Source organism: Bidens hawaiensis, unplaced genomic scaffold (genome assembly GCF_021521415.1).
Source record: "Bidens hawaiensis isolate Kalapana, Puna unplaced genomic scaffold, B.hawaiensis_p1.1 tig00005935_1, whole genome shotgun sequence".
NCBI classification, from domain to species: Eukaryota; Viridiplantae; Streptophyta; class Magnoliopsida; order Asterales; family Asteraceae; genus Bidens; species Bidens hawaiensis.
In genome coordinates, this window is record NW_027491390.1 from 1,141,624 (window position 1) to 1,213,712 (window position 72,089).

A 72,089-nucleotide genomic window follows, 5' to 3' on the forward strand; every position below is an offset into this window, starting at 1 on the left:
GCTGAATGGGGGCCTTCGCGATGCGCTCAGTGAATTTTGAATGTTTCACCAAGATGGCTGGCCTGTACGGTGTGGTTACGTCCACTTGCCCTCTAACTGGTGGGCTGTACGGTATGTGCAGATCCAGATCGGCTTTGGCTCCAGGCGCCATGTTCACATGCGTGCGGAGCTGTGAGCCTCCTGCATGAGTATCTCGCGTCTTCCTCATGCTGTGCACTTCTTCATCACTAAACTCAGTGTGTGCAGTGTGAACAGAATGACCATCTTCCGGCGCGCGCGCCCTTTTTGTTGCATGAACGTTTTGATTGTCAAACGCTAGCCTTTGTGTTAAGTCGGCTGACTTTTTGTGTTTGACCAGCTCATTGTACTTGTCCATTAGACGTCGTTGCTCGTTTATGAGCCATTCTTTGGGGTCATTGGTTTCATCTTCTGGACCCATTGGTCCTTTTTGTTTCGCGCCGGTAAGATTTTGTAACGTGAGATCGTCTGGAGGAGTTTCAGTCTGGCCATGAGGAGTTGTGATGAAGGGACGGTTACTGGTGGCGCGCGTAGAATCACGCGGCACCCTCAGAAACTGCTGTCCCTCATTAACATCCTCACGTTCAATATCCTCCAGAACTTGATCAACGTTACGAACGCCAGAAACCATGGTGAAAATTTTTTTTTTAAAGATCTGATGAGATCTTGTTGCCGTTGTAACAGGTGATGGCGCCAATGAAGAAACGTGGATCGACTCACTGGTAGACGATCTACTTTCCTCGGGTGTGATTATGCTATTTCACCGATGGTTCTCTGGGATCTGGGTTCTTCCACCTACAAAATGAACAGCACCGTAAACTTACCCCTCAGAAAGGGACAGAGGGGTCCTCTTTGGGGTAACCCTCCTGTGTGAGAATAAGTATTTGTAGGAGAAGATAATAATATGAGAGTAAGGAATTTGGAGTGTATTGCTTAATATAGCTGAATACTGTGTGTTTTTGTGTCCTCTCCTTGTGGAGTTGATGTGGTATTTATAGTGCTAGGGTTTCCCATGATTGGGCTCAGACCTAATTAGGGCCTTGTTGGCCTCCTCCAATTGCTTTGCGCCACGTGTCCTTGGGACACCTGGTGCTTTTTCATTGGTTATAATCACGTGGTAGCACATGGGTTTTGCTGAGTTGTCCACCTTTCATTGGCAGCTGTCAACATCAGCATATTCTTATTCCTTAAAAAGATACATTCTGGAAGGTTGTCTGACGTGCACAATCAAGGTTGCCCTAATCCTGATTTGGATAAGGACGAGGTTGATTATGTGCATGTGTGATATGCGCCTATCCTGAGGATGCGCGAGGTCTTCTCTTTATTCTCACGCGCAGATGTTTCATGCGCAAATGTGATATGCACGAGCATGTGATATGCGCCACGCGCATATGTGATATGCGTGAGCATATGTGATGCGTGAGCATATGTGATGCGTGAGCATATGTGATGCCTGAGCATCTGTGGTGCCTGAGCATGTGATGCCTGAGCATGTGATGCATGAGCATATGTGATATGCGTGAGCATATGTGATATGCGTGAACATATGTGATATGCGCCATGCGCATAGGTTTTGGCTTTGTGCCTTCATAATGTCTTGATTTCAAGCCTCTTGTCTATATCTTGTGGGTTGACCCGCCTCGCTCGGTGTTGAGGCGGGTACATACCTCTTCAAGCCCCCCCAGTCTAATGTGTGTCTTGTCTCGCGCGAGCGAGGTAAGATAGATATTAGACTTATAGTTTGCTCTTTTAGTAGGGGTTTGTCTTTTTCTTCTTATTATTCATCGTTGCGCGAAATTCTATCCTTTTGGTTGAAAACGAATCGTCCCTGTACGTGGTTGGTTGTTGCTGACATGCGTCAGTGATGGAGACGTGTCAGACCTTTCGTGTGCTCGAGGTGCTACAGTTGCCTTTCGTGTCCCCTCACATAGTGTCAGGGACACGTGTCGCGCTCGCGTTGGTCCGTTCGTGCGAGTGGTGGCGCGTGAACTCTGGCAGCAGCTGTATAGTTTCTTTTCGTGTCCCCTCACACAGTGTCAGGGACACGTGTCGCGCTCGCGTTGGCTTACACCTGCGAGTGGGGGCGCGTGAAGTCCGATCAGCACCAATTTTTCTCTCTCATGGGCCTATAAAAGCCAGCCCTTAGAGTTTTTATTCTTCATCTTCTTTGCTGTTTTATTCAAAGCTTTCCTTTCTTTCATTCTATTCCGATTACCTTTCTGCTTCCAGATCTCTGTTCTTCAGAAGCATCCTTTGTCCGTTTTTACAGTTGTATGTCTGATAGCTCAGACAACACAATCTCCCCCATCCATTGCCGTGTGAAATCGTTAGTGATGTCTACGTTGAAGAAGACCGGCAAGGGGAAGAGGGCTGCTGAGGCCTCATCGGATGAGGTAGGGAGGACTAAGGCAGTGAAGAAGTGGGATGAGATCCCCTGCAAACTTAGGCAGCCCGATTTTGACAGCCTTATCGCCTCTCAGGGTTTTCTCCCTGAGTTTGGCTGCATGTTGCCTGGGGCCGGGCAAACGGCGGCGGACCCGCCTACCGGCTATATATCCCTTTACTGCCATTTTTTCACCCACTGCAACCTTCGTCTCCCGATGACAAGGTTTGTGGGTGCGGTGCTTAGGTTTTATGGGATTCATATATCCCAAGTCCATCCGTTTGGACTCGTGCGCATGACTCACTTTGAGTTCATGTGCAAATCTCAGCGCGAGGAGCCCACCCCTCGGCGCTTTCAGTTTTTTTATAAGCCCAAGATCCAAGATTCTTGGTTCTCATTTATTCCTCGCAGTCAGAAGGTCAAGTGCTGCACTGTTTCATTCAAGAGCCTTCATGACTGGTCCGAGAGATTTTTCTATATCAGGGCTGGTGTGATCCCCATCCGCATGACCATGCGCGCGATCTCTTCTGCGCCTGCGGATGTGGGTGTCTTCAAGAACCCAACTGGCGCCTGGGTTAAAAAGTTGACTGCCGAACCATCCCCCGCCAAGAAAATTTGCGAGGAGGCGCTGGTGGGGGTTGGTATGAGCAGGAGGTGGGCTGACAGCGCGACTGAGCCCGTTATCCAAGTTGACGGCTTGTGTAAGTTAATCTCATTGCCTTACTTCTGCGCGAATATAATTCGTTTTGCTGATATCATTTGACTTGTTTTGTGCAGTCAGCAAGGAGTATGTCCACGCCGCCTATGATGAGCATATGGAGGGTGGCTCCGTCGCGCTGGGCGCTGGGGAGGTTGGCTTCCCTGATCGCTTCGATGACATGTTCATCCCTGTTGATCTGGGATTTCCCTTTGACAGCGATGCGCCTGGTAAGCCTTTGTACTTGTTCATCGGTGTTGAGGCGGGTACATACCTCTTCAGTACCCGAATTAACTTTTTGTAACCGAACTACATAATCGAATATTACATTTGGGTTCCGGGTTCCATCTAAATCAAATTCATGTTTGCATCAAATGTGTGACGTTTTAATTAGGGTTTTACGTTAATGATATATGACATACAAATAATTGTCTAGCAATGAGAAATTTTACGAATCATCTTGCTATTAAACAACTAAAAGACCTGGCCACATTACCCAACCCACACCCATCACCTACGACCCGACCCATCTATGGATTCTTCGTGTCTCACAACTTGCGTTACTGCTATTACTTGCTACTCGTTCATACACCAGTTACTTTATATTATAAAATGTTGAGACTCTTTGTGTTAGTCACTTTAAAATTTCTACCTAAAGTCATTTTAGTGACCATACACCTTTATAACTCTTATAACAAATCTACATACATCATCTTCAATAGAACTACCATGTGTAGTTGTTGCAATTTGGTTATTTGGCAATGTTTGTAACATACATGATGCATCTCATTCTTATCAAAGACTAAAACAACTACAATCGTATGTGCATGTCCTTCAATTCAAACAATTTCCTAGTATTCGTCCCTTTGCCGGTTCTCTTGGTATTGTCTGCTGGAAAAAATGGTATGTAGTGGTGGAGATTATGCAATTGGAAGCAATTAACAATACAATGTTGCACCATATACATGGACTACGAATATGCATCAATTTACGCTTCATCGCCAAGAGTTCCAACATTATCAAACCTAACAAGTCGGTCATGAAATAGAATCTTGGATTGGAAAATGTTGAACATAGTCACGAATTTGAAGTATTGGATCAACGAAATCAATGTGTGAGGCAAATTAATCTCTATCGGTACATGTACATGGCATATGCAAATCATCAAGCATGCTAATAATAATGTTTTGAGTTAAGATATTTAATGCTTGTATGTTTGATCAGTAACCCAAATGTATCTTAATCATCATCATATAGACACTAAAATGTTATGTTTAATAATATCATACTAGTTAACTAAACACAATATTTATTCTAGCTAGTTATCAGTTATCACAAAAGATATAGTTAACTAAACACAATGTTTAATAACAATATCCCACCTCGCATAGACGTGCACAAAAAAACCGGTTCCGGAACCTAACTGGTGGAACCGAACCGGAACCGGTTCCAGTTCCAACCCGGTTGTCTTCTTTTGCGGCTACTCTTGAGGCTCAAAATTTCTTCGTGCTCCGGCCTCAACAACATAATCAGAGTTTTGAGGATCGGTCTTGATAACGATCTCAGCGCAACAAGTGTTGCACTTAAAATAAAATCTAAAACTTTGAATAGCTCCAAGATACGTCTCACCACTGACGATTTCTTTGCGTGAATTGAATTTTGTACCTTTGTAAATAAAGCCGCCACAGGTGTCACATATGATGTTCATTGGGAGAATCATCCGAACGTTGTTCTTAGACATTCTGCGTAGTGTTTGTTTTATGTCTTCAAGTCGATGATAAGATAATACTGCATGGATCACTAATATATGTATATATAGATTTACATACTTGTTCAGCAAGAAAATATATACACAACTGACTTGGGATTTATGGGTTAAAACTTAAAATCATTATTATTTTGTTTCTTATTATTTAACTTAGCTGCCCGAATAAATAGTTTACGAAAACAAAAATAGACCAAGAGGTATCAGGGGTGTGCGTAGAGTGGTTCGGTGTGGTTTTTGACCAAAAACGAATCAAAGACCAAACTTTCGGTTTTATGGTTTTTTAAAACCGTTCGGTTTCGGTTTTTTCGGTTTTCCATTTTTGGTTTTTGTGTTCGGCTCAGTTTTTGATGCGGGTTTTTCAGTTTTTCTAATCGAGCCAAAACTTTTTGGGCAAAAAAAAGGCTTGACCCAAGATATTGAAACTGGACACGATATATTTTTTTCTTTAAACTAATGACTAATAGAATATTGAATATTTGAACTTCAAATATTAAAAGCTAATAAACGATAAATTTAAAATCAAAACTAAAATAAAGTACCGGTATTGTTAGTTATTAATTATATGTGGAAACCAAATATATTTGTTAATAATCATATGTTAAAGCTAAACGAATTGTCATCGGCATTTGGCAAATTTAGTTTTAATGGTTACGGTTAAGATATCATGGTTATTTTGATTTTTTTGGTTATTTCGGTTCGGTTCGGTTTTTCGGTTCTTAACTAAATACAAAACCGTACCAAAACCAATATTTTGGGTTTTTCTAAAGTTCAAAACCGAACCGCCGGTTTCTAATTCGGTTTAGTCTTTTGGATTCGGTTTTTTTGGTTTTTTCGGTTTCGGTCAGGGCTGTAAACGAGCCGAGTCAAGTCGAGCCAGAGTGTGCTTGAGCTCGAGCTCGAGCTCAAACTTAATCGAGCTGGCTCGAGCTCGGCTCGTTTTCTATATCGAGCTGAAAAATCGAGCTCGAGCTCGGCTCGTATAAAGCTCGAGCCGAGCTCGAGCTCGTCGAGCCGGACTCCTCTAAATTTTTTAATTTTTTTTATTTTTTATTTATTATTTTTTTATTTTATATTTTAAAAATTTTGATATATAAAATACAAAAAATATAATTTAACATACATATTATATAAAATTTATAAACTAGAGAATTTATAAATTTATTTGCTTTATTTTCGTTATTCTTTTATAAGGTCTAGGTATCGAGTGACATAATATATGTATAATTTTTATTTATTTATTTCTTGGTATGATATTATTATATATAATTATTAAAATTTAGGGTTTAATCTAAACGAGCCAACGAGCCGAGCTAACGAGTCGAGCCAAGACCGAGCCACGAGCCGAGCTGACCCTGGCTCGAGCTCGGCTCGTTTAAAAATCGAGCCGAGTCGAGTCGAGCTCATTTAGAATCGAGCTTTTTCGAGCTATTTTCAAGCGAGTTTCGAGCGAGCCACGAGCTGCGTGCTTTTTGAACAGCCCTAGTTTCGGTTCAGTTTTGTGCACACCTCTAAGTGGCAGCATACAAATATAAATTTCTAATGCCTTTGGAGTATGGTTTAATATGGGTCTACAAATCGAACCCTACCTATTCATCGAAAGCGGGTTCTTCTTCGTCAAGAGGATTGTCTTTCTTTTAAACATGAGCAAATGAGCACTAAGACGTAAGACCAAGTGTAGTGAGCGTCATGGAGGGTGCAAAATGTCCCTTATAAAGCGTCGGGAACACGAACCGGGGTAAAAAAAGAAGGGGGGGGGGAATAAGAACATGCGCTGGGATAGAGACTCGAACCGGGGTTATAATGATTGAAAGGAGAAGTGTTATGGGTTCACTCTCATAAATTATACATATATTCTATATAAATTTCGAAACTCAGTGGGTTCCCGTAAACCTGTACGGTCCTATATAAATCTTCTGCCCCTGCCCAAGGCGGTATGGGGCACTTTAGACTTCAAATCATTTCTCAACGCTTTGTACAAAACGCCCCAAAATTCTTATGGTGGGGCTTTTCAAAGGTGGACCAATTACGAAAATGGAGGGGGCGCTTCCCTCTCCCTCCACCACTACGTATGGTCTAATAGTTTCTTGCAAGAGGAAATGTGAAATCCACGGTTTGATTAGGTTATTAGCCGAAATCGAAACCGAAATCAAAATTGAAGTCATCGGTTAACCTATTTTATAAACTAATCGGTTTTTGGTTAGTCAGTTCGGTTTATTCTGTTAGTTTGTCAATTTCTGGTTCAAATTGTTTAATTTTGGATAATTAATAATTAAAACCAAACTCAGGCTGAGATACATGAAGTGAAGGTATAAATACTGAAATGAAGAAATAAAACATGAAATACATGCATTGGAGTTATAAAACCAAGAAATATATGGAAATATGCATGGCTCAATTCGGTAAATTTCACGTAACTGAGGGTAACAAAAATAAAAGGATAACTTGTATTCGGTTAACCGGTTTCTGGTTACTTTTGGTTCGGTTTCGTCGGTTTTCAGTTCGGTTTTGATTAATGATTCGGTTATTGTTCACCCCTACTTTTATTTGTTCTCTCTATGTTTGTATAAAGTCAATATAACGACAATGCTTACTATAAATGTGTATACATCTTCTTCAATAGATTTATCATGCAAGTTCTTCAATATGTAATGTATCTTGCTTTGCCTACATGTTTTAGTGTATTGTAAGTTGGTTAATAAACTACTGTTTGTGAGCTAGAATTTGTATGGTTTTTCCAACCCGAATTGTAAGTATTGCTATAAGACGCAAACATGAAACATATTCACCTGATGACAATCTCTACTCGGGCATGGTCCTCCACTTAACTCACAACTTACTTGCGATCTGTTTGCATTGACGAATCTTATGACCAAGGGCTACTGTTTTTGTAGTTAAATCAGTTAGTGAATCAACCTGATGAACACCGCGTGTAGATGGCTTATTTCTTCTGTCTCGCCAATGATAGTTGTTCGCCATATCTTCAATCAAATCAAAAGCAGCCTCTGGAGGTTTGCTACTTAGTATGTGCATGCTGCCAATTTCTTGCATTGTTTTAACGGAAAAACCATTGCAAAACGCGTTCACTTGTGACTGTTTTGCAATCCCGTGTTGGAAAATCATGCCCTTGATCAAACACACAAACACGAGGTTGAACAAACTTGTTCGACACTTTTTTATTATTGTAAAATAAAAAGCACACGAATTATTACAATAGCCCTGACGATATTTATAGTGCCAGCTGTACCATTCATCCCTTAATTTACATATAGATAACATTTCTTTTTTGGTTATTCACTTATTCATGATAACATAACAGTATACGTAGCCAAATCAAAATTGAAAGGTTAACCTTTTCAATTGAAACAATATCATATTATCATCTAACAGGAAAACATGATATGCAAACAGATATCATCTAACATCGGAGTGGTGGCTTGAGGAAGCTAGCCGTGACCGACGAGGACGTTGGCCCTTAAGGAGGGTCGATTGTTATGGACTTAAACCATTGCAAGGTATGAAACTTGTCTCACATCGGTTGTATTGACAATTGATGTAGGGTTTATAAGCCAAATGGATTCCCTTACCAATTAAACTAGTAGTTGTGCCTGTCCGTTTGGTTTATAACAAATAACCAAACAGATGAGTTTAAAACTAGTTTTTTTTTATAACAAATTTTCGTTTTGAAGAGAGAAAGACGTTATATTATTAAATTAAATGCCCAAATAATAGACGTTGGTTGGTTGTATTTTACATTTTTAAGTTTCACATCCACATGTATGACTAATTTCATTTGTATGTTAACCTTTCCCCAAATAGGGTTTGGATCAAATACAAATAAAATTAACGTGCTAAACATGATAATCAAGTAGAGCAATTATATATACAAACCCTAGCTTGTTAAACGTGATAATCAAGTGGAGTATAGCTTGTTAAACGTGATAATCAAGTAGAGTAATTATGTAATTAAATCAAAGAGTAATTACATAATTACTCTACTTGATTATCACGTTTAACAAGCTAGTTTCATTTGTACGTTAACCTTCCCCTGTATAAATCATATAACTTCTAATACTAATAAATGACTAAAACATTTTTCAATCTTGCGTCTCCTTCAGACTCATTTCATTTAAGTGTTCGTCAATGGGTGATTACGTCATTTTGTTTACCATTTGATAATTTCACAAGAGAATCCAATTACAATAGAGAAGCAGGTAAGCAGAGAACAAGCTTATGTTCCAAAGATACATGGCTAATGGCTGTTAATCCAACCCTTATTTCTAATAAACGAACCGACTTGGGTTGTCTTTTTCATCTCAAACAAGTCAGCTAAAACAAACAAGTTGCAAATTGCCAAGAGTCTATTCCAAATATTTAGAGTACTATCCTAAACATATTGTTTGCGCAATCATAAAAAAACATTACATAACTAAAGTTTCATCGAATGGAGGATAAACTGTTAAGCACTTAAGCCCCAATGCTAACACTGATAATACTCGGTGATAGTGTTTGTTTGCCAACTAGAATTCGAATGGTTTCTCCGGCCCGTATTGTTAGTGTTGCTGCAAACTTCATTACCCTCATGACAATCTCTACTAGGCTGCAGTCCTCCACATAACTCACAACTTACTTGCAATCCATTCACTTGCATCTGATCTATTTTACGAGTAAGGGCTTCTAGTTTCGCAGTCACATCAGTCATTTCATCAGCAGCCTCGTTAACACCCTGTTTAGATGGCCTAATTCGTACATCTGGCCATTGACACTCGCGCATAGCCATCCTCTCAATCAAATCAAAAGCATCCTCTCGAGTTTTGTTCATTAGTAATGAGCCCCCTGCTGCTGCATCAAGTTTATCCATTGATTGACGAGATACGCTATGATAAAATGTGAACACTTGATCCGAAAGTCTCATCCCGTGAGTCGGGCATCTCCTTAACAAATCTTTAAAACTCTCCCAACTTTCATACAAAGACTCTCCATCCATCTGTGAAAAAGGGCAATTTCTTTTCTCAATTTAGAAACTCTGTTTCGTGGAAAGTATTTTGAAAGAAACTTCTCAGCCATCGTGTCCCAAGTGGTGATGGAACCAGCAGGAAGAGATCTAACCCACAACTTTGCTTTGTCCCGCAGTGAAAATGGAAATAGGTGAACCCTGATAGCGTCATCGGTAGCTCCATTGATCTTTAAAACATCGCAAACTTGCAAGAAATGTGCAATGTGACCATATGGATCTTCATCTGGTAAGCCACTGAACTGATCCTCATTTTGTATGACTTGAATGACCCCTGGTTCAAATTGTATTCTAGCAGAGGTGGCTTTAACGACTTGTTATTTAGACGACTGTTCCTCATTCTGTAAAGCTTCAAGTTTTGAATCGAGTTCCTTCATTTTCTCATCCATCCACTTCAATGTGTCGCACGTATCAGTGTATTTTCTTTCAATATCAGCAAGCTTAGAAGACATATCATCAATAAGTCATTACTTAACTTGAAGAACAATGTACTTAATTTATTGTGCATGAAATCGACACGGAAAAAAAACCGAAATAAAAACCGATGGTTTGGTTTTACGTATTTGTAAAAACCGAACTTACTGTTCAATTTTGGTTTTGCATGTAATAAAAACGTCAGCTCAAATATACAATAATCATCTGATTATTAGTTAACAAAATGATTTAGGCCCTCAGAATGGCATCTATTCCAAATATATATGCCATGGTTCCTTACTAGGACAGGGTACAAATATCTAAAGTTTTTATTTTCAAATACTTTTTCAGAGCTATTACTGATAGCCAAAAATTTGTAAGGGATGGTGTACAAGAGAAAAATCATGCATAAGCATAAATGATCGACTCTTTGGACGCCCCAAAAACACTATTAGGTGTTCGGAAATGGTCTTTTTTTTAGCCAAATTTATTTTTTAGCCCAAAATTTTCAAGCTGACAAGCTCAAATGAAGAAATCTGAGAAACCGAAATCCGAATGATTTTCAAAAATTCAAAAACCAAAATTTTCTGGTTTTTGGTTAACCAAATCAAACCGAACTAGAGGTGCACAAACCGATCAGTTTGGTCAACAAAAGTCAAAAGCAGCTTATGATCGGTTTCGGTTTGGTTAACCTGTTTTGGTGGAGAAAATTACAAACCAATTACAAACCTACAGTTTCAACCGGTTGGTTCCCAACCGGTTCGGTTTCAGTTCGATTAGGTTAACCGGTTCTTTTGCCCACCTACTTAATAGTGACAGCTGTACAATTTATATATACATCTAGAAAACAATACTTATTTACAATCACATAACAGTAGAAGCAGTCAAGCTCAAAATTGAAAGGTTAACATTTGCAATTGAAACATTATAATCTAGCAATAAAACATGATGAGCAAATTAATAATGCAAATAGATAATAAGAGATGTTACAGATTCAGAGTGCTGAGCATCTGAGTCTCGAGTTGTCTGTAGAGTTCTCTTATGTAAGCGTCGGCCACCTGTGATATCAGTGATGGATCGCCGGAGAACTGGGCGTATGTTTCGTCGGACATGAACAACGGCATCTTCTCCGGTGGATGAAACCCTAACCCTAGAATTACAATTTAAGGGGATTTTGGAGGGAGAGATTAAGCTTAAATAGTTAAATGACTTGGATTTTGTGACTGTTCGGGTTTGAAGGGGTCTTTTTGGCGGGTAAGTTTTCTTCGAAAATAGAGATAATTTGAGGTTGTTTAAGGGGTCGTACGGCTGGGTTGGACCAACTGACGGTGACAGTGACCTTTTGTCATTGAGTCACCCGTAGCTATGCAGTCGATATCCCCGATATATCAGTGATATATCGGTTATCGGTCCCTTGGCGATATATAAATCAGAATATCAGTTCAGAATATCGGTACCGATAATATCAACGATATTGACCGATATTTGACTGATAAATCACTGATATTCACGATATCAGTGTTTTAAGCCTTAATTATCAACTTTTAATGTTCAATGTTATTGTTTTAAGTCTTACTCAATTCTTACTTGCTACGATTGTTAGTGTTTTGTAACTTGCAAAAGGTTAATTTGTTAATGGTAGGAGATTATATTGAATTATTAGTGTTAAATTGCTATATATATGAATTTTACATGATATTAAAATTACCGATATCTCACTGCGATAATCGATATCTCAGATATCGGTTCTTGACCGATATCCGATATTTTTCCGTATTAACTGCTTAGCCCCGTAGACAATATTCTGTTTATTAGTCGTTCACGAGAAAAGTTAAATGCCAAATTTAAACTTATATGATTTACAATATTGCAAACTCCGATCTCTAAAGTTAACTAATCACAAATTTGATTTTTATAGTTATAAACTTGTTACTAAGGTGGTCAAGATGTATGGGTTTTGTAACTAAGGTGATCCTTACTCACTAACGAGTAACAATGTTAAAATTTTTATTATCTCTTGTAAAATGACAACTATACCCATGTGTTAAAAAAACAAAATACAAATTTTCAGTTAAAGATGTTCCATTAGTTTCTTAAATATTTTGTTTTTAGCACGGGGCACAATAGTCATTTTACAAGGGCTTAAGTGAAAATTATAACATCGTTAACGGATAAGGACCACCGTAGTTACAAAATTCATACATCTTGACCACCTTAGTAATAAGTTTAAGGATAAAGTTTGTTATTAGTTAATATTAAGGATCAAACTTGCAATATCTGCAAATCACATGGACAAACCACCTAGTTAAGTCCCAAAATTATGGAAGAAGGTTGGTTATAGACTTATATCGGACAGTTAACATTTTTGCATCATATGTTTGTTTTCAATCAAAATAAATGTCACCTTTTATTTTTTTTACTGTGTGCAAACTTTTCCATAAGCTTTGAACGAACAAAGTTTTATCAATGTTCATTTGTTTAGTATTGAACTTGTTTAGGAATGTCGAACGGTTCATAAATAAATAACCAAACAAAAATTCGTGTTTGTGTTTGACTGTTCGTCCATTGAGAAATTAAAGTTGTTCACAAACATTTCATGATCATATACCATTATTATAAAATTAGAACAAAACATTCTTGATCTCAAACATTAGACATGATCACATCATTAAGCACTTGATATCATAACCATATACAGAACTATCCCAAAACAAATGCCAAGTTTTATAAACAAGCATAAACATAATGAAAGGATGTAAACGAACATATTAAAGACCTTTTGTTCATGTCCGTTACAAAATTCCTTGCTTATGTTTGTTTGTTTACTTGTTCAATTAGCAAACAAATGATCGTAAGCGAACTTCTCGTTGAACAGTTCACGAACAATCCGTCGAACATTCAGTTTATTTACAACCGTACATAAATTATTCATGATTAAAACAAAGGTTAACTTTCATAGAGGCAATAAAACAAACAAATATACAAATTCCCAACACTTATCCCTCTTATTATATGACAATAAAAGCCCAAACAGCCCTGCCATTGCAATAAAAACTCAAAAACAGGAATCCACAAAAGAATCCCAAATACACCTCAGTATTTTAAAGACAAAATTATTCAATCATTTCTTTTCGCGACTATCAGATATGAGAGTTGACGAAGAGCATCTAAGCAGCATTCTCCTTGGCGATCTTCTCGGCCTTAGCAATAACCTCGTCGATCCCTCCAACCATGTAAAACGACTGCTCGGGTAAGTCATCATACTTTCCATCCAACACACCCTGCAAAGATCATCACCCAATCAGCAACATTTTAAATTTAAATTTCTAAAACTTAGTATATAATAATATTAAGATATAAATGCTGACCTGGAAACTGCCAATGCTTTCCTTGAGTTCCACATATTTACCAGGGGCACCAGTGAAGACTTCAGCGACATGGAAGGGCTGGCTCAAAAACCTTTGAATCTTACGGGCCCGAGCGACGGTCAACTTGTCGTCTTCACTAAGCTCATCCATACCAAGAATGGCAATAATATCTTGAAGATTCTTGTAGTTCTGAAGAACCTTTTGTACACCACGAGCTGTATTGTAATGGTCTTCTCCCAAAATGTGTGGTGAAAGCATACGTGATGTAGAATCAAGCGGATCCACAGCAGGGTAGATACCGAGTTCAGAGATCTGCCCATTGATAACAGAGGTCACCATGAGCAAAACAAACATATTATAAAGAGAGACAACTAAAGACCACCAACACGACCTGTTAACCATTAAATGAAACTTGGGTTGTCTTTTTATCTCAAACAAGTGAATGGTAAAAAAAAGTAGCAGAAATATAACAAATTGCAAATTGCCCAAAGTCTAATTTTGAATAGAAGTATGCATGGGTTGAATAGATTTGATTCTGGGCTTAAACCCAACCCGACTTTTTCGGGCCCATTACCCAAACGGGCTGACATAATCTAAAATAAGATGGATGACCTGTCTAGATAGCACAGTGGTGGCATCCAAGTGAGCAAAAGTTGTGGCAGGAGCGGGATCCGTTAAATCATCAGCAGGCACGTAAATAGCTTGAACGGATGTAATGGAACCCTTCTTGGTGGTTGTGATACGTTCTTGAAGACCTCCAAGATCAGTAGCTAAAGTTGGTTGGTAACCGACAGCAGACGGAATACGACCAAGTAAAGCAGACACCTCAGAGTTAGCCTGCATATAATTATCATTATTATTGTCAATAACATTAATAATCTCACTCGTAAAAAAGTAGATACGTTTAAAGAAATGACCAGACCCACCTGAGTGAAACGGAAAATGTTGTCGATGAAAAGAAGCACATCTTGTCCTTCAGCATCTCTGAAGTGTTCGGCCACAGTCAACCCAGTCAAACCAACACGTGCACGAGCACCTGGCGGCTCATTCATTTGACCGTATACAAGAGCACACTTGCTCTCACTCTAAAAACATAAAAAAACAAATATCAGAGAAACTTAAACAATTTGAAACTCTTAGAAGTTAAAAGAAAATCAATAACAAAAGCTTCATTAAACACACCTGCTTGTCACCTAGCTTAATGACACCACTTTCCATCATTTCTCTGTATAAATCATTACCTTCTCGGGTGCGTTCACCGACACCAGCAAAGACAGAGAAACCACCTACAAAGATTTAAAAGACAAAGAATTCATGAGCATATAAAACTATAATTTAAATCAAAAAGTGGTATAAAATTATAGAAATTACAAACCATGGGCTTTGGCAACATTGTTGATAAGTTCCATGATAAGCACAGTTTTCCCGACACCTGCACCACCAAACAAACCAATCTTTCCTCCCCTTTGATATGGAGCTAATAAATCAACAACCTATAGCAGCCAAAACAATGATTAAGAATATAATCCATAGTAGTAGTAATATATATATATATATATATATATATATATATATATATATATATATATATATATATATATATATATATTAAATTCCACAGATTAATTACCTTGATTCCAGTGACAAGAATTTGTTGTTCTGTTGCTTGCTCAACAAAAGCTGGAGCTTCTCTATGAATTGGCAAATAATGGTCGGTTTCTGTTAAAAAAAACAAGAAAAAGTTACTTAATATTTCCAAGATATAAACAGAGAACGTGATAACAGAAAACACAAAAAAAAACTTACTAATTTCGCCTCTATGATCAATTGGCTCTCCAATAACATTAATGATACGACCAAGGGTTGCTCTACCAACAGGTACCTACCAGAAAACAATCAAACTTGAGAAGAGCGCTAATAAAACAATCCAAACTTTTTCAAGCTCAAGCCAAGACCGAGCCTCAAATAAAGCTAGTTTAGTTATCAAGCCCGAACCCGGGCTTTGTACAGGAGCTCTTTAGGTTTGTCAAGCCTTCACAATCATTGTGTATTCTTATGTTTTACCTCTTTTAGAGCCAAACCGACTAGCTTAAGACAAGCTTTAGATTGTTTGAGGTACTACACAAGCTCGAGCTGAGCCTAGGCTCATTTAAAATTTTTCCCAAAAAACATAAAAAATTGAAAATAATTATAACCTTAAATATATCATACAATAAGTAATTACCGAGTCAAGCCCAAGCTTAAAAACCTACTCAAAAGCCAAGCTCAAGCTAAAGACACAGAGCTCTTGTAAGTCAAAACAAGCCCAAGCTAGTCAAGCTAAGGCTCGGCTCGTTTACGCGTTAAATAAAGCTTAAACTACATTCCAAATATACGATAATACATTTGTTTTATCAAATAGACACAATCACAGATCATAACCTAAAAACAATAAGCTACAATCACAACTAACAAATATATCTCAAAAAATTAATCAGATCATATTCAGAGACTCATTTCTCATCTAAAACCGATCTAAACTTCTAAACAATTATAATAAAACAAACTTACAGTGATAGGTGAACCAGTATTAAGCACACGTTGACCTCTAACAAGTCCTTCAGTCCCATCCATAGCAATCGTCCTCACCATATTCTCCCCCAAATGCTGCGCCACTTCAAGCACCAATCTAATCGAGTTATCCAACACCTCCAACGCCGTCAGAATCGGCGGCAGTCCTTCACTAAACCTCACATCCACCACCGCACCAATCACCTGGCACACCTGTCCGATCGCACCAGCTCCAGTAAACTCATCAGTAATCTTTCCAGATCCTTCACCGGAAGTTGTCGTACCTGTCTTCGCCGGAGCAGCGGCGGCGGCGGAAGTGGAGTAGTTGACTGTACGGTTGTAAACAAAGTGATTGGGCGCGTGAGATTGGGATAAGGCGCGTGCGGATCTGGTGGAGTGGGAGAGTGAAGATCGGGAGGGTGATCGGAGAGATGAGCGGAAGAGAGTGGCGGCGAGTCGCCGGGAAGCCATCGCCGGTGAGTTTGAAGATGAGATCTAGGGTTTTGAAATGAGGAGAAATGAGAAAGAGAAAGAAAAGAAGAAAGTCGTGATATACGAGTGGTGCCTTTTTATTAGGGCATATATATGTAGTGTGAGTGGCTGGCCTTATTGTATGCTTGGAGTGTAAAGTTATTTTTTTTGTTATTTTAGAAAGTTGATATGAAAGTTAACAACTTAAGATAAAAATTTGTAACATTAGGTAACATATGATAATTGATAAATTTCCTTCATTGTCTGTATTTAATATTTTTAAGACTTTGTTTTACATGTTAATATTATTGGTTTTTTTTCTTTGATTGTGTATTGCTTCAAGTCATTGCTATTTGACTCGGACATATTTTAAAAGGTCGAGGTATTTCAATTTGTTTGTTGACATGGATAAAGTCAGAGACGATGAAAATATATGATCCCAAACCTCACAATTTGAATTATGGTAAAATACTTTCCACTAAAGAAAATGAAAGTTTAGAAGATAAGGTATAATAAATAAAGTAATGGATACATTTAGTCTAGGAAGTCCTTGAACAAGAGTAGTACTTGGATGGTAAGATAAAAGGCACCACACTACACACCTAAATTTTTAGCATTAGGTAAGATAACATGTTAATATTTTTATGAAATATGCTTCACATCTTATTTATATCTTTAAATTTAAATTTATATTAAAAATTACTATATTCTTTAATTAAATAATATTTTTTTATATTTATTACTATCATTTATTTTTCCTTGACTCACAATCATTTTTAAAATATAATAAAAAAATTATAGAACGTGAAAAGTAAATGTGAATGCTCTTATTCGATGCTTTGAGTGTTAAGTTATACTTTTTTAGGGAGATTGATTTTAATACTCCAAACTTTAATTCTTTAGTAGGAAACACTTTCAGCTTTTGATTTACTACCCATCGGTTTTAACTTTCACCTTTTATTCTTCTATCACCCTTAACTAACGGAGCACTGACTCCGTTAGCTTTTTTGCTGATGTGGACTATTTTACACGTGTAGCATGCTTATGTGGAAAATGACTATTATTTTATTTATATAACACCCCCCCCCCCCCCAATTACATATACCACCACCTCCATCCCTACCAAATATAACTCGTCTGAAAAGCTTGAAACACAACCAACGTAGCCTTAGTTGTCATGCACCTCACTATTAACGCTTCCCGAAGAACAAGGACGCAGGTGGAAGCTGGTCGGAATAACGAGGTTCACCGGAAAAGCTTGAAACACGGCCAACGGAACCCAATCCGTCATAACACCCCACTATTAACACTTCCCGAAAAACAAAAATGCGGGTGGGAGCTCATTGGAACCCTTCGCCGGAATAGCAAGGTCCAGAGGAAAACTTAAAAGACTATCGGAGTTGCATTTTAGAACACTGTGATGCTTCCTACCGACTTAATGCTTCTGTAGTAACCGCTGGAGACCAAGAGTCGTCTAAACTTTCGAGCCGCCAGCGACTCCTTTGCCGGAGCATCATCAACGGTTGGTGGTTGCACAGATACAACAGCCTTCATCGGCTTTATTATTGTCGAGGGTGCCGCCGCCACTGCTGGATCTACAGTAATGAGACGAATGTGGTGGTGAAGTTAAATTTTGATGGCGTTTGTTTGCAAGACATTAACAATGCAATTCCTTTCTTTGGTCACATGTTGGATATTAGTCTAGGACATATCACAGTGTTCTAATGGAGTTAGGGTTTTTTTAAGAAAAAATGATGATGTGGTGTGTGGGCCCATAATTTTTATTATTATTTATTTAAAAAATGACAAGTCATCAAATAAAATTAACGGAGTTAATGCTTCATTAGTTTGGGAGTAATAGAAGAAAATGAGGTGAAAGTTGGGAACGATGAGTAGCAAATAATTGAAAATTGGAAATGTTCGATACCAAAAATTAAAGTGGGGATAAATTCCTTTATTGTCTATATTATTATTTTAAAAATTTTTTGTTTTACATGCTGTTAATGTTCTTGGTCTTTTTCTTTATAACTTATTTATTTATGGTCAAACTGGAAGACAAAATATGGATTGATTATTGAATGGTTTTGAGCAGTTCTGACTAAAGCTGATATGCACAAGATTATCAACATATATATGGTTGTGCCAGATTATTATTAGTTTTGTGTCAATTATGACATTGTATCGTATTAGGAACCCGAGTTTGTAGCGGATGAAGAACTTGACCACCACAATCCAGAATGCAAGATTACCATGCATGCATCATTGTTCAATTTCGTCTATTTTAGACTTTCCTTTAACAAAGTTCATCTCGCCTTTCTAAATACTACAACGTTCACTTCTATCAAATACACTTGCTCGTCCACTTTGAGGTGATCCTTTCGTGGTCATGTTCAATGCTTTCTATCACTTTACACACACAAGGTGATTGACTGGTTGGTACATGTTTGTCAAACAAAGAAAAAATCATGTTCATGTGGCCAGTGTTCCTTCCAATCGTAAGCATTGGAAAGAAAGGGTCTTTTATATCATTGCATTTGTAACTTATTTATAAACGCATATTCTCATATTTGAAAGACAACGTGTTTGACAAAAGCTTTGTACAACCTATGCCCGGACACACCCCTTGTGGCTACTAGGAATACCCATCGTGGAAATGTCGAGGGTTCAAAACCATTTACAAGATTGATACTGACATTTTATAAGTCGACTAGTTTGAGCCCCGTGTATTACACGGGAAATTGATGAACATTTTGAAATTTGAATATTAATCAAAATACAATCGACAACACAATTGTTATATATTGTTAATAGAATTACAATTTATATTAAAATTATAGGAATTACTAAGAAACATTATGCAAATATTTACTAATAAGAAAAAATTACTTATACAATACGTTTGTGGTTGTATTGGTCAATATACCTAATTTATCAATAATCAAAATTAGTCCATGTCTGCCTGTAAATCTTGACAAAGCGATATAGATGTCCGTGTGGAAACACGGGTTCTTTCAAGTACAAGTCAACCATATACAATAAAACAAGATTACGTATTAAATCTAAATCTTAAATATATATAAATGAAATCTTCTTAAATTATCTCAAATTACCAGATTGCTTTATTTGTAAATAAAGGTTTATCATGCATTTAAACTAAATTCACGGGTATGGGTCTCACCAAACCTAGATAGGCTTTTAAACGGGTTATAACATCTCATTATATTAAAAATTAATCAAATCAAATATTTTATATGAAAATTCTATAAAATAGGGATATACTAAAAATTAGTATTCGTTTTTTTAATGATACTATTTATAACTAAGAAACAATTTTATAGTAAAAAAAACCGGGTCATGTGTCTCACCAAACCCATATAGTTTTTTTTAAACCGAGTTATAACATCTCATTTATTTGTGAAACGCTTTCATCATCAAATCCTAAGTATATTAATAACTTCTTTACGATAAATAAAATTAAAATCCAAAAAAATATATTAATATGAGAAATGAATAATATAAAACAATCTCGTATTACAGGGTATAAAAGCTAGTTTTATATATATATATATATATATATGTGATAGCTAAGAAAAGAAGAACATGCTTCTAGCCTTCCGGAACAAACCAAAAGAATAAATTTTAATGGCTAGTATGTCGATAAACAAATTTTGTGATATTGTAGTCAATGTATATAATAATTTTTTTTAAAGAATGAAGTATTTTAATTGACTTTTATTTTATATATATGAAAACACTAAAAAAATAATAATAAAACAATATTCTGACCACTTTAATCCAATTTGGCATGTTCTTTTTCTATAGCTAAGTGACTTCATTTTATTACTTAAGGATAAACATGACATTAAAATATAAAAAGAAAAAGAAGAAGAAATAAATAAATATTAACACACTTGCTTTATATATAAATAAAAATAAGACTATTTTTGGTTGGGTAATGACTCACATGGGATCCAAATAACAAATGGGTTTAAAAATGTGAGAATGGTTGAGAGAGTGACAAGTGACATATAGTAGTATTCTTTTATTAGAGTAGTAGATGTTCGTTCAATTATATTCGTTTATATTTGTGAACCCTTCGTGCATATAAAACAAAAATTAAACTAAATCCCAAACACTCCCTCATCTAGTCTTAACCAAACACCAGATATCACCATATCCACATGCCATGCCACGTGTGTGTAGTAAAATACCCACCTGCGCATTTTAACATCCGCCGCCCTAACTAACTTTCACGGCGGCGCATCCTAAAAACAATAACCACCACCACAATGTCTCTCACCACTCTTTCTTCACCGCTTCCCTACCTTAGCTCCCATGCACCTCACCACACACAACCATTCCCCATGGCCACCATCCTCAGCCGCCATCTAAACCCTATCCGTCACCGTCTCCGTCACCGTTCCGTCGCCATCTCCGCCGCCGTCCGCCAACAAAACGACACCGTTCCGTTCACTCCAACACCTCTCGCTGACGTCACACCGGCCGCGGAGTCTCTGTTCCATATCTCAATCGACGTGTCGGAGTCTCCAGATCTGGCATCTACATACACCGCTCCTGGACAGTATCTTCAGCTGCGTATACCTAACGTTGAGAAACCGTCGTTTCTAGCCATTGCTTCGCCTCCGTCGCTTGCGGTTACGAACGGTGTGTTTGAGTTTTTGGTTAAGAGTATTGCTGGATCTACGGCCGAGTTGTTGTGTGGTCTCAGAAGAGGAGATGTTGTGGAGTTGAGTCCGGTTATGGGGAAAGGATTTAATACGAATCAGATTTCGCCGCCCGAGGAGTATCAGTCGGTTTTTATTTTCGCAACCGGATCGGGGATTAGGTATAGTTTTGTCATTTGTGATTACTTTCTGTTTCGAACTTGTATGATTATTTGTTAAATAATATGTATGTTAGCTCATTTGATATTATTGCCCTAATTACTATACGTTTGCGGATTGATTCAACAGGAACGACAATAGCAATATAGGTTAATTGGTATGTATGTTAGCTCATATGGTATTATTGCTCTTATTACTATACTTTTGCAGCTTGATTGAACATGAACAACAATAGCAGTATAGATTAATCAGTACGTATGTTAGCTCTTATTGTATTGTTGCCCTGGTTAGTGGTTACTACACATTTGCAGATTGGTTGAAAATGAGCAGCAATAGCAATAATGCAATATATGTTAATTGGTATGTATGTTAGCTGATATGGTATTGGTGCCCTAATTGCTATACATTTGTAGATGGATTAAACATGAACAACAATAGTGATATAGGTTAATCAGTATGTATGTAGGTTAATCAATATGCATGTTAGCTGATATGGTAGGATTGCTGCCTTAATTACTATGCTCATGCACAGATGAGTTAAGACACGAACAACAATAGCAATATAGGCTAATCGTATGCATGTTAGCTCATATGGTTTTATTGTCCTAATTACTTACATTTGCAGATCGATTGAACATGAACAACAATAGCAATATAGGTTAATTAGTATGTATATTAGTTTATATGGTATTATTGCCCTAATTAATGTACATTTGCAAATGAGTTGAACATGAACAACAATAGCAATATATGTTAGTTGGTATGTATGTTGGCTCATATGGTTATATTTCCCTAATCACCTGCACTTGCTGATTGATTGAACATGAACAACAATAGCAATGTAGGTCAGCATGTATGTTAGCTCTTATGGTATTATTGCCCTAATTATTAGACACTTGCAGATTGATTGTTGAACATGAACAACGATAGCAATATAGGTTCATCTGTATGTATGCTATCTCATAGTTAGTAGATTAATCAGGATGTATGTAGCTCATATGGTATTGTTGTACTATAAACTTGCAGATGAATTGAGCATGAACAACAATAGCAATATAGGTTAATCAATATGCATGTTAGCTCATATGGTATTATTGCTCTAATTACTATACCACTTGCAGATGAATTGAACACAAACAACAAGAGCAATATAGATTAATCAGTAATTCAGTATGCATATTGGCTCATATGTATAGTTTAATCAGTATGTATGTTAGCTTGTATGGTATTATTACCCTAATTACCATATATTTGCAGATTGATTGAACATAAACAAAAGTAGCACTATAGGTTAATCAGTATGTATGTTAGTTCATAATTAGCTGGTTAAACAGTATGTATGTTAGCACATAATTAGCCGGTTAATCAGTATGTATGATGACTCATGTGGCATTATTGCGCTAATTACTATACATTTGCAGATTGCTTGAACATGAACAACAATAGCAACATAGCATTGCTTCATCTTCTTCTCCATAGTCCACTTAATAATTGTTTACTCTGATTACAAAACCTTGCAAGAAAATGATGGATTAGTCAATCTTTTCAGCAGAAACTATGATTTCTTTCATATTATATTATATGATTGACATTATCATTGGTCGGTTCCCTTCAAACAGCTAACTTTTGATAATGTGTGCCATGCAGCCCCATTCGATCGTTAATCGAATCAGGCTTTAGTGCAGACAAGAGATCAGATGTGAGGTTATATTATGGTGCAAGAAACCTTCAAAGAATGGCTTATCAGGTTTCATTTTCAACTGTCAGTTTTCTGTTTACTTTTATCCTCAAATGATTCTAATGTTGTATTTTGTGTTGTACTCAATCATTGCAGGATAGATTCAAATCATGGGAATCTTCTGGAGTTATTATTGTTCCTGTGTTATCTCAGCCTGATGACAGTTGGACTGGTGAAGCTGGCTATGTACAGGTAGACAGACATTGTGTGCATGTTTTGTTTCATTCTTTTTAAGGTTTCTTGTTTCATTTTGCATCCTGTAAATGTGTACGTGCTGAGCAGGCGGCTTTTGCTAGAGCAAAGCAATTGTATGCACCTGACTCAACTGGTGCTGTACTTTGTGGTCAAAAACAGATGGCCGAGGTTAGTTTATATTGCTGTTTGATTAGGAACTACATACACGTGTGCACATTGTATAAAACGTTCTCAAATTAACTGAATGGATGGTATTTGCAGGAGGTTACTTCTATACTTGTTGGAAACGGTGTACCCAGTGAGAAGATCTTGAAGAATTTCTGAGTTCCAGTTTGGTGGATTGTTTCATTCATCCCATTTTGCTGAGTTTCAAGTATCTCAGTTTGGGATCACAGAATAACGCCATTTTTTAGATGTAAATTTACAGTTGTTACCTACATAATTATTAATACCCCACACGCTGGGTGTTCTGTTATTCAGATAATTTACAAGCCCAGATAGAATGTACTTTAAATTGTTGTAGTAGACTATCCAAATTTTGAACTACGCGCGTTGGATGTTGTTTCTTGTGTTCTAGATTACCACAGGCCATCATTGTAGCTTTTCACTTGCGTAAGTAGATTCTTTATTGCCTTATTCACTTGGGGTTGAAGGATAATGCTATCCAGACTGAGCAAAACTGACCCGAACAAAGGGTAATGCTATCCAGACTGACCCAAACTGGCCAGACCTTGCTTTTATTGATTTGTAACTACACTTGTAAAGTAAAATCTTAGCGACCACTTAGTTTGAGAACTGCCGAAAGCGTCATCTTCATTTCGTGACTCTAATGAGTACTTCAGAAATCAGATGGTAGGATGGTTTTTATCAATTCGGTTTTTGGATTTAGTTTTTAACCAGAAGTAATCCTTTTGCAAAAGCGGTCCTGATATCATTATCACTAGACTCCGCCTTCATAATAACTGAGAAGGGTTGCACACAAAGCGCCTATATATCATAACATTTACATTGAATTACTATTAACTCTATATATTCCTCCCGTATGTTTTATGTATAACTCTATATATTCATCCCGTATCTTTTATGCGACTAGAAGAAATTATATGGATGAAAATATAAACCGAAAGTAAATCTCTTAGGCATACTAGAAAGTCCAAAAAGAGACGGCTACATTAGACAACACAAAAATCAAATGAGGGCATCATCCAACATCAACATTCAATCATTTGAATCAAATGACAAAGTCCAAAAAAGTTGACTACAAACATCCCTAATCCGAAACCTCATACCAGAAGACAGTCTAACCGCATGCAAATACGATAAATATACAACATGTTTGTACCAAATCGAGGCAAAATATTACAAGAATGGAACCATCACCTTGAGAACCAAAACCAGAACCATGGCTAGTGAGAAACTGGATAATGGGTTGACCAATGTGCACGCACCAGAGGAACTTGCACTAGGACCATTTGCAGATGGAGGGAACGCAATGCTTGAGCCAGTTGATGGCACCACCGAGCCAGGAAGACTACCGATTGGTGCGCCACCGAGCTGGAAAGGTGAAGGTGCTGGAGCCGATACCATGTCTGGGCTAACCATGGTTGGTGGTGCAATTAGTGGTGGAACCTGCTGTGGCCCTGCAACATGTTTAACAAACCAAGCGTGAAGTTAACATTTGAGCGTGAAGTTCATTCATTAAAATGAACAAGCATGAACGCATGTCTCGTTCTACGTTTGTCATTTTACGTTTAATTTAGTCTAGTTTTAATAATTGTTTTGACACAACACATTGTTGTTCACATTAATTTTAATTCGTTTTAGCTCAGTTACGTTCGTTCATGAACCGTTCGTTTATACTGTTAAGGAACAAACATAAATACACTCATTTTCTTAACGACCGGACAAAAACAAGAAAACTAGTACTTAATGATTCGTGTTTGATCGTTTGTTCAGTTAAAGTTAAACGAACAACCACTTTGTCATTATTGTTTTATGCAAGTTTCTATAAAAAAAATAATTTTTTTAAGATCAATTTACCTGGGCATCGCGGTTGAAGAGAACTTGACAACCTGCAGTGGAGAATTAAATCAAAATGAGACCAAAATACCCTTCACTAATTACAAATTAAGGGGATCTTATTAACCCCTTGTTTTTTTCTATTTTAACAATGATAATTAGCAAGTATGGAATTATTTTTTTAAAAGTTTCCAACTTTTCAAAATATAAAGTTCAGAAACATACGTGGTGACTATCGTTCCGTTAACAAAACCGCCATAACTGCAAGACGTGACATTGCAACCAGCACTACTCTGTTGAACCGTAATATTTCCAAGCATAAGATTGCTACCTTTGCATTGCATGCTTGAACAAGAAACTGATAATGAAGCCGGTTGACAATATAACCTACACCAAACAAATATAAAAAAATAATATATCTTAAAATAAAAAAAAACAGCCTCTTTAACAATGGCATGAGTGTAATTATAACCTGCTCCCTGGTGTGCAACTACATTCGACACAATGATCTGCTGTGACCGCATAGGCTCCGTTTGGTACAGATAACGCATAGTCAGACGCGTATCTCGGGAAGTTTGACGCGCAAGCTGAAAATAACCCACAAAATATATCAATTCATAACAAAAGGCAAGTTCATATTAAAGTGCGAATACAAATACTTATGGTGAATGCTAAGACAATTACCAATATTAACCGAACAAACATGAACATGCTCCGTTATACTAAGAAATTACCAATATTAGCCATAACACTTGGCCATCAAATGATTAAAATTACTCCTAAATAATCAGAAAATCATAACTGTTATTACTAGGTTTGCGACAAGCAGGGCCACTCGTCAAACTCAGATCGACAAAAAGCCCAAAACAAGCCGAGCTTTTTCTAGCTTGAGCCTAGCCCGAGCCTAAAATACAACTCATTTGGTTATCGAGCCCGAGCTTGAGCCTTGTATGAGAAGCTTATTTCCCTTTTGTATTTTTAAGTTTAACCTCTTTTAGACTTATATAGTTATATGTATTAAATTCACACTGCAAGGCTGAAATCGAGCCAAGCTTTGACTCGTTTAAGCCTTAAGATACTACATGACATGAGCTCAAGCCGAGCTTAGTCTCGCTTAAGGTTTTTCTCATAATATATAAAAATAATTGAAAACATACATAAATTAATTTATAAATGAAAAACAAGCCAAGCCCGAGCTTCAAATAGAGCTTGTTTAGTCATCAAACCCGAGCTCGAACCTTGTTTGGAAAGCTAGTTTAGGCCTTAACAAGCCTCATGCCTTTTTAAGCTTTACCTCTTTTAAACTTCCATGCTTTAATTTCACACTACACAACCGAGCTCAAGCCTATCTTACGCTCGCTTAAACTTTATCTCAAAATAAATAAAAACTAAGTAAAACCATATACAAATTAATTAACCTAGCCTAATAAAAACATTTTATAAGCCGCACTCGATCTCAAGTTCTCGTAAGTCAAAACAAGTCAAGCTCATCCTCGGCTCATTTACCTCTTCTAGACTTTCATGTTTTAATTTCACACTACACAACCAACCTCGAGCCAAACTTAAGCAGCTAGTCACTATATTTTTCTCAAAATAATTAAAACCGTATATAAATTAATGAACAAAACAATAAAGAACCACAAGCCCGAGCTTAAAAAAAACTCACGGGCCGAGCTCAAGCCTAAGCTCCCGTAAGTCAAAACAAGTCACGCTCAGGCTCGGCTCGCTTACCTCTTTTAAACTTTTAATTTATATAATTAAAACCGTATATAAATTAACCTTTGAACTAAACAAATAACAAACCAACCGCGCCCGAGCTTAAAAAAAACAACTCATAAACCGAGCTCACTCATTACCGGGCAACGGAACAGCGAGAATATCCCCGTCCTCAACCGCGGCATTCCCCAACGCATTAACCCCCATTAAATCCGTAACCGTGGTCTTATACCTAACCGCAATACCCGCCAACGTATCGGTCGCCTTAACAACATACAACAAATAAACCGCGGGCACATTATTATCCGTCCCATTAAAACAAGTACACGGCAACGGCACCACCAAGCTCTGACCCACATCCAACACATTCGGGTCGGGTATGTCATTCGCTTCCTTAATCTGGTCACCGGAGACCAGCCCACCGTAGACCACGTCAGCAATGTTGGAAAGAGTGTCTGACGGCCGTGTTTTGTAACGGGTGGAGACTGATTTACGAATCCCGTCGGTGCAGGTGCATGTGATGGGTATGTTGATGGGTAGTTGTGACGGCAAGATGTGGGATGATACGTCTGGTGTTGTGAAGTCGATTGAGTTGGTGGATAATAATAATATTGGGTCGATTTGGAATAAGGAGGCGAGTTCGGAGAGTTTGAGGTCGGTGTAGAGGGTGTAGCCCAGGAGTGAGGTGCAGGTGTCGGTGGTGGAGCATGGTTCGATGGTGGATTTGGGTGTTACGGTGGTGATGGTGGTTAAGAGGAAGAGGATGGTGGCGATGAGGGGCATTTTGGGAATTAGGGTTTTTGGGAGAGAGTGTGGAAGATGGTGGAGGCTTTTTGCAGAGGTGGTGGTGGTGGTAATAATATTAATAATATTATTGTTTGTGTTTAAAGTAAGAGTACAAGTTTTGATGCATGAGTTACATGTTTGTGAAAGAGACAAAAGAATTTGAGTTGAGTTCTTGTCTTGCTGTGTCAATATTCAAAACGTTCAAATATTTTGAATCGGGCATCATTATTATATATAACATTCACGCTAAGCGTCAACTGGGTCACATAACGATACCGTGTTGGTCGATATTTTTTTTTTGTTTTCTTTGGTTTTTGTTGTTTTTTTTTGTTTTAGTTTCGACCTGTAATGAACATAATGAAAACTGTAAAATGTTATTTTTTTTATCTTTTTTACTATTTTGTTTTAGTTATGGTATCGTGACGGAAACCAACCGAATCTGCGTAGACTCATTGCGTTTTGTTTTAATTCCAATACCGTAATCCGACTGAATTTGCATAGATTCACCACCTCAACGTTCGAGATTGATAACGGTTGGGTTTTACTAATGATCGAGTTTTTACCGACCGACGTCACGCCATTGGTACACCTCGGTTCTTATATTTTGTTTGTTTTATTTTTTGGTGTAGTTCTGGTACAATAACACACGTAACCGAAACCGGTCGAATTTGTTTCGACTTACCGCACCAACGTATGGATTTTACTATCGTCCAGATTTTTCCGACTTGTCCAGCGCAACGTGCCAGTAAGAACACTACTTTCAAATAATTTCTTTTTAGAATGACGACTTTTTTATGTGTTACGTTACCATACTTTTTAATCAGTTTCACATTTGTTTCAGAGTTTGGCTTAGTCGTTTCTCCCAGGATACCATACCGTCGGCAGACATTTGACAGCTGTTGTGCCACCACAAGAGCGTAACTCTCTGAGTTACACACGGTGGACTAAAATCTGGATGAGCTTGGAATTCGAACCGACAACCTCACAAGGCCTAGCTCGAATCATTCATTGTCATAGTCCACTAAAAATGATAAAAGTAAGTGAGTGAGATCAAATTTAAGTATGTACCGAAGAATTCAAGTCTCATGTCACTAAACCATAAGTTGGGAATAAATTGGACATCATTTCAAATAAATAACATATATTTAGATTATTTAAAAATAAGATAAATGTTTTAAATAGTTATTCTTGTTATAAGAGGTGCATGCGTGTTTGCTTATGGAAATTTGCATTTTAAAAATGTCTATAATATATATAAACGAAGATATAAAAATCCTACGTGTCGCGATGTGATCGCTCCCCCTTTTTTTGGAGTCACCAAATTTGCTTGATTTTTAAATTGAGTCTTCTCATGCATTTAACCCAAATTTATGGGTATAGGTCTTACCAAACCCAGATATTCCTTAAACGGGTTATAACATCTCATTAAATTAAAAATTATTCTCACCAAATAATTGATGTAAAAATCCTATAAAATAGGATATAATAAAAATTAATATATGATTTATTTTAATATATATATATATATATATATATATATATATATATTATTTAAATTAAAAAACCAGTTTGATAGTAAAAAAAATAAACAGGTCTTGAGTTTCATCAAACCATACGTATATTATTAACTTTCATAAATATTATTTATAATTAAAAAATCAATTTTATAGTAAAAAATATAAACGGGTCTTGGGTCTCATCAAAACCATATAGCTTTTAAACCGGGTTATAACATCTCATTTATTTGTGAAACAATTTATTATCAAACCATAAGTATATTATTAACTTTCATACAATAAAAAAATATAAATTCAAAAAATAAATAAATATTAGAACAAACAATATAAAACAACCCCCGTATAAAAACTAGTATATATATATTCATAAATAAAATTTGAAGATGCTAGAGGAAAGATTATGAGATTGCTAAGGAATTAAGGAATTAGGCATCCATGTGTTGTAAGAAAAGAATAAACCTTTATTGTCATTTGGTAAATATTTATTTATGTTTTTAATTTTTTTTTTCAATAACAAAATTTTACCATTAACTTGCATTTGCAAAAACTCACAACCTTATATTTATGAGAGGAACAACGTATCATAGAACAATAAGACATGTGTATTTATGTTTTTCATTATTAGTTTACTTTCAAGTTTTGAACAAGAGTGTTTGTTTTATGTTAAAAAGTGAGGATATTGTGATTTTATGAAAAGAAAAATTTGTGATGAATAAATAAGAGAGACAACAAATAATATGTGTATATATATGATGTCATTTATAAATATTATTATTACTATTATATTAATGTATATGAAGAGGTAGGTCCCAGCAGAGCCCAGTTGGACCCGCAAGACTCACCTCAAAGAGGGACGTCTGCGCAGTTGAACCCGCGAGACTCACCTTCAACAGGGACGTCTGCGCAAAGGCTAAACTCGCAAGACTCACCTTGAAGAGAGACGTCTGCGCAGAAACCAACTGGATCCGCAGGACCCACCATGCTCAGAGACGTGACGTCCTTACGCGCAGTACGCAAGCTGTTCCCGCAGGAAAAGCCTCCCAATGGTCGACGTACTCCGCCTGTTCCCGCAGCAACGGATACTAGCCATCAGGAAAGGCTACCCGCGCAGCAAGGCTACACGCACAAGGCACTTAACTCTTAAATAATTCAGTAATGTCACCTGAAGAATGAGTGAGCAAGCCGGGAATACTCCCGCACAAAGCCGGGAAAACTCCCGCCCAAATGAGCCAGTCCGTACGCTACTGGAGGATCTTTTGTACTGTACCTGACGAGGTATGGACAAAAGATCTGACCAAAGCTGCGACAGCTCGCTGACAACAGTACAACGAGCAGCATGCTCTATTACTTAATGTCACTATCAGCCGCTGCCTACTCACCAACCTGTCGTAGCACGTGCATAGCCTGCAGTTGGTGGAAAAGGAATAGTACACAGCCGGCCTGGTCACTATCAGCCGCTGCCTACCCACCAACCACCAGCATGGCATGTGCGTAGCCCACAGTTGGCAGAACGGGAATACTATTCAGCCGGCTGTACCTTCTTGGAAACCTACCTTCGGCTATAAATACTCCAACACCTTGGAATGGTATGATTATCTCATTATCTCATTATCTCATCTTCTCTAGCAATCTCTTAATATACACTTATATTCAAGAGCAATCTAGTCTGATTCTCACGCCGGAGGGTGGTCACAAGGAGGTACCCCCCCTTCTCAGTGACGAGCTCACGGTGTCTGTTTTGCAGGTCATCAGAAGAACCATCTTTTCCGGACATAACCCTCGTGGGAAACATCTATTTAACCCCCAGATTATCCGTAATCTGCCCGGGGTCAATTAGTGTTTCTTCATTGGCGCCATCCGTGCATAAAAGCTAGAACTAATTTTCAGTTTTTTCAAACTTCTGGAAAGATGGTTAAGGTTACTCCGTTGCCAAAGCCAGCGAGTGACCAAGAAATCCCGGTAATCACAACCCCAGCTACTGGGAGGAACACCGGCGATCACACAAATTTTACGAACACTACTCCGGTTACTCAAGCCGGAGCAAGTGCAGTAAATTTTACGAACACTACCCCGGTTACCCGAGCCGGGGCAAGTGCAGTAAACAATCATCCCCTAGGATTCATTGATACCCAGGCGGAAAGACGACAGACGAGGTTCCCCCACCAAACACTTGATCAAGTTAAAGCGTGGGCGGAAGCACGTCAGAAAGAATTCCAAGCTGAGTTGGACGAACACTTACGTTCACTCCAACAGGCTGACGAATTCGGAAGCACTCGACAACAGCTTAACATGAGCAATGAGTGCGAGTACTTGAACGATGATTCGGAGGAATCCGACACCGACGTAAACCCTCGCCATAGAGCGAAAGGGAAGCGTAAGGAAACGGACTTCCAACCAAGAAGGAATTTTGGAGAAACCTTCAAGCCAAAAAACGCGGTTGGAAACCCACGTGACTTCTCTAAAACCTTCAGACCAACCGCTGCAAATGCGGGAACCTCCAAGTTTGCAAGGGACATTGTGGAACTAATCGCCCCAAAAAGTGCCAAACAGATGTCCAACATCGGCACTTATGATGGTATATCCGACCCAGATGATCATTTGAACAGATTCATAGCGGGGGCAACCGTCAGCAACTGGACGGAACCCACGTGGTGTTATATGTTCCAGATGACGCTGGTTGGAGCAGCCAGAGCGTGGTTCAACCGTCTACCGGTCCACCACATCTACGATTGGGCAGACTTCCAACAGAAGTTCAGCCAACACTTCAGTCAACAAAGAAAGTACACTGAAGAGCAATGGGCAATCCTCAACTGCATCCGAGAGGAAGATGAGTCTTTACTAGACTTCATCACGCGCTTCAATTCAAAGAAGCTAAGTCTGGGCAATATTAGCGAAGATCTTGTTCGCGCTGCTTTCATCCAGGGCGCGAAAGACCCAGAGCTCATCCGCACCTTAACGGGTAAAGATGGCATGCCATCCACATGGGATGCCATCATGACAGCAGCTAAACGCTTCGCGGAAACGGAAAAGCAACTGGGTAGAGATCTTCCCCAAAGCACAAACCTCTACACCCAGAAAACAAGAGAAAACAACGTCCTTACCGCCCGACTAAACAAAAAGAGGAAGCTAGGTATTTGGCAGTCAAGGGTAAACTTTGACACCTCATCCGGCTCATACCCTCGGTTAGGCGAAAATGATAACATGCGGTCGTCAAACCGGAACTCCAGATGGACGCCACTCACCAAAAGCGTCACCGAAATATTTGACACCGAGAGGCTCCCATGGCCAAAGGCTCCAATAATCCGAAAGCGTCACAACGCTGATCAGAGCAAATTCTGTGACTTCCACAGGACAAAAGGCCACACCACCGACGAATGCATAGACTTGAAGGACATCATCGAGACATTCGTCAGAGATGGAGAACTCGCACACCTCGTGGCGTACAGGATGCTGAGCAGGCCAACGCGTGTAGAACCCCAGTTGGGAAAAACACGAAACTGCAGCTTCAATGTTGGAGACTACATGCTGCGTAAACAACGAGATTCCGAACAAAGTGCATATCGGCTCGATGGCACTCCCATCCAAACAACATGGAAGGGAGCTTAATTACACAGTGCATGTAGATCAATTCCAAACTTGTAAAATAAAAGGCCCAGAGCCACTTCTAATGGAAATGATTCTCCTTATCACATTGACGCTGATAATCTTACATTTATACTTATGAACTTTCCACACTGATATACCGGTCTTCACCGCATACATAAGTGGGGAAGTAAGTCGTTGCGTGTGGAAGGCGGCAAAACCCGCATAAACACAAAAAACGGCCAACCTTCATGCAGGTCAGTTATAGGTAATGTTGGGTCATCCCACTAAATGAAAGTGTCGGTCCTACCCGCACAAATCATGATAGAGGAAACCGAACTAACCTATTGACAACCGCGCGTCGAACGGTTAATTTATTCAAAACACTGATATGCCGGTTTTCACCGCATAAATAAGTGTGAAGAAATCGTTGCGTGTGGACGGCGGCAAAACCCGTGTAAGCACAAAAAACAGATGAGGACAACCTTCACGTAGGTCAGTTATAGGTAAAGTTAGGTCATCCCACTAAATGAAAGTGCCGGTCCTAACCGCACAAATCATGATAGAGGAAACCGAACTAACCTATTGACAACCGCGCGTCGAACGGTTAACTTATTCAACACGGATATGCCGGTATTCACCGCATAAATAAGTGTGAAAAGTCGTTGCGTGTGGACGGCGGCAAAACCCGCATAAACACAAAAAACGGCAAACCTTCACGCAGGTCAGTTATAGGTGAAGATCGGTCATCCCACTAAATGAAAGTGACGGTCCTACCCGCACAATCATGATAGAGGAAACTGAACACTAACCTATTGACAACCGCGCGTCGAACGGTTAACTTGTTCAAAACACTTGGAAATTTGCTAAGTTAAAGTATGCACGAGCGAATCATATATGGTTTATGCGGCAAAACAAGTGCCAAATTAAGCTATAATATGCATGAGCAAGTCATAACGTCTATAAAGCAAGTCATCCAGTGAAAGTGGCGGTCCTACCCGCACAAAGATTTATACATTCCATAAAAATTCAAGTATTACAAGAATGGCCGGGTATCTACCCGCCTACAAGAATATAAATCTATACAAAGACGTAAATCTATCCTAACAGTGGGAAGGGATTTAAAAGATCAAGCTTCAGGGCCACTCCCTCCGAACCCACTTGTACCCGCACCATCAGTTGGCTGGGGCGGTTCAAGGAAGGTCTTGAGAATGGTTAGCCCATCATCAGCAGCAGCAACTTCGTTCACCTTCTCCACCACCGGGTGCGGGAAGGCGGCATACTGGTTCACCGCTTGGTCATATACAGCTTCAGTATCCACATCATATAAAGGGAAGTTGGAAGGCGGGATGCCCTTCTCAACGAACCCTAGACCAAGCAGGAAGCCAGCCTTTTCCCCATCCTCATGAGAAGCGTTAAGGGCTGCGCTCATGGCATCGTCATATGATGTGTCCGTGAAGACCCGATGCACAACCTACAAAACAAAAATACCAAGTATCAAAACCTTTTCTAAGTACAAAGAAAAGTGTAAAGTCGTTATGAAGCTAAGCTTACCTGCGACAACGCTTCTCGTAGAAGCCATCCTTGGTAACCAGAGCCTCCTGGAGGGCAGCTTGAGCTTGGTTACGGGCGCGTTCGGCTTCACCTTTGTTAAGGTTGGCAAGCAACACTTCCTTAGCAGCAGCCTCTTCAACGCCCTTTAGCTTACGCTCAGTATGGTCAAGCATACCCCTCTGGTCCAAGATCTCTTGAAGCTTCTTGGCGTCTTCCATGGCCAAGGCGTCATGAGCCTGCTGGAGCCTCTCAAGTTTGGCTTTGAGCTCCTCATTCTCGGCGCGCAGAGGCTCCGCAACAGCTTCAGCCTTGGTGGCCCTCTCGGTTGCGTTCCGCGCAGTTTCCTTAGCCAACCGAAGCTGTTCGTTAACAGCTTGGGTAGCCTTGGAACGGGCCTCGAGACGGGCCTGAACTTCAACCTCAAGGGCCTTGAAGGCCTTCTCCTTCTCCGCAGCAACGGCGGAGAGTCTCCTGTTCTCCTCCCGGATAGCCCGCGCCTGAGCTACTTCTTGGATACGAGCCGCCTTTAACTTGTCGTTTTCACGACAAAGCAGCTCGACGCGCGGCTGCATTCGGGCAAGGAGAATTCGAAGCTCATTTGTCAGCCTACCCTCCTGGTAGTTGGACATGGCTTCTCCCAACGCGCCACTTGGGGCCGCGTGACGCGCCCACCCGACGCATTCCACAGGCGTCTGAAGGGTTGTTCCCCGGCGGATGTTCCACCGTGGAACATACACCTCATTCGAATCCGACACTGCAAAAACAAGAAACAGTTAGGAAAAGATGAGATATATTAAAAAAAAAAAAAAGATAACAGGCCAAAATAACCCTACGCACCTGTAGGGTAGACAACAGGCCGATAGCCACCAAACCCATCACCTGAACCTAACGGATATCCATCCAAGAGGTCAGGCAGATGGGAAGGAGGCAGAGATTGGCTAGAAGCCCCGAACATACCTGCTGAACCGGCCGGGGACGAGGTAGTCGCCGGCGCCGGAGGCACGGTCGAAGCCGCTGCGGTAGAGACCATCGGAGGTGAACTCACTGGAGGTGAACTCACAACCGTGGCCGCTGCTGCGGAAGAACCCGCAGAAAATATCACCGCCGGCTCAGTGAATGACGCCGTGAATATGGCACTGACAGCCGGCGGAGATGACGTTACAGTTGGAACAGTTGCCTCAACAGGATGAGCAAATGAACCAATACTGCAAACAGGCGCAGCCGCCTGGGTCGTCGCCTCGGGTAGGTTGACCAAACCTACAGTCATTGGTCCAGAAATGCTCCTTCCCGCATCACTTTGGAATGCAGTTGCATCCACGCCTGCATGAAGACAAGATAGTTAAATATAATGACGGAAGGATATGCAGTTAAAGTAGATGAAAATTATACTTACGAGTTCTCTTCAGCTTGAAGGTTCTGATAGGCGGGGACGAACCCGATGGAGCCGGCCTCTTCACGCCGCTCACCGTCGTCATCCTGGGCTGCTCAGAGGTGACAGCTGTCTCAACCTCCGGAACAGTGGTCTCATCACCACCAGGGTTCCCCGCCACTTCTTCACTCTCGGTCTCTGACTCTGACCGATTCCCCTGATCAGCAGTGGAGGCAACCTTCGCCTTACCCTTCCCGCTAGCAGCCTTCTTCTTCCGCGTGAAGAAAGGACCATCTGCGGATTCCTCATCAGAAGATGACAAAATTAGAGGAATTCCAGCAGAGGTTTGAGCATTGACAGGGCGAGGGTTAAATAACTCCTTACCTGGCCGCGTGGCGCTCAGAATCAGGTGGCCCGGCGGGTAGACTTCCACAAACCGATCCGCTGTTTGCTCCAAGATGGGCAACTCGTTCTCATCAAGAGCACGGGTACCCATCCGAGCGGGACCACCAGCTTCCCGCGGATGCAGGAGTGATTGTAGGTCGTTTCCCTCTGAAAACAAAAGAAAAACAGTTAGAAGAAAACTTTAAATCAGCAAAGAAGATGAAGCATACCGTAAGGGATAGAGTTCAAACCGTATTCAAGGACGATGGGAATCTGTGGCGCCTCCGCCCCAGCATCCTTCCACACCCGGCTCATCCCGAGCATCACCATCCCGGACTCCGCAAAGCGGTAAACCGGAGACTGGACCCGGGAAATCTTGGAGAACCATTCCGCCTCCTGGTAGTTGGAGGCGTGAAGGTTCGGGAGAGCTCTCCCGTTTTTGAACGTCATCGCTATGGGGACGACGCGAGCGGAGATATAGAAGAACTCCCGCTTCCAAGACCGAAGACTGCGCTCGGTAGCGCAGATCTTCAAACCCTTGATCCGAGTGACCAAGGTATACCACCCCTGGATGCACCTCCAGGAATAGAAGGTCATCAGGCGGTCGACATGGGGCTCCACGCCCAGAATGAGGCACACTTATTCAAAATGGCGAATCTTGGCGATCGCCATTGGGTGTACCTCCGTCAGATGTACACCGTGTCTCTCCAAAACACGGTACACAAACTTCGTCAATGGGAACCTGAGATTCCCATAAACGAAGAATGCGGCATACACCCCTATCTTGCCCTTGGGGGCATCGTACACCGTCTGATGAGGCTTAGGAAACTCAGGCTCGAAAGGCTCGAGCATGAACTTCCTAACAATGTACTGGTACAGGTCGACGGTAAGAGCACACTGGCACTCACCAGCAGTACTCTTATCGTCCTTATCAGAAGTAGACGACGGATTCTCGGCATACACGTCAAACTCCTCGGCGGTAGCCTCAAGATCATGAATGGAAGACATGTTTTGAATGTAAAGAAGAACGATTTCAGGAGAATGCTCGACAGAAAAGTTAGAGTATTCGCCGGAAATCGTTTAGAAGAAGAAGAGAGGTGAAACTGTGAGTTGAGATGCAACATCTCCTCCCTTTATATACTCATCGCAATGAATGCGATGAATTTAATGCGGAAGAGAGAGGAAAGCGCAGGTGCATTGAAACTATGACACGTGGAATATGCAAGCTGGCAACAACTGTTGACAGGATGCGTGCCGTAAACTTCGCGGCCACGCGCCCGAAAACTCGCGCCCACGCGCCTGAAAAAGCGTCTGGAATGACCATATACTGTCACGTCGCCATAACTTCCTGCACGTCCTGACACTGTCAGAAGAAACCGTCGGACGACGTTTCAACAGTTTGGACTGTTCTTATCCTTTCACCAACTCTTCGAATTTCAAAAAGATACAAAAAGATTCAAAAGTAAGCGGGACTATACCCCTTACCTTGGCAACCAAGTAACTATAAGACAAGTGCGAGTACAGTGTTAAGGCAAAACCCTTCACATACTTAGCACCTGCAGGGAATTGAAGCCAAGAATACCTCGGCAACCAAGTAACTATAAGACGGGTGCGGGTACAGTGTCAAGGCAAAATCATTCACATACTTAGCACCCGTAGGGAATTGAAGCCAGGAATACCTTGGAAGTAAAGTAACTATAAGACGAGTGCGGGTACAGTGTCAAGGCGAAACCCTTCACATACCTAGCACTCCGCAGGGAATTGAAACCAAGAAGGATCTTCTGGGCCATGCTTGCGGAAACGGGAATAACATCCCCGCATAGCGGGAACGTCGAGAACTAGATTGTTTGAAGCTCCAAGATGGAATTGGTTGTTTAACATAATTGATCACTATGTTCAAAACTACCAAAACCTCATGGAGAATCTACACAAGTGGAACTCAACGCTCCTGACTTGCGAGGAGGTTACAGACCTACCCGCATCATACCCAAAGATCAAGCAGAAAAGTCGGGAATTTCTGCACGTGACATTAGGACTTCCGCGGGAAGAATCCCCATGGAAAACCTTAAAACTAAACCCTTTTCAAAACCCTTTGCTTAAGTCCAAAAGTTCACCTCACTTATTAACAATTCATGAGAAGAACATTGGACTGGGGGGACTTGAAGAGGTAGGTCCCAGCAGAGCCCAGTTGGACCCGCAAGACTCACCTCAAAGAGGGACGTCTGCGCAGTTGAACCCGCGAGACTCACCTTCAACAGGGACGTCTGCGCAAAGGCTAAACTCGCAAGACTCACCTTGAAGAGAGACGTCTGCGCAGAAACCAACTGGATCCGCAGGACCCACCATGCTCAGAGACGTGACGTCCTTACGCGCAGTACGCAAGCTGTTCCCGCAGGAAAAGCCTCCCAATGGTCGACGTACTCCGCCTGTTCCCGCAGCAACGGATACTAGCCATCAGGGAAGGCTACCCGCGCAGCAAGGCTACACGCACAAGGCACTTAACTCTTAAATAATTCAGTAATGTCACCTGAAGAAGGAGTGAGCAAGCCGGGAATACTCCCGCACAAAGCCGGGAAAACTCCCGCCCAAATGAGCCAGTCCGTACGCTACTGGAGGATCTTTTGTACTGTACCTGACGAGGTATGGACAAAAGATCTGACCAAAGCTGCGACAGCTCACTGACAACAGTACAACGAGCAGCATGCTCTATTACTTAATGTCACTATCAGCCGCTGCCTACTCACCAACCTGTCGTAGCACGTGCATAGCCTGCAGTTGGTGGAAAAGGAATAGTACACAGCCGGCCTGGTCACTATCAGCCGCTGCCTACCCACCAACCACCAGCATGGCATGTGCGTAGCCCACAGTTGGCAGAACAGGAATACTATTCAGCCGGCTGTACCTTCTTGGAAACCTACCTTCGGCTATAAATACTCCAACACCTTGGAATGGTATGATTATCTCATTATCTCATTATCTCATCTTCTCTAGCAATCTCTTAATATACACTTATATTCAAGAGCAATCTAGTCTGATTCTCACGCCGGAGGGTGGTCACAAGGAGGTACCCCCCTTCTCAGTGACGAGCTCACGGTGTCTGTTTTGCAGGTCATCAGAAGAACCATCTTTGCCGGACATAACCCTCGTGGGAAACATCTATTTAACCTCCAGATTATCCGTAATCTGCCCGGGGTCAATTAGTGTTTCTTCAGTATACAAAATGAAAATGTAAAACCCAAGAAAGGAATAATCGGTTTGTTTGATTCGTTATAATGAGATGAGTAAAATATAATAGTATTTTTCTTCTTACACTAAAAAAGGAGTTTGACATGTTAAGTTACTTTATAGACATAAATCTAGATGGATATCACATCTAACCACACAACAAAGAGAAACTTTACATATTTCGGGTGTTGGTTTCCGCACAATCTAAGCGGATGATAGTTCTTGCTTTACTTTTTCAAATAGCTCTCGCATTGAGCGAGTACCTGTCAAATAATCGGGTAAGCAACCAATACGAGTAGTAAAATGATTTAGACACGAGACAAGATAGTTAAATACTCGTATGTGTGAGAGGGGACAACCTCTATAGCAATTTGAGTAGGAGTAATACGATATGCATCTCCATGCCCTAACTTAGCTGCGATATCTGTTAAATTCCCAAATAACAAGCAGAGGGAATGCGGTAATATATAAAAATAAAACATAAAAGTATAAAGTTAAATCTTTGCATACATACTTAATAAAGAAACTTTCACATGGGCATTGTTGTAGGCTTCACTCCTTTCCTTCCATAGCACAGATAATTGCCTTAAACTCTACATATGACATATGAAGGTGTTGTTAAATACACAAGCAATTTAAACTATAGATATACATGAACCAAATAAATTATATAACGTGGTTATGTAACATGATCATACATATTAAATCAAGTTTGATCGAGTTTGTTTTCACCTTTACATAAGTATCACCCGATTCATGATGCAGAAGTGGGCGAGATGAAGTTCCTACATCAGTAATTCTTCGAGCCAATACTTCCAACGGTACATCTATAAAGACAATTATACCCTTGTGCATGTATTTCCTGATCATAATATGATCATAATCATGAAATGCCCATGACGGATTAAAGACATACCATTTGCGCGCCCAATCAAATTTAATATTTGTACCAATTGATAGGCTCAAGAACAGTGCCCCCACCCGTCGATATAACAAGTCGACACATTGGTGACAGCTTCCTCAACACCCCAGTCTTCCAAGAAAAAAGCATATGCATTATATTAACATATGTTATAACATTAATATAACAACAATATAACAACAATGATACTAGATAATATAACTAAGTTACTAACCTCGTTATCTCTGAAGAAGCTTTCACCATGCAGTTTGAACATATCAGCCACTGTAGTCCCACCAGCAGCCTCCTCTACTAATTTGTCACTGCGCAACACGAGTTCAATCCAAACGTGACAAAAGTTTAATTAGCTAAAAGAGGAACGTGTCAAAGTTGTCACGTTGTTTTCCAATAATAATCAAAGCATTATATCTTTTATTTTTCAAAATGATAAAAATTTGCATGCGGGTTAATCCAAGTATCCAACAAACCTGTCGACGAAAGAGTAACCAAGCAGTAGTTGAGATAAAATTTGGCCAATTGTTGTTTTTCCGGAGCCCATCATTCCAACCAGATATATACATCTTCCATCTAGATGTGCTTCAATTTCCTGTGACTAAATGCACGTGTAGGAAGTGGTGTGATTATATAGTTATCGCAGTTTTCTACTTATATTTTGTTATGTATAAAACATCTAGTTAAACATTAATACCTTTAGTGATAGATTTTCCTCAGTAGTAAAACATTCAGATTTGGGTGATGAATCTATAATTTAAATGACAACAATATTGATTAATATTTGTGTAACTCATGTAGCAAGTCATATGGTTAACAATGTTCATATAAACAATATATGTAGTAACTAAGGTACCGCACCCCATCCTCTGGGCGCTCCGTCCACCCTTAGATATAGATATTGTCGCCTTGTCGGGACGGGACACATGTGGCGACAAATAATCCATGCTACATTTACTTTTAGTATTTAGTTCGTGCCAACTATAGTACTAACATTCACAAACATATATATTTATAAGCAACCGTACATATACCATCTAACTAATTAATACCGAAGGGCTTGTAGTTTAATGGCATCGAGATATTGTGTAGATTTAATTTAGGAGCTAGTATGATTAGTGAATGTATGAGTTAACCGTTCTAAAAAAAATAAATGTGTCACAAAACATATGTTCACCACAAATTAGCGAACTTTTACCTGGATACCGATCATCGACAACCATTATACTTTTATCCGAAAAGATAAAAGTATGATCAGACATTTTGCTTTCCATTCTTTCAGTTCCTGCACAAATTATTCACTCGTCAGATCGATCATCATTCACCTTCTTCACAAAGTACATTGAAGAGTTAGTATTTGAACTGCAAAATATTTCTACCAAACATCACACTACAACTGTCAATGGTGAATTGAATGCTCTTCTGTGCATTTAAAACTAGTTAATGGTTTATATGTATCTAGTAAAAGTTTTTAGAAAAACCAACGAGTTCATTATTGATATATATTTAGAAAAACCAGCACATGATTCGTTGGCCGTTAAAAAAAAATTATAGAAAAACCAACGTGTATAAACATTTAATTATACTGCGTAGTTCGTACGTGTAATAAATTAGGAGAATTGATAGGACATAATTTTGGGGGTGTGAATTTATACTAATACACGAAAGCACACGTAGCTAAATGGGTCATGCTCGATTTGATCTCCGGGTTCACAAATTGAACCGTTTAGTGCTATACGTGTTTTTTTTATCTTATATATAATTTCAGCAACAGTCATTTATCGGTGTCGGTTAGGTTCGCTACGATGTCGTATTTAAACCCAACAGTAAATCATATTAAATAATAAACCAAATAAAAAAATTTTAAAAATATAAAAAAACAAATAAAAATATAAAAAACAAATAAAGAAATCCACTAATAAAAACAAATTATAAAAAAATTAGAAAAAAACATATGTGAGACCAAATCATGCATTTTTATCTCATATATAATCTAATCAAGATCACAATTATCATAAAAAAAAATATAAGAAAGACCAAAAAACATCGACAGACTTACAAATCAAATAAAATAATATATATGAGTATATGACCACTTAAAAGGCCCAAAGCCCCAAATAGCTTTGGGCTTCAAAACTGAGTAGTGACTAGTGAGTTGTTTCTACGACCCGATTCACTTTGGTAAAAAAGGAAATTGTTGACCCGGATCATTAAATTAGAGTTATAATTAACATATACTAGACAAAAAGTTAATATTATGACATATCTAAATATATTCTTAACCATATGGGCTAGCTCAGATGGCCAGGGATATGATAGAAGACCTGGAGATCCCAGGTTCGATTTTTGATCTCGACCAGTTTTACCGGCTCTCCGCTGTGAGCGTGGGGGTCGGGTTTATCCGGTGAATTGGTGGTTAGGTGGACCAGGAAACAACACTCATGCCCAAGCGTGGACCCGGTTAAGACAACATAGTCCTGGCTCAAGTGGGGTGGACTGTTACTGAAATTGGCCGTTCAAAAAAAAATCTAAATATATTCTTTGGTTCCGCTACTTCCTTCAAGTACTAAGATCATAAACGGTTATAACCAGTACTCGTAGAAAAATCCATGAACCCGACGTGTGTCTTTTAGGATCAAGCATGAGACAATATTTTACAATCGCGTAAGTAACGTTAATGAAATCCGACATATCACTACCAGTACATATTAACTTGAACATGTATGATACTAGAACAACAAAGATATGATCGTATATAAGTTTATAACTTGATGATTCCTAATAAAAGTGATTCGGACTATGTTGGATCCATCATGATCACTTTTTATGTGACAGATCGATGGCTTAAAGTGCATGCTCAAGTGACCACTAATCACTTTAGAAGAAAAACACGGTTATGACCTAGTGGGGGACCATCCCTATTTGGCAGCGTCTAGCATGTATACTAGTAATGTTTCGGTTAAAAATTAACAAAGTAACTTTTGATCAAATTAGTACGTGAGGTAGAGTGATTGATTGAAACAAAGTGAACACGATGATTTGATTACGAGGGAAAAAGCCCTTGATTGCGAGAATCTCCGGCACAAAAAACCCTCGGACGGTGAAAACTATCACCGTCAATTTTATTAATAACAAAAAGGTGGTTACAAGTGGTGAAGCTGATAGTGAATCGTATGCTAAGTGTTACAATGAATGCTAGTAGCTAAAGCAGTGTAGGGTGTGTTCTAAATGATTTCATCAGCTCGTTTAAATAGACAAAGTAGTACAACTGAAATTCCGAATAATCCGAAAACCCTAGACTAATTCTTCCATGATCCGTTGCTTGCCCATGTTCGAGTTGACGAAGTTCAAATAATATCCGTTGCAATCCCACGTTCTTATAGTCACATTAATCACGAGGTCTTATCTGCTAAACAAATAAAAATAATATAGGACAATTGAATTAGTCAAATATCATCATCGGAATATTAGCGTTGGCAGGATAGCTCGGAATCCTTGAATCATAGTCAATCCTGAGGATAAAATATCTACACCCAACAAGTAATATCATGCAAATCCGTCGTTCACTCTCTCGATACTCTCTATCTCACATACTTGTTTTCTTGTAATTATGCATATACTTGTTCTCAGACTGAAGGCTGATCATGTCTTTCCTTCAAGTGACGAGGCTAACGATATTTATGTTTCGTAGATTCTGTTGACGAAGCATTCCGGAAGTGTTGAAAACTTAAAAGTCGGTACCAAGGTCACGCGGGTTTGGGTACCTTTTTCTTCTAAAGACGTGCATTAAAAATTATAAAATCCAATAATACAACTAACCCAAAAGTCATCACATGTAGCTTTACTTTCTATAATAATAATAATAATAATAATAATAATAATAATGCAATAAACCAAAAACGAATACCGTGACGGAAACCACGTGAGGAAATCCAGTTCATGAACAATCACTCATTTCAACCACATAAAACACGGTCTCGTGTTAACAAAATATAATAATACTTATCAAATTCATGCAATTAAATTAGCATTATGTTTATTCTCTTTATTATGGTTGCGGTGCAGCTTGTTGCCCGTTTGTCTGCCACTTTATTGTAATCGTTTTATAGTAAATTATATAAAAGTTAAAAGTTTTTTTTAGTTATTGTTATTTATTATATTACATCACCATACTTTCACACATGCCATCATCAATTTATCATCAAAAAAACCATTTTTCATTTTTTAAACATGTGTATGAAATAATAATAATAATAACAAATAATAATAATAATAATAACAATAGTAATAATAATTAGTAATTATGTTAGGGACATGGTATATGTAATATGTATTTTTTTCTTTTGAAGTTTTTATTTTCTTCATGAACGCTGGTCGCGTGTAAAGTAGATGATACGGAGGTTGATTCTTGACCACTAATTCTGCATGAGAATCAAAATACGAATTAAATTTTGAATATATTTAATGAATTCTAAATGATATGAATCATTTTAGTTGAGCAAGTTGTATTAAATTTCATGGAAAGAAGAAATACAAATTATACTATTCAAAATACGAATTATGATTGGTCCGCTGGAAAAGCGGCCACGTTGCTTCTCCTAAGTCATTTAATAAGTTTGACATTTTAAAGTACTTTGGTAACATTTACTTGCAAACTAAAACCATGAGAGTTAAAAGTAGGAAAAAGAATCCAAAACGTCTCTCTCTCTCCTCCTCTTCTCTTTATATCTCTCTCTCTCACAAAACCCTCAAAATTCGTGCATTCGAAAGCGCCAAAGGAAAAAAGCCGGGGGTGGGGGGTGGCGCCGGTGTACCCCTCGGCCTTTTGGAGCCAGAATGCCACAATTTGGCATGACTATAGATAGTCTAATGACTGATGTTGGGTCCGGACCCACAACCCCGGACCAACATCACAAAAACACGACATCATAATTCGTATCCCGGATTCCAAGCTTGTAAAGTTAGATTTTAGAATGCATAACAACAAACCGGACGTATTCCAAACACAACAATTGGATCCAAACTCGTTCCAAATGACCGTTGACAAGAAGGCATATAACCAACTCCGAAGGACTCACAACTTAGAGTTCCGATAAATGGTATTTCCAGAACTAGAGCCAAGGAGAATACAACTATTAATGAAAGTAGAACGCCTCCAACACGAAAATAGAATGTGTATAGTAACTAAAGTAGAGACTATCGTTAGTCCTCGAAGGACTATAAATAGAAACCCAATCATCCAGAGCTTGGTCTTGAATGTTAAGCCTTTGACAAGTGGTAATCACAGTTGATTAACATTTCGAATAAACTGGAGCTAATTATGGTGTTTAAGTATCTCTAATGTGTAATGAGTTATTTCCAATTTTCCATACATGCTTCTACATTAGAAATCCGAAGTAAATTGTAATGGCTATTAAATAAATTCATTGTATGTTAGTAAATTATAATAGTTGTTTCTTTTGTATAACAATAAAAACTGATTGCATGTTGAATAATGATAAATTTCGTTGCTAAGATGCATGTGCACAAAGTAATAATATAACAAGGTTTGTTTGATGTTCATGCATGTTGATAAATGATCATAGCAGAGCAGAGAGTTATAGTATTCACATAACATGGAATGCTATCAGTTCATGCATTATATTTTTTTTATAAAAATAAGTTAATTAATGATTATTTTGTGTTCTCTTTTAGTCACATATTATAAACGTTACAACCTTTCATTTTAAAAAAAGTCACAATGTTTCATAAATGCGTTGTTCATGAAACAAGTACATAGTGCTATCGCATCTAATTTGCTACTTGACTCATTGGTACCAATAAACTAAAGTTTCAGTGATGAATTTAGCTCAATTGCAACTTAGTTCAATTTCCAAACAACCTTCCATCATCCACGTTGATTCGGTGAGCTTTTCGTCGTCCTTGATCAGCCCCCAATCAATGGATTGTCCCTTTGACTCCACAAGATGCTAACCCATTGACCATACCAAACCGCTGCCATGGACCAGACAAGCGTCGATGTCCCTTGAAACCTTCTCATGATATCGAGACTATGATAATATTGAACAATCGCATACTCCAAACATCCTAACACGTATCATAGTAACTCTCGTGTTACCCAAGTTATTTTGATAACACAAAAATTATTAAAAAAGGGCTAAAACCCCAAAAATAGCCTAGTTTGAACAAAAAAATTTTAGAAATTGCCCATTTTCTACAAAATTCCCCAAAATGGCCTATAATCCCATTGGATACGACGGAAACAATAATTGATCTGCCGGAATTCGTGGATCTATAAAATCGCGTCACGTGTCAACGTATTAATGGATCTGACGGAATTTCTTAAAGAACCGTCGGATCCGACAGAATTCTTCATCTTCTATATCTCATCCCCTAAACCTCCATAAACAACCTTCATCTCTATCTTTCTTATTTCTCCACAAAATGAAGCAAATCCATAGTAAAATTCGCTTACTTTTTTAAGGAGAACACAAATATAGTGTTCAATTTCACTATATAACTCAAAATCAAATACCTCCGAATTGAAAATATAAGATTCAACGTAAAAATTAAATAGTCGGATCCGACGGAGGCATGCATTGAATCATCGGATCCGACTGTTTATTATTGCGTCGCCCAGAACACGAATCCGCCGAATGACTTAATAAAAAGTTAGATCCACCGGAAAATTTGAATACGTGTGATAAGCTATAGTGTCATACTAACCCGTTCTTGTTTTATTGAATCCAACTTAATATTTAGACCATTTTAGATATATTTAAAGAACATGTATTATTATCAGAAAGTGTTGATCAAATGAGACTATTTTTCATTTAAAAATTATGAAAAACTAATTATAAAAAAATATCTATATAAAAATAGTTTTATGTCAACATCCTTCTTCCATGACAAGTCAATCAAGTAACACAAAATCCTCCCTCCTTCCGCGGACCAATATTTGGAGTCCGGAAACGTTTATATTATGTTTCCGGTGAGACGAGTCAATTCGATGGTGACACCGGGTGATATGGCGGTTGTGTGGCTGTCGGCGAACAGTGCGCCGAAGAGGATCACCGGGAGGATATCGCCGGAGACGGTGGAGAGTGAGCCGAGGCTGGTGGTGGATGAGCCGGAGTTTGCTCACCGGATTATGGTGTGCCGGTCGAAGAAACCGGTTTTGGATACGATTACCGAAGAGCCGGTCCGGTTCAAGTAGTTGTGTTAATGTTAAGTTTTGGACTTTTGGTTTAAGGGTAGAATGGTAAATTTGTAGATAAGGATGATTATTGGGATTTAATGATTAGTCATGTGATTACGAATTATATAATAGTAAAGATAAAGATTTTGATTTTGGATTATAATAGTTTTTATTAGTAACCTTAAATGGTTTTTTTGCAAGTCTTTATTATTATTTTAAGACTTTCTATGCACATAAAGGATATCTGAATGGTTTTTTTTATCTATTAATATAAGGTGCTTATTACTGGTAAAGACTAAAGAGAAGTAGGGACGAGCACGGTACCGTACTGGTACCGGTCATCTTGATTTCAAAATTTGTTAATTCTTGGTATCGGTACAGGTACCGAAATATTCAGTTCAGTACCGGTATCGGGACGGTACCAAGATTATACCGATACCGAAGGTAAAAAATCAGAAAATACCGGTACCGTATCGTACCGTACCGATCCCGAAACGTAAAACTTTGGTACCGATTCAGTACCAAATCGATACCGATTTCGGTACTGGTACCAATTTTGCTCATCATCCTAAAGAGAAGCGAATTCGAGTTCATAAATTGAATAATGGATAAATTAGATGAACTCTAAGACGTGTACTTATTATTAAAAAGGTAAAATTTCTAGCATACACATTTTATAATTTATATGAAACGCTAAAAGTATCTTTGTAATTTCTAAAATTTCCCGATTATAATCATCTTTTATATTTATTTTTCATAATAAAAGTGATTTTTACACTATACCATCATTTTTTTATTATATTAAAAAATATATATTCAAATAACAAGTTTATATGTAAAAATATATGTTTCACAACAATAATTACAAAAGTTAAATGTTAAAATTTCAAAGTTAAATAATAAAAATTACATAACTAAAAAAACAAACCCTTAAATCTAATTAGTTTTTAAGAGACCAAACAGAAAGATATGTTTCATTAAATTGTGTCGAAGTGCTTGATGTGCTTTGATATTGACATTACATAAAGCTTTGAACCTTTCTACTTGATTGTTGAGATTTTAGTCGGCATATAATTACACATCGGTTTTTAAAACTACAACTTGACTAAATCGATAATGACATTCTAGGATCAAGGAGGACCGGAGGAGGTGAAACATGCGAAACTTCCTTATCACCAGAGCTCATGTTTATGTAAATAAAAGATGTATGAAAAAATGAAATGTAATAGTAACCTTTCGAGAATACAACATTCGGGATATAACATTTCGAGTATAATAGTTTAAAAGTTAAGTTTATAAATTTATTATATATGCATATATATAATAAAATAGTTATTTAAGAAAGTGAAAAACCAACCCAACCCAACCCAACCCAACCCAACCCAACAACTAAATCACTTTATATAAAACAAGAATGCTATTGTTCATCAAAATATTTTTTTTTTTCAAACAATTAATTAACTATTCACTTATTTTTTTTTCTTTCAAGTCATAACTCATAAAAACTTGAATATATGTTTTAAGATGAATTTATTTATTATAATAAGAATAAAACAATGTTAAAAGTATATCAAATTTAAGTTAGTTAAAACTTATCATTATGTTGAAACCGCATTTTGTTAAGAAGAAAACAATGTTTGCCGTTCCATGATAGATGACGTTGGACCACAACTTTGTTTTTATAGACAGAACATGTTTTAATTGCGGAGTTAGACTAATAAATATTAATTACAATAAATTAATACTATATATAATTATTTCCGTCCCGAAATAATGTGTTTTTTAGTTAGGTTAACACATCTCGTATTTATTTTGTGTCTTCTCTTCGTGTTACATACATTTAATACTGTACATATATATTAGTATAAGTCTTTAATGTGTATGACAAAAGTAAGACAGTATATCTTACAGAAATAAAGAATTGAATGAATAATAAACTTTAACAGAATACAAGGTTAGGCTAATTAAGTATTTTTAATTAGAAAATGAAGACCAAAAATAAGTCAAACATTATATCATATCAAACATCAGTGTTGTATAAATCAATAGTCGTTAATTGAGCGGTGAAGTCGGACTAACGATTAATCGAGAATAATTGGTGATTAATCGACGCTTAATCGAGAATTTTACAACTACACTAAGACCAAAAATAATGTAACCCATGTTTGTTTTATTAACTATCATTAATGTTTTGTGGTTCTTTAAAATTTGTATTCATGCTATATTCTACTCTAATAATAATAATAATAATATTATTATTATTATTATTATTATTATTATTATTATTATTATATTGGGACCTACAAAGAGAGGCAAATACTCAAGGGTTCTTTGGTCATTATCAGGAGTCTTTTTTTGGGCAAAACAAAATTTAAGTAAGTTTTGACTTTTCAAAGTAGACTTTCTACATGACAATTTTTGTTCCATTAAGCGAAACTTCATAGTTCGTATATAAATCTTGGACCATAAGGCTTTTGAAGACCATGGGTCCATGGCTTGTTAAGTATCAAGGCTTTCTAAACAGAAAACCTAATGTTAAGATTAGTTACTTTTATGTTTATTATAAATTTACATGCTAATAAATTAAATAATATATAGCCATAGATTAATGATTGTTACACGATAGGATTTGTGTGACAATCGTCAATTTCAGGTTAACTCCGTTAACTCAACTCCGTCAATTCAAACTTAAGATCACTGAATCTATAACGCACACTTCATTACATTTAAACTAGGGTTTAAATGACGCTTAACACTTACTACATGTGTAGTCTTTCGGGAATTGCACCGAAACGCAAACGAGTTGACGCAAATGATTGGTGAATAAACGAAAAACGTCAAAACAATAATTATGTGATAATTAGGTGTTAGACTTATGTGTTATGTGATAATATTGGTTAAAACACTAACTCAAGATGTAAACAAGATAGTTTAAGCTAGATAAGTAATACTTAGAAGTTGAGGGGCCAAAGTGTAACATATTATTATTTATAATATGTTAATCCTAACCTCTACCCCATTCCCTACACAACCCCGATCGGAACCCCCCCCCCCTTGACTGCCGTCGACATACACACACATACATACCATCAATTTCAACTTTTGATTGAAGATTAAGGTGCTAGGAAGGTATAATCGACTATCCTATGCATCCTTTATACTTAATCTTGACTTTTATTGGGTTAATTACAAACCCTAGATTCCGATTTTTATATGTTAGTGTGTTCATATGATTTTGTTTGATTTGATGATGTATTGTTGATGATTTGATAACTAGAATTGATATTGTTACATGTTAATTGTTGTGTCTTTGATTTGAGTTCAAACAAAAACCCTAATCATGTATGTAATGTGTAATTGATGTGCATGGATAGTGATTGTGGAGTCTAGAGTGTTATATGAATGATTTGTGGTCCATAGATAGTTAAATTGTTGAGTTTGGATGCAAACAGTTTCTGGACAGATTGTGTTGTTGATGTTTGATTGACTGTAACGGGGTGTAAATGTGAGAATTGGTTGAGATTATTGATACTACAGTGAACTAGGTTGAGTCTAGTTTCTAAAGAATATAAATTTGCAATTTTTGGACATGTAAAAGTTAACTTTTATGATTTTACAAAAACGTTGTGCAAAGCTGAGTTGTTAGACCTGCTGTTTGGTTGTTTTGTAAATGTTATATCTCATGAACTACGAGACCAATTGGGTTGGTTCCACTTCTGGAAGTTGACTTATTGAGTTAGGAACCTAACCCAAGTGGTCTTGCATTTATTGGATTTTTCGTTTAACGGGAATTTCAAATAACATTCTGTTGCGCATGAATTTGACTGTTATGAGTTTGCTGTAATGATTTGATTATTGTGAGAAACCTATGTGGAATAAAAATATAATAAAATATGTTCTGGAAACCTAAGACATATATGCTTTTGTGATGATTTTTGGTAAATTAATTGTGATGCTATGATCGGTGGGATAGACTAGTTTTTCAAGTAGAAATCTGTCGTTAAGAAACTAGTTGCTGAGCTTTGTGAAAGTTGCATGAAACAACGTGATTGCTAATTGATTGTCATGATTTGACCAAATTGCCCTCATGGGGAATAATTGCTAGTTAATTGTTATGTGTTGACCAAATTGCCCTTACGGGGAGTAATTGCTAGTAATGTACATTATGAATACATGACACGTAAATAATTGCTTACACATGTAACGTATCACAACTACACTTGTTAAAGTCACACACGATTCACAAACGAAACACGAAACATGTTGTGTGCATAGGTATTATGTGCCGGGTCTAGAGACTCGATAATATTCCGACACTTAGAAAAATCTCTTTGTTGTTTTAGAACGCTAGAGAGAGTTTTTCTGTGACGCGCATCTTGGTGAATTATTTTGGGAATACTTCGCAAACAGTGAGTTTCACTTTCCCCCTTTTAAACTTTTTAAACGCTTTTCACTTGGGGGAGATAACATACTCCGAAAACGCATTTAAGATTTTGTTAATATAGATTATATATCACTTGTAAAGACTAAGTGGCAAACGCGTTAACTAAAGTCCTTCATTCACATCGAACCGTTTAATATTGGATAATAGCGAGTCATTGTTGAGTAGTACTACTGGGTTTGACAAACCCCACCCAACGCTAAACTCGACTGGAGGTCGAGTGGGTGTAATCTTGGCTAAACACATACCATGGTCTGGATGACCTGGTGGCAAGGCAAATGATAAACAGTCAGCTTAGGTGTCGAACACTTAGTGATACTTGTTTTATAGGCTAGCTACCTATAGATATATAATTGACATAACACTATCTGTAACGCAAAACGCTGTAACGCAAAACGCTGAACGCAAACGCTGAACGCAAACGCTAAATGCTTTATTTTATATAAACTGTGAACTCACCAACCTTGTGTTGACACTTTTAGTATGTTATTCTCAGGTAGCCGAGGCGGGCGCGCGGTATAGGATCATGCATTGCTTGAAAACGTTTTTGTTATGCAAACTATTTTAAAACTGTTATCATTGGGTTTAAGTCGTCCTGCGTGACGCAACATTTATTTTATGGTTTTTACGATTCCGCATTTAATTACTCGTAAACGTTTTCATGGTTTTGAAACTTTGTTTTTATGGTTTGATTATAACTAATGATTCCGATCCTGTTAGTTCACACCCTCTGACGGTAAAACTCCGTTAGTGGATTTTGAGGGTGTGACAATTTGTATTTTGGCCTAAGGTGGTACGGTGATCAATGTGGTTCTCCCTAAGGGTTTCGTGGTCCCGGGTTTGAATTTGTAGAGCGTTAAACTAATAATGAACGGTTGAAATTCCCTGAAAAATATCAAATATCAAAAGTCAAAGCTGCAGTTATTGATCTGCACAGAAATAGCGAATGCACATGATTTCATATCAAAATTCCCTGAAAAATATAAAATGTTCGTCGAAGAACGCGGGGTGAGACTCCCAGGAGGTCAAAAATAGAGATTTGCAATTGTAGAAGCTTTGTTAATGAACCCAGAGATTCTTTTATTGGAAGAAGCTAGTAGCAGTTTTGATGCAGAAAGCGAGCATTGGCTTTTAACGATACAAAGTGCAAATACCGCGGTGGTTGTGTCAGATAGAAAGTTAGTTGAACAAGGGACATACGATGATCTTCTAATTAAGGATCGTATTATTTATACCGCACTTGTAAAAAGACAGCTACAAGGGACCAAAACCGAGCTTTGATGATTGATTCGGTTAATTCAGAATGCATGTTTGATGTATGAGAACTCTTGTTTAATGAAACTAACAATTATTTTAACTAAGATGCATTTTATTCATGACTAAACAAACAGTTATGTACATAAATGAATGAGAACAGATATGATGAATATTAAAACCGAACCGAAGAGAAACACTAGGATAAATGAGCAGCCGACTACACTAACAACCCCCATGGTTTCTCTTATCATGGCCACATAACCGTTGTTGCATTGTATGTCGTAGTCAGGAGCGTTTAACGAGTTATATCTCCATCCAATATTTTTTTCGTGTGTTGTATACTTTAACTTCTCAGAGTTCATCACTTCTTCAATTCTTGCTCTCAGCACTCCAAGGTTTGCATCCACCATGTTGGATGAACTTCCTGTAGCCAAAAAACGAACCAATATGATTCTTGTATTTGTTCTAAAGTGACGCATACGAAGAACTAAGTTACCCTCGATTCATTCCACGGATCAATGATGTAACGTTCGTGCAAATAGTTGGTCCAAAGTTATAATTCATTTCACCGATATTTTATGTTTACCATCTTAAAATTGTATAATCTATACAAGGAATATCTTACTATGTTCCTACATACATACTCGCGTTGCACATGCTACAATATGATTCAGTATCGTGCCACATGATGGGACACGATTTATCTATCAACATACTCTCTTCCCCATATCGATACGGGCTAAGACAACATTGTCTTCTACGTCGACTTAAAGTCTACTTGTTACATCACCTCTATATGGTTAGACAATAATGGCCACAATGAGTATTGTTGCGCACTAATTGCTTCAGGCATTGATGTTGGTGTTGAGGATTTTTGTTTGTTTGAATGACAACTCATGCACTTTCTACTCTACTCTTAAATTACGTCTTATCTAACTCTTTGATAACGTTAGGCAGAAGCCTTCCGCCCTAGTGTTGGAATGGCTTAACAATGAGTGTTGAAATGGCTTAACAAAACTCTTCACCAAGGATCTTCATGCAAAGAAATTAGAAAACACAAAAGGGGATATTGGTAAAGAAAGACTTGTAGTTAACATAACTCTGTAGTAGAAGCTTCTTGTATTTTAATAAACTTTGTGTGTCCATATTTCTAGAATAAATGAGCTCATTGGAGTATTAAATATTAAGATTATGTTTCTTCAAGTCTCCAAACTTGTTTATGGCTAGAGACTTGCTAGCACTAGTGTCTACAAGACTACAACTTATTCATGTGGTGGATATAAATAATGAGAGATATGTAGGCAATTAGGCAAACCATCTTCTATTAGTACACGTACGTTAAATAATATATTATAGTTCTAAAATGCAAAACATCTAGAGATTACATTTGTGAATTGTTATAATATTGGGTATCATGATCACGTACACACCTACGAGACTGGATGATGTGTCACATGGCATAGCATAACAAATTTGAGGTCACCTATGCCGTGGATGTGTCGTCGGGATATGGTTAGCTATACCGACGAAATAGTGCCGTTAGGATAGCTACAAATTCTTGTAGTGACTTGTAACCTTTTATTTCTATTAATAGCTAACCACAACGTTATAAGTTAATTAGAAATGTATAAATAACCTCTCTATTATAATTGAATTTTTAATCTAACGAAAATTCATTATAGCTCACCAAAATAAATGAAAAATGAAAAATATATATTACATTCATTACCGAAATATAACCGAAATATAGGCTATCACTTCATATCTAACCTTTATTATGGTAAATATAGCATTTGATTGATTATTAAGTATTAACAAAAACGTGTTGTTTGCTCTTGATGTTCATTATTTGTTGTACGAACATTTTTTTCCATATATATGTTAAACCAAGAGCTTAATGTGTAGATAACTAATGTGTTTAAAACTACTATATCAACTCAGATACATCGTTTTATGGAAAAACTAATTATACATGACACACTAGAATAATTAACAAAATAGGATCCTAAAGTAACTAGGCAAAGCAAATCGCTACACACTTTGTGGAAACAAAATTAGGGTTACAAAAATAAAATATAAAAATATCTCTTATTATTATTATTATTTTGTGTATCTATAGCTAATAAATTAATAAATAAATATCTGCTGCCACATGTTATAATTATGTGAGTTTAACATACTTTATTTCGATTCTTACATATCACACGTTCGTAATTTATAAAGTTACTACTTGTTAAATTAACGAAGTTAATTTCATTATAATTTTACAAATTTGGCTTAGAAAGAAAATTGATTTTCATCTTACCGACCCACACTTAATCATATCTTAGCTTAATAAATCGTTTTATAATTCTTAAATATTAATAACTAACTATTAAAAATTTCTTTATCTAACCTGTGTAATACGAGTTTCTAACCTACTATAATACACATAAGTTATATATACGCACACATTTATAAATATACTCACAAAAAATTATGTTTTTATAGGGCAAACCTACATAAACTTTAACATATACAAAGGCTAATTCAAATCTATAAAGAAATATTACACATGACCCAATCTATCATAAACTCGTTGGTAGGGCCTTATCGACGAAAATGGGTTGAATGTGGTCGTAAAAAATACGGCTGTTACCTGTAATTCTAAGTGGCATTATTAATCACGTAAAAACAACCTTTATTAATAATCTTGTTAAATTACACATTACACATTTCTAGTAAAAACAAACGGTTTCAACCCAAAAACTATACTAGTCATAGAGATTAACCGTTAGAGATGACTATGAAACTCGAATTTGATGAGAATACCTGAAACTCGAAACATTTAGGACGAGGATAGGGTCGGTTATGATATTAATTATTTTTGGAAAGTCCTATGGATATAGGACATGTATGAGCTTTGGTGATTCACCCATTTACCCGGTCTAATAATATACATATACCTATTTATCTGATTATATAGCCGCCATGATTTTTTTTCTTTTTATTTATTTGAAGTATACACGGTAGAATATACCCGATCATATTTCTAGTTCCTACCAACTCGACTTATTTTAAGTATGTACAATATATAATATAGCTTATTTGTTTTAAGTACTATACGGTATATGATGTACCCAAAAATATATTTATATATGATACTTGATGGATAATTACCCGATAGATTCTCGGTAGATTTTGAGTCAGGTATGGGACAAGCTTTTATAATCGGGTTGGGGTTACCTAAACCCGTTTCAAACTTGACCCATTGTTATCCATATTAACCACAATTTATCCACATGTATCATGTATACGTTAAGCATATTGATTATTAACACAAATAGGAACAAGATTACTTTTAGAGTTTTGGATTTCAAAATAGAAACCATGAACACATATATAACTTTTTTCCAAAATTGTTACCTTCATCTCTAAAGCTTTGGGACCTTACTTGAAGCTGAAATCTTTGTGTTTTTGGCTTGGAAATAGAATTACCAGCGAATGAGAGTGGTGAAAGTGAGGCTAGAGCTTTCATGATAGCTTATGATCATGTTGTTTAATCAACAAGTTTATTTATAGAGGCAGTATTATGAAAATTGTATTTGATGGTTATGATTAATTAACTCTCCACCTAATTAATTATATTAATATAATAAAGTATAATGCCACCTGGTTTTTGTTTATATATTTAAGTAAATGTTATGTGTCACATATTTACTACGTGGGTCAATGAGATTTGAACACTTGCAACTATTCCACTTTTCTTGCTCACCTTTTCTCTTTTTATCCACATGGTTGGAGATGCGAAACCTTGTTTGGAACAAAAAGAGAAAGAAATAAAAACTTTGAAATCTAGAAAACTATTAATTTATTTGAATATGGAGAATTAACTACTTTATTCTCATTTGTTCATGAGTATTAATATTTAAAGCAACTTTAACTTCTTCATTTTTTATAATTACATTTATTAAATCATTTATACACCTAAATAAATGAATAAGCAGTATTGGACTATTGGCACCATATTAAATCATCTATACACCTAAATAAAAAATCATTGCAGTATTGGCACCGGACAAATGATTTTTTATAATTACACAATCATTTATACTCATGAACAAATGATTTTTAATAATTACATATTTATTAAATCATTGCAGTATTGGCACCGGATATCATATGTACTGTACCGCCATAATCGATACACAATTTGGTTGGTTTTTTTTGTATTCATTTTTATTGTATTTAAAAAGTTTAATAAATAATGATTGTGTGAGATCTTTAACAATACTTTAAGATTATATGAGTTTTGTTTTCTCTTCAGTTATAATATACATATTGTTTTCTATTAAAGAAAAACTAGTACTTAATTTGTGGTATAAAAGAAAACCTAGTACTTAGTTTATAGTATTTGTCACACACAAAAATGGGCACTTAAGTTATTATTATGTTTCATGATAGGATGGCAATCGTGTTAGAGTGACGGGATGAAATTGTAAACTTGAACTGACCTATATAATTTTTTTGTACTAAAGATAATTCTAGCTTGTGAAAAGTTATAATATAGAAACACGAAACATCACATGTGTAACTCATTTATCTAGACGGTCTATAAATGAGCTATAATAAAACTACAAAGAGACATTGAACTAGTTAGTGGTTGAATTTATAAATAATAAACTTATCATTAAAAGGGGATATTTCCTTAACACAGACGTAAACTGTGACATGGACAAATAAATAATTTAAAGGCAAATAATGTAATTGGTTAGTATTAAGGTAGAAAGGTTCCATGATTAATTAATTAAGATGTATTATATATTCTCATAGGCTGCTAGCTACACAATACTAAACTGTGGGTATTTGCCATATCACGTGTCACTACAATTTAATAGTGTTGTACTAGTAAAGTTGATTAGGTAGAAAGCAAACTGAATAATTATACGACCGTTTTATATGAGTTACTAAAGTGTTATCAATACATGTTATACATAAGAAAACAACACGTGTAGAGATGTTTACGTGACATCACTAAAAGTGGCGACTTAAGTTTTTTAGGTGTGACAAAAATATAAGTTAAAGTGTATCCCAACACAAATTATTGTTTGTAACATAATTATTCGGTAAAAATAAATGACTATTGCTTCTCTAGCGTTAAAAATTATTAACGCTTTTTCGGTTCATTAGTTGGACCGTAAGACCTCTTTCGTTAAAAATTTATAGGTCTCTATAACAATTTGATGTACTAATTTTCATTAGAGGTGGTAATTAATTAAATTAATCTATAAATTATTTACTCAATTCAAATAGTTATACTAAATGGCTAAAGCGCAAAGATTTAAAAAAAATCAACTAAACTACGTCAAAAAGACATGTTATATGTATAAGGGTTATGTCTTTCTAAAAAAGTATGTATGAAGAGTGTATAAAAGTTTTTAAATCAGTCAGTTTGATAAAACTATGTCATATGTTAATATATAGTTTCCAAAAGAAAACTTATGAAGTATGAATACTAATAAAGAGAAGAGGACAAAACCAATTATTGATTTTAGTGGATGATAAGGAAGAATTATGCATGGGGTTACGTGGGGAATTAACTAAGGAAACCCTCAATCACAAGTTTAAACAAAAATCATCAAAATATTCATTGTCACTAGGTGTGTATAGCTTTCTTAAAAGCTTTTCGTTTGTGTAGTTCTCTTTCAATTTCTTTTATTTCCTGCATTTGTAGCATTCGGCCTCTTGCAGCCTTGCGTCTTCTGAGTTGTCTTCTTTTTTCATTTAATATATCGGTCTTTCAAAAAAAAAAAAACACTATCCTTAGAGCTGACCATATGAATAAGAAAATATATGATTGCTTAGGGCCTCCAAATTTTAGAGTATATTGTAAAATACATATTTGAGTATACGTATATTTGGTGAATCCATGTTTGGCAGATGAGATTAAGCAGGCGTTCATTTTATCTATGGTATTTTAGCGGATGCTATAATTGTAGATTTTAATTGTATTGACCATTGATATTTGATCATGTATTAGTCTGTGTTTGGTTTGATACAACTTGTATTGTACTATTTAGACCTCAATTTAAGAAGCTAAATGTGAATGAATATATTAGCATCAACAACTATCAACATAAACCAGCATTAAATAAATTAAGAGTAAGGTATGATCTTTATAACTAATATTAATGGTTTGATTTATTTTTCTTTCTTTCATTGAAATTTGTTTAGTTCTGTCGCGACCTCATCTAAAACTATCAATTTTCTTATATCTTTTTTTCTTGGTATAATGTTAATTAACATTATGGGATCATACCTTTTAACTGTATCTTTCTTCTAAAAAATGATTGGTAAACACTTAAACACAACTAATTGTGGCTAAGACTTTATGTAAAAGTGATTTTTTAAAAAAAAACTAAATATTCTTATATAATTTGTTAATTGACAGCTTTAAATAATAATAACAACAAATAGTTTATAAGAGTAGAAATGTCACATCAAAAACATGGAACAATCTTATAGGTTAATCTCCTAATTGGGACACTAAAGTAGTGCAAATGTCACTTGGCACCACCAAGTGTATCAATCGAACAAAGATGGATAAGATTTTCAACCTTCTTTGTTACTATAATTTTTTCCACTTTAAAACATATAAATAAAGTGTATAGTTTTTATAAACATATGAATACATGTATGTATATTAGGAAAACTCAATAATGAAAAGTTAGCTAGTTTTAGACTAATGCAAATCATATTCAGGTCAACTAGTGAATAAGAAATTTTGATCTTTTAAAACAAAATTGAACACGACCCATTTAGAGACATTAATAAATATCAATACATAATAAGGTAGCGTACCGGTACTAGCATCATGCTGATCCTGAAACTTAAAAAAGTGGATGTTAAATTGGTACCGAAAGTGTTGGATTATGTCATGATGTCTGATATTTTTTCCTCATATAAATGAATGAACGTGCCACGGTTAATTCCATAGAGTGTGGTGCAAATAAATATAGAGTAGGGTTTAACTATAGGCGAACCTAGCTTTGTGCTAGGGTCGGATGTCCCATGTGATTTTTAATATAATATTATTAAAGTGTGAAAATATTGATCAATCCCTATAAATTTTAACACTGACCGCTGTGGAATTTCAAGAACTACCTAATGAAAAATCTAGACTGACTAATAAAATTTAGCATGAATATTTTAACAAATATAATTATATAAATGAATATAAATGATTTATCCAATTAAAATTAAAATTGAATTTCATATTTTTATGTCCAATACACAACCCAGTCAGTCTCGACCCAACTTTTTAAGCGTGATACCAGGGGCGGAAAATGTATAAACTATATAGCGATTTGACTCAAATGGCCTAACCAAACTGAAAGTTTTATTTTTTTTGTATTTCTGAGAATCGACCCAAAAAGATTAAAGAATTTGACAATTGTGTCACACTTTTGCAAATTTATGTTTATTATTGAAAGACATATAAATATACACCTCTTACTGAAACGAAGAGAAGAGAACATATGAAAGACCGTCTAATATACTTTACTTACCATAGTTCCATAAGTATTACATGTTTAAAAATAGAATACATAGCCTCATTAACTGATTATGTCCATGATTAACCTTATTTGTGATTTTGTGTTTGTATTTATACCCTTTGGGTATTTTGGTTTTCGAGTGACTAAGAAATAAAACCCTATAAACTTCTTTACGATAGTGGCAATTTGCATGGCATCACCTTCATGCATATTCTTATTTACGTTACTATTTGAGCTATCGAGTTCTGGTTCCATCTCTTCATATGCATATTGCTCGTGTATTCGTGTGAATTTTGATCATCATAATACCACATTGGAAACTTGGTAACGTGGCTCACATTCACACACCACACTCCTACTCTTGAGTATGGTGTGAGGCTAATTCCGTGAGCCCGACAGTGGGCGTGGTGCCAATCACTATCCAATTTGTTTTTGTTTCCGCTAATCAAGTCACTTTATATACGCATTATTATTTGTTGAAATATGTAATTCAATAAGTATTTTGGTTCTATATTTGTACTTTATTAAAGTTTGGTTTCATTGTGTTTAGAGTTAAATAGTTAATGGCTAAATGGGCTGGAAGCTGCTTTGGGTTGAAGGCTTACTGTTTGGATGGGCTGTAGATACTACTGATGGGCTTACAAGACTTGAAGATGGCCCGGGTACATGAGTTTTTTTATTGGGTTCTCTAAACGTCTATATATTGTGTCTAGAAATACCTTCCTTTTATTTTATTAATTTTGTTCTCTTTCGGAGTTCTTGTTTCCTCTGAGTTTGTTAGTGAGTTAGTCTAGGGTTTAGATTCATCGTGTTGATTGAATTGTTAAACGTGTTAGATAAGGTGTGTTCGTTGTATCCAGGTCATCGAATTGATGACCTGGTTGTTTTTCTTGTCTTATGCTGTTGTAATAATTGGTCGATTTAATAAGATTGAAATTGTGTACTTTTATGATTATCATTTTGATACTAGTATTATTATTTTAACTACATACTCACACATACATTACCCCCCCCCCCCCCCAAAAAAAAACCTTGCTCACACTCTCGCATGTATTCGCTCTTCATGTGAGAACGAAATGATACACCTTTCATGTGTGGCGCTGCTCACACTCCGGATGCTCCATTGGTCGATCGAATACATATTGTGTTGTAGTTTTTTGAAAATCATGACGTAAAGTTGGGATACTCTGCTCGTTTCTAAAGAAATTATCATGATCAACTGCGGTCTTCACCTTCACCAACCTTTCCAAATTCACCTTAAAATACTTCATACCATACACCTCACCTTCATTGTAACTATTCATCTGGTCCCCGGTCATCACACCAATATCAAGATCGCGGTAATTCAAAAAAACACCTCTTGGATTCTTCGACACAAAAGGGGTCATAAACTCGTACATTACCCGACTTTGATTCATATACTTGGCCTCCAATTCAGGATCAGTATCATCCCATTTAACCGAATATTTAATCTTAAATAAGTTACCCGCACGGTGAGGGAATGGGGTTGCGTCCGATGGAGTCTCGTACATTCTCACACCATAAGGTATAAAAACCAATCCAAGCTTACCTAATTCAAGAAGCTTGTTGAATATTAACCGCATCCCATATTCTAGGATACGTGTTTGTACATAATCCGACTTCCGTTTTTGGAAGTCCATGTGGTTAGACCAACGGTCTAAAAGAATCTCTGGCTGAGCTGACTTCAAATCGAAGTCAGCCCAGTAGAGTACAAACTTACTTCTAAACAATCTACTTTTCTTAAACCTAATTCCGGAAACTTTCGGTCCATTAACGCCACCAATATGTCCGAATCACCCAAGAAATGCGCAACAAATGTAGCCCGACCGGTCTTCAAGCGATTCTCTGTCATCGGTTGCAACATGACTTTGATATACAAATCATTGTTAATGTTCGGCATAACCATTTGCCATTTATATACAAGTTCGGACGCGTTTTCCGTTAATGTTTTCACTATTTCGGAAGACAGTGTTAACCTCGGGTACCCGAACTAGTTTCACCGTGTAAGACAATATAACCCCCGCCCCATATCTTTCTTTGGGGTGATGATAATTAATCGCGGGTTTAGGGGTTGTGGTTGTGTTGAAGCGTTGGTTTCTAATGTAGTCTTGGAGGACAGTGGTGTAAGCGGACGCGTTGGCGGACATGCTCTAGACGACCGTAGAGATAACGTCTTCGGGCGAGTTTAAGTCGAGGCATTGGACGAACGATTGGTAAACTTCATTAAGGGCTGCGTGTGAATAGGTGATCCAAAATTACAAGTGTGAGTATGTGAGAATGCATATTTAACAGTAGCGAAGCTTGGACGAAAAACGTCAAGATGACCAGATTCAGTACGTGTAAAATTTTTCATAAACCAGGGTGACCTGGCTCTAAATCTTCAGACGAAAAATAAATTTGTACCGCGTATAAAAATTTTCGAACGAAACACGTATAAATTTACACTGCTGAGCAAGAAAACGAGAGTACTAGGTTGATCCGATGAAGATCTTGAAGCACAAGATTGATCACGAGACTTTAGTCATGTTGTGTTGTGTTGTGTTGTGTTGTTGGATACCCTACATATCATGCACGTAGACAATATCTGTAGGCAAAGATATAGATGTCAAAAAATGGGTTACACTACTACGAATTATTTTGAAACTGATAGATACATGTGTGGTGTTTAAAAAGTAGAAGTTAAATGATACTTTTGTCAATTTTTTTTGTACTAATAAACATTTTTAATCACATTTAATAAACAATATTTATAAAATATTATGATTTTGTTTAATGGCCGGCTTAATAATTTCATTAAGAGTCTACATTAAATGTTTTTGATTCATCAGAAAGTCTTTGTGATGTTGAATGAAAATTTTATCCTTTATTCCTTCACATATGCTAATAACCTTTAGTCTATAACTCACACATCACCTCCTTTACCACACCCTATACACATACATCACATATTCACATATCCATCTCAACAAATATTTCACCATCTTCCTCGAAGTAAAATCCATCCATAGCAAAACCACATTCACCAAATTACTATAAAAATAAATTATAAACAGTCATTAATTATATATAAACATTTCATAAAACACGTTTACAAATATACCTTAAACAGCTTAAACGGAAGCTCACGATGCGCTTTAGCTTTTTATTGTAAAAGAAGAAATTATATGACCATCAACAAGAAAACATAAATCAGATATATATCGGCCACTAAACGAAAAAAAAATATAGACGTTCTCTTACAGAGATCCTTTTTCTATAAACGGGTCAGCATCAGAGTTCGGGTCAAGCTATACACTTCACATTCTGCTTCGATTAATAGCCTGAAATTTCACAATTAGAATCAACGTGAACCAACACGCACCAGAAGACGGTGAATGGTTTTATAATATTATACCGCGACTAATGTTTAGTTTAAGTTTTTTAGTGAGGAACTATCTTCATTAGTCACAAAAATGCAAGAATAGAAGTAAAACATTATATCTTGATCCAGTGGCCTAACAATGAAATAAAAAATCCCTAGAAGTAGTAAAATTTAAAATTCAGATGTTCATATTGTTAGGAATCAAGTAGCACAGCGGAAAACAACACACAAATTGCACACATAGAACAGAAAATAAAGAACACGACAATTTGGCGTGGTTCTAATTCGATGTGAATCATATGTCTACGGGCTGCAAATTTTTTTATTATTTTATCCGAAATTATATTTCATTAAAAAGCAACCGGGCAAAGTTGAAAAGAACTGATTATCAGTTGACGATAAGAACAAATCCTGTGTAAGCGGGTGTTGATCTAACGTTGTGTTCCCGAGTCTCATTTAACGAGTGGAGGGGATTTAAGACAAAAAAGAAAGCTAGGGGAAGGAAAATGTGTGACTTTATTTCGTATTCCTTAGTTTAATTAAACAAAAGCAAACTAAACATTTTAGGTGTTCCTGAATTAAAGAGGAAAAGAAAATAAAGACGCAATTTCCCTATTATACCATTTAAGTAAACTATGATAGAGAGTTAGATATAAGGGTTTAGGAAATTGATAGGAACTTATGAACACCTTACACGAGCGTGGCTAGTAATATCAGAAAATCTCGAATGTTTTAAGTGTTTAAAATTATTCTCATTCTTTATTTTTTTGTTCTTGAAGTATAAAATTAAAATTGTATTAATATTTTTTAAACTTTTTTTGTAGCCAATTATCAAGCATGGCATTTTTTGGAAAAGATTTTTGGAAGTCTTTCGAAAACTTGGGGTGACTCGCGCCAGGAAAAAAATTTTGAAATCTCAAAAATGGACTGACATAAACTCCAAATGCCAACTTTTCCATCGGTTTGCGCTCGGAATAAAGACGTGTAGGGTAGTGGTACCGGTGATTCGGAGATCACTGAAAAGACGTTTATAGAGTTTCAAAACATGTCAGAGACCTTCAACTAAATGAGTTGGTGCTTTCATTTAGCCTTAGCCTAGATGGTTTTGGAAGAACTCTTGTGGGAGCATCCACGATTACCTCTTTTTACTGGATCTAATCCCGCCCTATGGATCTCTCAAGCAGAACGATATTTTCTTTTTTACGCGATCTATGGCGACGAGCGGTTTCCCTATGTCATTGAATCTTTCGATGATGAACCATTCTGGTGGTTCAATGGTTGGCTTCGGAGTTCAGACTTCCTCACCTGGGATGATTTTATTACAACAATGCTTACTCAATTTCACTCTAGTTCTGTCAGTGCAATTGCCACATCTAATCATGAAACCATTATTAAGGAGGAAGTTACTCAAGGATTGGGGGATGTGACCTTAGATGGGCATGCAACTGGTAAAAATAAGCAACAAAGTTGTAATTTGATGGTTAATAAAGATGCCAATCAAATTTACAACGATACAATTAGCTTGTTGGCGCCGACACCGTTAAAAGGTACAACCAGACGACCCGTGTTGCACCCCTTGTGGTGGTCCGTTGACATTGGCCCGAATAACACCGGAAGACTCGAATGGCGGCCACCATGGTGCTACGTTGAGACCGCCCCACTTGTCATTGTACGACTCGAGTGGCGGCCACCATGGTAACGACATTTTGTCCTTGAGGACAGGGACGTTTTCAAGGGGTCGGGAATTGATACGATCCTACAATAAAAATATTATTATTATTATTATTATTATTAAAGCTTATCTTTTATTTAGTTTTCATTGTAGTCAAATTATGTTTCCTTATTATTTATTTTTTTCTATTTTTATGTCTTTTGTTTTTCTATATATTGTAATCTCTTTTAAGAAAAAGAATAAGAAAGAATTATTATTTGGGTTTATTTTCTCTTCTTCTCTTGTGTTCTTGGGAGACTGACGGTTGTCTCGAATAAACCGTAACATGAGCAGTTGGAATCATATGAAGACTCGCCATAAATGGTGCCCCGTAACCCCTGCCAGCTCCTGAAGTCATAGGCCGGCCGTCAAAAACGTCTAAAACGCTCTGAATTTTGGTGTGCAGTTACTTTGTTTTATTCATAGCTTTCTATATGCACATGATATGCATATACAATTATACAGTATTACAAACACAACTACATAAGCACAATATGGCAAGTGAGCCACGTCTGGTTGGAGGATGTCCAATCAAAGTTACAATCAAATAATTAAATTTATAGACAACTATGATATTATGTATTACAATCAAATTTGACAATTTAAACACTATCTTTATAAAAGTACCTACTATCAGACTTCATAGAACCTGAATCCTTTGACCTTTTCAAACAACCTTTTAATCTGTTTGTAGTATGTTGTTGGATCTTATCCTTGGCATCAAGAAGCCTAACCTTAAACCTTTGACTCCACATTGAGGTTTGACTAAAGAAAAAGTTAAAAGTCACCAAAAATATTAACTTTTGAAGTTAATATTTTAAAATTTAAACTAGAAGTCTAAAACAACATATAATTTAGAAGCGGACAAGACACCTATGTTACCTCATCCTATGACGATAATCACGGCCACACATCATCTTAGTCAAAAGTCATCACAAGAAGACTTTCAACAAACATTGTACCAACACATGAATCTTCAATGGCTTTCTTGCTTCTCCACTGTTACTACCTGTAGGAGCTGTACACAATCAAAACCCCAAATGTCATCTTTTTCCATTTCAATAATACAAAAACATAATGACACATTACACCTAACATCTTAATATCTTTAAATCTTTAATATTCATTTTAAATACCAAAATCTAATAATAGTACATAATACAAATGATCATGCATTAAGTACTACTAAAAATGATTACTTTCATCATACACAAAACCAAAAAACAAATATTCCTTTTACTCCATCATCTTCCGGCACTTGCCTGATGTTTTTCCGACGAGTATCGGAATACTCTGCTCGTTTCTAAAGAAATTATCAGGATCAACTGCGTTCTTCACCTTCACCAATCTTTCAAAATTCCCCATAAAATACTTCTCACCATACACCTCCCCTTCGTTGTAACTATTCTCGCCTTCCCAATCCGTCACACCGATATCAAGATCACGATAATTCAGAAACGCGCCTCGTGGATTCTTTGACACAAATGGGGTCATAAACTCGTACATTACCCGACTTTGATTCAAAGAATTCTTCTCCGATTCGGGATCCGCGTCGTGCCAACTAATCGAATACTGAATTTTAAACAAATTCCCCGCGCGGTGGAAAAGGCGTCGCGTTGGACGCAATCTCATACATTCTCCCACCATAAAGATTAAAAACAAACCCTAACTTTCCCAATTCAACTAACTTATTAAAAATCGACGTCATCCCCGCTTCGTTTATCGGCGTTTGCACGTAATCGGACTTCCGTTTACCAAAACTAACCTCCCCATCCGAATGACGGTCCAACAAAATATCGGGCTTCGTCGTGTTCAAATCAAAATTAGCCCAGTAAAGTACGGACTCAATCCAACTCACTTCCGTACAATCACTTTCTTTCAAACCCAACTCGGGAAACCTTTTATCCATCAATGCTACCAAACTTTTCTTATCCCCCAAATAATGCGCGATAAACGTCGCCCGACCCGTTTTCTTTTTATTAACCGTCACGGGTTGCAACAAAACCCGAATAAACAAATCATCATCAATATTCGGCATAACCCTCTGCCACTGGGCCAACAACCCCGCAGCATTCTCTGCTTGCGTTTTCATTACACGAAAAACAGTATTCACTTCGGGAACCCGAACCAAACTAACCGTATACGACAAAATAACCCCGAAACTCCCACCGCCACCGCCACGTATCGCCCAAAACAAATCCTCCCCACCCGAAACCCGGTCCAACACCCGACCATTAACGTCAACGATTTTATAATCAATAATATGGTCCACTGACAACCCGTGTTTACGGAGCATAGTTCCGTACCCCCCGCCGGATAAATGCCCGCCGACACCCACCGTCGGGCAAACTCCTGCGGGAAAGCCGTGAACTTTACTCTTTTCGTATATTCGATAATAAAGCTCACCCAGCTGAGCACCAGCACCAACTACCGCAGTTTCGGTAGCAATATTAATATCAACAGTACGGAAATTAAACATATCTAATATGATAAAATTGGTTTCGGTGGACACGTATGATATTCCTTCATAGTCGTGTCCGCCGCTGCGGATCTTGATTTGGACATGTATCTTTTTGGCACAGATGACTGCTGCCGAGACTTGTGATTCGGTGGTGGGTGTGATGATTAGTATTGGTTTAGGGGTTTTGGTTAAGTTGAAGCGTTGGTTTTTTATGTAGGTTTGTAAGACGGTGGTGTAGGATGATGAGTTTGTGGTGGGGCTGTAGACGATGGTGGCGGCGGAGGGTGGTAGGCATTGGATGAAGGATTGGTAAACGGTGGCCGGAGTGGCCGGAGTTACGGCGGCGGGTGTAAGAGTAAGAGTGAGTACGAGGGAAAGGATAATAATAATTAGAGGGTTCATAGTTTTAGTAGGTAATGAAGTTATTGAAGAAAACAAGATAGATATTTATAGTGTGTGTTTGTGTTTCCGGGTTTTATTATCAGTGGGCTTTTGAGCGGGTGAGTTTTTCATAGAACAGTAGATAATTTGGAGACGTTTAAGAGATTCGAATGGCTGAGTTGGGTCAGCTAACGTTGATCTTTAACCATTATGTCACCTCGTAAATAGTACCTAAACATTCAATGCTAGTTTTCCGTTAGAAAAAATACTCACGCCGTCCCACATTTTAAATGTCCATTTTTTCATTTTTGGTTGTCCCAATTTAAATGTTATTTCTATACATATAAATTCAATTTCCAATTATGCCCTTACTATTACATATGCTAGATGTTTCATTTTACAAAACAAGTTTTTAGTTATAATAATTTAAAGGACATTATTGTCATTTTACAGCTCATAAAATAAAATGATTAAATATTTCATAATTTGTGTGTTTTAGGAGTCATGATATTTAAAATAGGATGGAGGGAGTAGAAATAAAAAGAAAGTTGGATGGGATGTTAGGTGCAAACGTGGAAGTTTGATGACTACAAGGAAGTTAACGGTTGCCGGAAAGAAACATTGGTGGTAAGAAGACTTTTTCTTAAGAGGTAATCACGGGATAGGAATATGTTTATTAATTGTCTATATATGTTTTGTCTTGTTTTCTATATATATAATTTTATTTATTATTTATATTTATTTTAAAGGGTGACTTTGACCGTCACGCTGACTTCATAGTTTAACATGAGCGTTTAACCGAAAAACTATATCAGCTGCTAGTTGACAATCATTATATCACTTCAATTGAAAAACTCTCTATCATAGGTGGACTAAAACCTGGGTGTACTCGGGATTCAAACTGATAATCTCACAAAACCAATAAAAAATTCTTAAATTTCATAATTCATTAAAAATAACATAAATGAATATTAAACCTCTTCACTGAATAACCCAAATAGGGATTTATTAATTATCTATATGTATGTTTGTCTTATTTTCTATATTCTACATTAGTATTTTCTTTATTTTATACTAGTTTTTATCCCCGGTATTACGGGGATTGTTTTATATTATTGTTTTAAATATTTATTTATTTATTGAATTTTTATTTTTTTAATGTATGAAAGTTAATAATATACTTATGGTTTGATGATAAATTGTTTCACAAATAAATGAGATATTATAACCCAGTTTAAAAGCTATAAGGGTTTGATGGGACTCAAGACCCGTTTATTTTTTTACTATAAAATTGTTCTATTTAATTATAAATAATATATATCTTTTTTAAATAAATCATATATTAATTTTTTGAATATCCCTACTTCATAAGATTTTTATATCAAATATTTGGTGAGATTAGTTTTTTTTAATTTAATGAGATATTATAATCCGTTTAAGAAAAATATGGGTTTGATGAGACCCATACCCGTGAATTCGGGTCAAATACATGAGAAGCCTCTATTTAAAAATCAAGCAAATCTGGTGACTCCAAAAAAATGGGGAGCGACCACATCGCGACACGTAGGATTTTTATGTTTTCGTTTATATATATTATAGATTAGTATTTTATTACTAATTTATTTGGCATAATAAATAATCTAATTTAATTTTATTCATATAATAGAAAATAGTTTTATTATAATTTATTTGGTTTAATAAAGTAGTTGTATTTAACTTTTTTCATATAATGGATATATTTTTATTACTAATTTATTTGGTATAATAAAATAGTTGTATTTAATTTTTTGTCATATAATGGAAAATATTTTTGAAGATGAGAGTTTTGTAGTACGATAAAAAGGTAAGAATTGGTTGGTTATAAAAATGGTTTGAAAATTTAATGCACCCTCTAAATTGGGTGTTAAACGAATCCGATTCATGTAATAAAAAGATACATAGATCCTGTGAAATATCATTAATAAATTAACAAGTTGAAGAAACACTAACCGGACCCCGGACAGATTACTGGTAACCTGGGGGTTGGATAGCTGTTTCCCACGAGGGGTTAGACCCTTGGAAGATGGTTCTTCTGATAACCTGCAAAACAGACACCGTGAGCTCGTCACTGAGAAGGGGGGGGGGGGTTCCTCCTTGTGACCACCCTCCGGCGTGAGAATCAGACTAGATTGCTCTTTAAATATAAAAGTATATTAAGAGATTGCTAGAGCAGATATCAGGTATATTATGATGATATAAGATAATGTAATAAGATATGATAAGATGAGATGGTCATACCATTTGTGGTATTTATAGCCGAAGGTAGGTTTCCAAAGAGGTATGGCCGGCTGCAACAGTGTTCCTGTTCCACCAACAGTAGCCTACGCACGTGCCCTGCTGGTAGTTGGTGGGTAGGTAGCGGCTGATAGTGACCAGGCCTGCTGTATACTATTCCTGTTCCACCAACTGACGGCTACGCACGTGGTATGGCAGTAGTTGGTGAGTAGGCAGCGGCTAATAGTGATACAGCGGAAAATTTAATGCACCCTCTAAATTGGGTGTTAAACGAATCCGATTCATGTAATAAAAAGATACATAGATCCTGTGAAATATCATTAATAAATTAACAAGTATAATTAAGTTAAACAATTAAAGGTTATCATTTGTAACGTAAAAGGTAAACATAATCACACTTGTAATTAGTTCAATTATTAGTAACGGTTTATGATATTAATTCTCAATTGGTTGAAAAGAGGAAATGAAATAAATGTGTGGAAACTCAATTGAACTTTATTATGGGAAATATAATGGTTTTTGAATTTGAGATTGATTTATCTTATGATAAAATAAAGGCTTGTTAGTGATTTGATTGAGAGCTAGTGATTTGTTAGTGATTTTAAAAGCCATTAAAAGAAAAAATAATGGGTAGTGTGAGCGTATAAAACACATACTAACAAAATTATATAGAAATATGACTCCAATAATAATTATGTTTTGATTATACTTTAAAAGACGTCGATGATTACAGTTGAGTAACAATGCTTTCTAGTGTTTTTATCATATATAAGGTACTAGCGTGATAAATAAATGTTTAAAACTTATGAAAACAAGGTTTAAATAAGTGGATCAAGTCATTAGCGGTCCATTACTTTTTTAAAAGTGACGGCATTGTGTATTCATATTCATAATAAAAGGCTAGCAATTGACTAATCATCAAAGTTA

At 36.9% G+C, this 72,089-nt stretch overlaps 4 protein-coding genes, 1 non-coding gene and 1 pseudogene across 6 annotated transcripts; 2 read left to right on the forward strand and 4 right to left on the reverse strand.

Annotated features, from left to right (window-relative positions):
* The first annotated feature begins 9,776 nt into the window (after nucleotides 1-9,776).
* Nucleotides 9,777-9,882, forward strand: LOC143631095 (small nucleolar RNA R71). The gene has a single exon (XR_013153291.1). It is a non-coding gene; the product is annotated as a small nucleolar RNA R71 (small nucleolar RNA).
* Nucleotides 9,883-13,225: 3,343 nt separating this feature from the next.
* Nucleotides 13,226-16,752, reverse strand: LOC143631089 (ATP synthase subunit beta, mitochondrial-like). Its single transcript, XM_077099939.1, has 9 exons — nucleotides 16,210-16,752; nucleotides 15,466-15,541; nucleotides 15,290-15,378; nucleotides 15,035-15,152; nucleotides 14,842-14,945; nucleotides 14,586-14,744; nucleotides 14,272-14,496; nucleotides 13,660-13,971; nucleotides 13,226-13,572 (listed from the first exon to the last, which is right to left on the reverse strand). The coding sequence occupies exons 1-9, from the start codon at nucleotides 16,678-16,680 to the stop codon at nucleotides 13,459-13,461; spliced, it is 1,668 nt and encodes a 555-aa protein (XP_076956054.1). The 5' UTR covers nucleotides 16,681-16,752; the 3' UTR covers nucleotides 13,226-13,458.
* Nucleotides 16,753-20,871: 4,119 nt separating this feature from the next.
* Nucleotides 20,872-24,031, forward strand: LOC143631037 (fruit protein pKIWI502-like). The gene is made up of 5 exons (XM_077099901.1): nucleotides 20,872-21,526; nucleotides 23,172-23,271; nucleotides 23,359-23,454; nucleotides 23,545-23,625; nucleotides 23,719-24,031. Exons 1-5 carry the CDS (start codon nucleotides 20,970-20,972, stop codon nucleotides 23,779-23,781), a joined length of 897 nt encoding a protein of 298 aa, XP_076956016.1. The 5' UTR covers nucleotides 20,872-20,969; the 3' UTR covers nucleotides 23,782-24,031.
* A 628-nt stretch (nucleotides 24,032-24,659) lies between these two features.
* On the reverse strand, nucleotides 24,660-28,050 carry LOC143631091 (lysM domain-containing GPI-anchored protein 1-like). The gene is made up of 5 exons (XM_077099948.1): nucleotides 27,333-28,050; nucleotides 25,949-26,063; nucleotides 25,702-25,863; nucleotides 25,498-25,529; nucleotides 24,660-25,097 (listed from the first exon to the last, which is right to left on the reverse strand). Exons 1-5 carry the CDS (start codon nucleotides 27,973-27,975, stop codon nucleotides 24,817-24,819), a joined length of 1,233 nt encoding a protein of 410 aa, XP_076956063.1. The 5' UTR covers nucleotides 27,976-28,050; the 3' UTR covers nucleotides 24,660-24,816.
* Nucleotides 28,051-39,917: 11,867 nt separating this feature from the next.
* On the reverse strand, nucleotides 39,918-41,469 carry LOC143631057 (shikimate kinase, chloroplastic-like). The gene is made up of 8 exons (XM_077099916.1): nucleotides 41,379-41,469; nucleotides 41,220-41,272; nucleotides 40,999-41,123; nucleotides 40,746-40,833; nucleotides 40,560-40,642; nucleotides 40,342-40,471; nucleotides 40,124-40,202; nucleotides 39,918-40,033 (listed from the first exon to the last, which is right to left on the reverse strand). Exons 1-8 carry the CDS (start codon nucleotides 41,467-41,469, stop codon nucleotides 39,918-39,920), a joined length of 765 nt encoding a protein of 254 aa, XP_076956031.1.
* Nucleotides 41,470-66,784: 25,315 nt separating this feature from the next.
* Nucleotides 66,785-68,909, reverse strand: LOC143631093 (berberine bridge enzyme-like 21 pseudogene; annotated as a pseudogene). The gene is made up of 2 exons (XR_013153290.1): nucleotides 66,929-68,909; nucleotides 66,785-66,811 (listed from the first exon to the last, which is right to left on the reverse strand). The product of XR_013153290.1 is annotated as a berberine bridge enzyme-like 21 pseudogene (transcript).
* Between the last annotated feature and the right edge of the window lie 3,180 nt (nucleotides 68,910-72,089).

Coding starts and splice junctions, on each gene's coding strand:
- LOC143631057 (XM_077099916.1), bottom strand. CDS start 41,469: ATGGATTATTTGTCGCCACATGTGTCCCGTCCCGACAAGGCGACAATA. Junction 40,834..40,998: donor GGTTACTCTTTCGTCGACAG/GTTTGTTGGATA, acceptor CGTGTTGCGCAG/TGACAAATTAGTAGAGGAGG. Junction 40,643..40,745: donor GCTTCTTCAGAGATAACGAG/GTTAGTAACTTA, acceptor TTTTCTTGGAAG/ACTGGGGTGTTGAGGAAGCT.
- LOC143631091 (XM_077099948.1), bottom strand. CDS start 27,975: ATGCCCCTCATCGCCACCATCCTCTTCCTCTTAACCACCATCACCACC. Junction 26,064..27,332: donor TCTCGCTGTTCCGTTGCCCG/GTAATGAGTGAG, acceptor GGTTATTTTCAG/CTTGCGCGTCAAACTTCCCG. Junction 25,530..25,701: donor AACGGAACGATAGTCACCAC/GTATGTTTCTGA, acceptor TCTCCACTGCAG/GTTGTCAAGTTCTCTTCAAC.
- LOC143631089 (XM_077099939.1), bottom strand. CDS start 16,680: ATGGCTTCCCGGCGACTCGCCGCCACTCTCTTCCGCTCATCTCTCCGA. Junction 14,946..15,034: donor CAATGTTGCCAAAGCCCATG/GTTTGTAATTTC, acceptor AAATCTTTGTAG/GTGGTTTCTCTGTCTTTGCT. Junction 14,745..14,841: donor TTAAGCTAGGTGACAAGCAG/GTGTGTTTAATG, acceptor TTATGTTTTTAG/AGTGAGAGCAAGTGTGCTCT.
- LOC143631037 (XM_077099901.1), top strand. CDS start 20,970: ATGTCTCTCACCACTCTTTCTTCACCGCTTCCCTACCTTAGCTCCCAT. Junction 21,527..23,171: donor GCAACCGGATCGGGGATTAG/GTATAGTTTTGT, acceptor TGTGCCATGCAG/CCCCATTCGATCGTTAATCG. Junction 23,455..23,544: donor GTGAAGCTGGCTATGTACAG/GTAGACAGACAT, acceptor CGTGCTGAGCAG/GCGGCTTTTGCTAGAGCAAA.